The sequence below is a fragment of the Coturnix japonica genome, unplaced genomic scaffold (assembly GCF_054131305.1).
Source record: "Coturnix japonica strain WE unplaced genomic scaffold, WE-NBRP24 Scf169, whole genome shotgun sequence".
Lineage (NCBI taxonomy): Eukaryota > Metazoa > Chordata > Aves > Galliformes > Phasianidae > Coturnix > Coturnix japonica.
In genome coordinates, this window is record NW_028189072.1 from 1 (window position 1) to 68,484 (window position 68,484).

General features: G+C 58.9%; 8 protein-coding genes and 1 long non-coding RNA gene across 13 annotated transcripts in view; 4 read left to right on the forward strand and 5 right to left on the reverse strand.

Annotated features, from left to right (window-relative positions):
• Window positions 1-477: 477 nt before the first annotated feature.
• ITGA10 (integrin subunit alpha 10) lies at window positions 478-14,790 on the reverse strand (the record flags this gene model as incomplete). The annotated part of the gene is made up of 15 exons (XM_085535743.1): window positions 14,640-14,790; window positions 13,171-13,282; window positions 12,942-13,048; window positions 12,156-12,253; window positions 11,372-11,486; window positions 10,354-10,481; window positions 8,346-8,494; window positions 6,603-6,753; window positions 5,739-5,898; window positions 4,927-5,000; window positions 4,335-4,479; window positions 3,384-3,532; window positions 2,483-2,623; window positions 1,587-1,799; window positions 478-611 (listed from the first exon to the last, which is right to left on the reverse strand). Coding segments are annotated over exons 1-15 (1,925 nt in total), but the record flags the coding sequence as incomplete, so codon positions are not given.
• Window positions 14,791-15,554: 764 nt separating this feature from the next.
• On the reverse strand, window positions 15,555-19,850 carry PEX11B (peroxisomal biogenesis factor 11 beta). Of its 2 annotated transcripts, XM_085535747.1 has the most exons (4): window positions 19,636-19,838; window positions 19,403-19,518; window positions 17,877-18,075; window positions 15,555-16,863 (listed from the first exon to the last, which is right to left on the reverse strand). In XM_085535747.1, exons 1-4 carry the CDS (start codon window positions 19,689-19,691, stop codon window positions 16,449-16,451), a joined length of 786 nt encoding a protein of 261 aa, XP_085391873.1. In that variant the 5' UTR covers window positions 19,692-19,838; the 3' UTR covers window positions 15,555-16,448. The 2 variants fall into 2 exon arrangements, with proteins under 2 accessions (XP_085391873.1, XP_085391872.1); XM_085535746.1 differs by having other exon boundaries at window positions 19,403-19,850.
• A 287-nt stretch (window positions 19,851-20,137) lies between these two features.
• On the forward strand, window positions 20,138-29,514 carry LIX1L (limb and CNS expressed 1 like). The gene is made up of 6 exons (XM_085535745.1): window positions 20,138-20,520; window positions 22,311-22,474; window positions 23,983-24,123; window positions 24,734-24,829; window positions 25,776-25,853; window positions 27,104-29,514. Exons 1-6 carry the CDS (start codon window positions 20,196-20,198, stop codon window positions 27,344-27,346), a joined length of 1,047 nt encoding a protein of 348 aa, XP_085391871.1. The 5' UTR covers window positions 20,138-20,195; the 3' UTR covers window positions 27,347-29,514.
• Window positions 29,515-30,095: 581 nt separating this feature from the next.
• RBM8A (RNA binding motif protein 8A) lies at window positions 30,096-34,219 on the forward strand. Its single transcript, XM_085535749.1, has 6 exons — window positions 30,096-30,175; window positions 30,741-30,800; window positions 31,328-31,405; window positions 31,765-31,901; window positions 32,915-33,051; window positions 33,844-34,219. Exons 1-6 carry the CDS (start codon window positions 30,109-30,111, stop codon window positions 33,887-33,889), a joined length of 525 nt encoding a protein of 174 aa, XP_085391875.1. The 5' UTR covers window positions 30,096-30,108; the 3' UTR covers window positions 33,890-34,219.
• A 406-nt stretch (window positions 34,220-34,625) lies between these two features.
• Window positions 34,626-37,776, reverse strand: ANKRD34A (ankyrin repeat domain 34A). Its single transcript, XM_015850979.3, has one exon. The coding sequence runs from the start codon at window positions 37,012-37,014 to the stop codon at window positions 36,031-36,033; it is 984 nt and encodes a 327-aa protein (XP_015706465.2). The 5' UTR covers window positions 37,015-37,776; the 3' UTR covers window positions 34,626-36,030.
• Window positions 37,777-40,095: 2,319 nt separating this feature from the next.
• Window positions 40,096-45,543, forward strand: POLR3GL (RNA polymerase III subunit GL). The gene is given in 9 exon segments (XM_085535748.1): window positions 40,096-40,139; window positions 40,814-40,949; window positions 41,732-41,759; window positions 41,762-41,860; window positions 41,968-42,036; window positions 42,563-42,619; window positions 42,985-43,061; window positions 43,775-43,891; window positions 44,998-45,543. Coding segments are annotated over 8 exon segments (654 nt in total). The 5' UTR covers window positions 40,096-40,139; window positions 40,814-40,829; the 3' UTR covers window positions 45,085-45,543.
• A 2,170-nt stretch (window positions 45,544-47,713) lies between these two features.
• TXNIP (thioredoxin interacting protein) lies at window positions 47,714-57,285 on the reverse strand. Its single transcript, XM_085535750.1, has 8 exons — window positions 56,952-57,285; window positions 54,630-54,702; window positions 53,869-54,016; window positions 53,020-53,122; window positions 51,675-51,931; window positions 50,450-50,612; window positions 49,526-49,671; window positions 47,714-48,742 (listed from the first exon to the last, which is right to left on the reverse strand). The coding sequence occupies exons 1-8, from the start codon at window positions 57,196-57,198 to the stop codon at window positions 48,608-48,610; spliced, it is 1,272 nt and encodes a 423-aa protein (XP_085391876.1). The 5' UTR covers window positions 57,199-57,285; the 3' UTR covers window positions 47,714-48,607.
• Window positions 57,286-61,722: 4,437 nt separating this feature from the next.
• Window positions 61,723-68,484, reverse strand: part of HJV (hemojuvelin BMP co-receptor) — an 8,098-nt gene continuing 1,336 nt past the window's right edge. For 3 of the 4 annotated variants that reach the window (XR_014941960.1, XR_014941962.1, XR_014941961.1), the window contains exons 2-5: window positions 67,730-67,880; window positions 66,474-66,976; window positions 63,643-65,239; window positions 61,723-63,152 (exon numbers count right to left, since the gene is read on the reverse strand). Coding sequence is in view for 1 of the 4 variants with exons in the window: in XM_085535752.1 (XP_085391878.1) it covers window positions 64,640-65,239; window positions 66,474-66,976; window positions 67,730-67,823 (1,197 nt within the window). In the remaining 3 variants the exon portion in view is untranslated. Of the gene's footprint in view, window positions 65,240-66,473; window positions 66,977-67,729; window positions 67,881-68,484 lie in introns of all 4 variants that reach the window. The other variant, XM_085535752.1, reaches the window with a different exon arrangement.
• On the forward strand, window positions 66,846-68,143 carry LOC146751034 (uncharacterized). Its single transcript, XR_014941963.1, has 2 exons — window positions 66,846-66,983; window positions 67,691-68,143. It is a non-coding gene; the product is annotated as an uncharacterized LOC146751034 (long non-coding RNA).

Consider the following 68,484-nt stretch of genomic DNA (forward strand, 5'->3'; position numbering starts at 1 on the left):
ACCCCAATAAAGACCCCATTTGGGACCCCATTAGGAACCCTAATTAAGGACCCCATTAGGAACCCCATAAGGGACCCCAATAGAGACCCCATTAGGGACCTCATTAAGGATCCCATTAGGGACCCCAATAGGGAATAGGGACCCATTAGCGATCCCATTAGGGTCCCAACGTTGTGACCCCCCTTTATCACCACATACCCCCCCCACCCCATGGAAGCCCCCCCCCCCATATCACGACCCCCCCCACCCCCCCACATTACGACCCTCCCCCACCCCCCCATATTACGATCCCCCCATATAATGACCCTCCACCCCCCCCTATTACGACCACCCCCCCACCTCCCCAAATTACGACCCCCTCCTCACCCCCCCCACGTTACGACCCCCCCCACCCCCCCCATGTTACGACCCCCCACCCCACCCCATACAAACCCCCACCCCCCATATTACGCCCCCCCCCATTACGCCCCCCCTCACTTTAGTATCACGGCCGCCCCCTGAGCCCCCACGGCCACCGTAGCTCCGCCCCCCCCGGGCTGTTCCTGGTTCCCCCCGTCGATGCTGCGACCGAAGTAACGGAGCGACCAGCCCAGGTCGGAGGCGGAGATTCGCTGTGGGGTCATGGGGGGTTATGGGGGGTTATGGGGTGATAAAGGGTATGGGGTTATGGGGTTATATAGGGTATGGGGGCTATGGGGTGATAAAGGGTATGGGGTTATGGGGGGTTATGGGGCCATAAAGGGTATGGGGGCTATGGGGAATATGGGGGATATGAAGGTTATGGGGGTTATATGGGGGTTATGGGGATTATATGGGGGTTATGGGGGGTTATAGGGCCATAAAGGGTATGGGGGCTATGGGGTGATGGGGGCTATGGGGGATATGGGGTGATGGGGGTTATATGGGGGGTTATAGGGGGGGTTATAGGGCGATAAAGGATATGGGGGTATGGGGGCTATGGGGGCTATGGGGTGATGGGGGCTATGGGGGCTATGAAGGTTATGGGGGTCAGAGGGGAGGTTATAGGGGGGTTATAGGGCGATAAAGGGTATGGGGGGTATGGGGGCTGTGGGGTCTATGGGGGCTATGGAGGTTATGGGGTCTATGAGGCGATGGGGTTTATGGGATCTATGGGGTCTATGAAGTTGATGGGGGTATGGGGGTCATGGGGGCTATGGGGTGATGGGGGCTGTGGGGTCTATGGGGGTTGTGGGGTCTATGGAGTTAATGGGGGATATGGGGTCGATGGGGGCAATAAAGGTTATGGGGGCTGTGGGGTGATGGGGTCAATAGGGTTTATGGGGTCAATGGGGCTGTGGGGTCTATGGAGGCAATAAAGCTTATGGGGCAATGGGGTCGATTATGGTGATGGTGTTAATGGGGCTAATGGGCTCAATGGGGTCAGTGATGTCTATGGGGTCAGTGATGTCTATGGGGTCAATGATGTCTATGGGGTCACTGATGTCTATGGGGTCAGTGACGTCTATGGGGTCACTGATGTCTATGGGGTCAATGATGTCTATGGGCTCAATGATGTCTATGGGGTCACTGATGTCTATGGGGTCACTGATGTCTATGGGTCCCACCTGCGCGTGCCGTGGCCGCACCGTCCCGCTGTGGCCGTGGAAGATGTACAGCGCCCCCCGGTGTCGGTCCTCCAGCGGCGCCCCCACCGCCGCGTCCCCCCACCCGTCCCCATTGAGATCCGGCAGCGCCGCCAGCGCCGACCCGAACCGGGAGTCCTGGGGGACCGGGACCGGGACCAGAACCGACACCGGGACCAGAACCGGCACCGAGTGCTGTGGGACATGGGGATGGGACACAATGAGACACACTGCAACACACAGCGACCCATAGGGACCCATAGGGACCCATAGGGACCCATAGAGATACATAGAGACCCATAGGGACCCATAGAGATACATAGAGACCCATAGAGGCCCATAGGGACCCATAGGGACACACAGCCCCACTGGGACCCATAGCAACCCACAGCCCCATTGTGACCCACTGACCCACAGCCCCATTGCACCCCATAGCCCCACTGTGCCCCACAGCATCCCATTGCACCCACAGCCCCACAGTGCCACCCCACAACCCCATTGTGCCCTATGGCACCCACAGCCCCATAGCACCCACAGCCCCACTGTGCCCCAGCGCCCCACTGTGCCAGCCCACAACCCCACTGTGCCCCACTGACCCACAGCCCCATAGCACCCCACAGCCCCACTGTGCCCCACAGGACCCCATGGCACCCACAGTGCCACTGTGCCCCATAGCACCCCATGGAACCAACTGACCCACAGCCCCACTGTGCCCCATAGCACCCCATAGCACCCACAGCCCCACTGTGCAACCCCACAACCCCATTGTGCCCCACTGACCCACAGCCCCACAGCGCCCCACAGCCCCCTCTGTGCCCCACAGCGCCCCATAGTGACCCACAGCCCCACTGTGCCCCACACCCCCCCATCCCCCGTACCTCCATCACCCTGTAGACGTGGACGCGGCCGCTGTCCCATCCCTGATGGAGGAAGTTGGGAGCCGCCACCAGCAGAACGTCAGTGACACCGTCAGCATCGAGATCCAGCGGGCACAACACGGAACCGAAGTACGAGCCCAGCTGGAACATGGACATATAGAGACACATAGAGAGACATAGAGACCCATAGAGAGACATTGGGACCCATAGAGATACATAGAGATACATAGAGACACATAGAGACACATAGAGATACATTGGGACACATAGGGACACATAGGGACACATAGAGACACATAGAGACACATAGAGAGACATAGAGACACATAGGGACCCATAGAGACACATAGGGACCCATAGAGACACATAGTGACCCATAGAGACACATTGGGACCCATAGAGACACATAGAGACCCATAGAGATACATAGGGACACATAGAGACACATAGGGACACACAGAGACACATAGAGACACATTGGGACCCATAGAGAGACATTGGGACACATAGAGACACATAGAGACCCATAGAGACACATTGGGACCCATAGACATTGGGACACATAGGGACACATAGAGACACATAGGGACATATAGAGACCCATAGAGACCCATAGGGACCCATAGAGACTCATAGAGACCCATAGAGACCCCATAACCCCAACCCAGCCCCATAACCCCACCCCTATAACCCTATAACCCCATAACCCCACCCCTATAACCCCATAACCAACTCCAGCCCCATAACCCCAACCCAGTCCCATAACCCTATAACCCCATAACCCCAACCCTATAACCCCATAACAAACCCCACCCCCATAACCCTATAACCCCATGACCCCATAACCCCATAACCCCATAACCCCATGACCCCACAACCCCATGACCCCATGACCCCTCACCTGTTCCCCATTCAGGGTCTGTTCCACCCTCACGGTTCCGTTCGGGCCCATTTGGAACAGCAGAACCGCCCCCCGATGGCGGAACCGCGGCGCTCCGCCCACCAGGAGCTGCCGCCCGTGGGGGAACCGCAGCGCCGACACCGAGTAACCTGCGGGAACCAGCCCCATAGCGACCAATGCTGCCCCATAGCGACCAGCCCCATAGAGACCAGCCCCATAGAGCCCAATGCTGCCCCATAGCGACCAGCCCCATAGAGCCCAGCCCCATAGAGCCCAATGCTGCCCCATAGCGACCAGCCCCATAGCGACCAGCCCCATAGAGACCAGCCCCATAGAGCCCAATGCTGCCCCATAGCGACCAGCCCCATAGAGCCCAGCCCCATAGAGCCCAATGCTGCCCCATAGAGCCCAATGCTGCCCCATAGCGACCAGCCCCATAGAGCCCAGTGCAGCCCCATAGAGCCCAATGCTGCCCCATAGCGACCAGCCCCATAGAGACCAGTGCTGCCCCATAGAGCCCAATGCTGCCCCATAGCGACCAGTGCTGCCCCATAGCGACCAGTGCTGCCCCATAGTGTCCAGTGCTGCCCCATAGCGACCAATGCTGCCCCATAGCGTCCAGTGCAGCCCCATAGCGCCCAATGCTGCCCCATAGCGACCAGTGCTGCCCCATAGCGTCCAGTGCAGCCCCATAGCGCCCAATGCTGCCCCATAGCGACCAGTGCAGCCCCATAGAGCCCAGTGCAGCCCCATAGCACCCAGTGCTGCCCCATAGCGCCCAGTGCAGCCCCTTAGCACTGAGCATCCCCATCCAGTGCCACCCCATAGCATGAGCATCCCCACCCCACTGCTGCCCCGTAGCACCCATCCCAGTGCTGCCCCATAGAGCCCAGTGCTGCCCCATAGAGCCCAGTGCTGCCCCATAGCGCCGCGTGTGGGGCAGCCCCATACCCAGATAGGCCGCGTGGTTCTCCGGCCCCATTAGGAACTGGTTGTGGAGCTGATCCCGCGTGGGGACGCTGAGCCCGCGGCTGCTCCGCTCCAGCACGGCCCCGTCCCAATCGAAGGCGCCAACGGCCCCAAAGAGGAGCCCGTCCTGTGGGGCGGGGATGGGGGGCGATGTGGGGCGGGGATGGGAGACCCCATAACCTGACCCCATATCCTGGCCCCATAACCCGACCCCACATCCCAGCCCCATAACCTGACCCCATATCCTGGCCCCATAACCCAACCTCACATCCCAGCCCCTTAGCCATGACCCGACCCCATAACCTGAACCCACATCCTGGCCCCAAATCCCAGCCCCATAACCTGAGCCCATAACCTGAGCCCATAAACCAACCCCATAACCCGACCCTATATCCTGAGCCCATATCCTGGCCCCAAATCCCAGCCCCATAACCCAACCCCACATCCCAATCTCACACCCTGACCCCAATCCCAACCCCAGCCCCATATCCCATATTCCAACCTCATCCTCCACCCCCCATCCTGACCCACATCCAGCCCCACATCCAGCCCCACATCCGACCCCACATCTGACCTGCAGGGGGTGAACAGAGAACCCGCTCTGTGCCATCTCCAACCCGAAGGCGCTCTCGTTGTCCCCGTGGGTCCCTGTGGGTCACAGCCCTATATGGGGTCACCCCACACGAGGCACTTGTGGGTCACAGTGTGTCCCTATGTGTCCCTATGGGTCTCAGTGTGTCCCTATGGGTCTCTATGTGTCCCTATGTGTCCCTATGGGGTCCCTATGTGTCCCTATGTGTCCTTATTGTCCCTATGTGTCCCTATGGATCTCTATGGGTCCCTATGGGTCCCTATGTGTCTCTATGGGTCTCAATGTGTCCCTATGTGTCCCCTATGGGTCTCTATGGGTCTCTATGTGTCCCTATGTGTCCCTATGGATCTCTATGGGTCCCTATGGGTCCCTATGTGTCTCTATGGGTCTCAATGTGTCCCTATGTGTCCCTATGGGTCTCTATGGGTCTCTATGTGTCCCTATGTATCCCTATATGTCCCTATGTGTCCCTATGGGTCTCAGTGTGTCCCTATGGTCTCAGTGTATCCCTATGTGTCTCTATGTGTCCCTATGGATCCCTATGGGTCTCAGTGTATCCCTATGTGTCCCTATGGGTCCCTATGTGTCTCTATATGTCCCTATGGGTCCCTATGTGTCCCTATGGGTCCCTATGTGTCTCTATATGTCCCTATGGGTCCCTATGTGTCCCTATGTGTCCCTATGGGTCCCTATGGGTCCCTATGGGTCCTTATTGTCCCTGTGTGTCCCTATGGATCCCTATGTGTCCCTATGGATCCCTATGGGTCCCTATGTCCCCCTATGTTCCCACTGACCCTCGATGCTGAAGATCCTGTCCCCCAGCACCCCTGCGATGCGTTGCAGCGCGCTCTCGTCGCTGACGTTGAAGCAGAACTGGGGGCGGCTGCAGATGGACAAAACCTCGCGCAGGAAACGCTGCGGGCTGCGCTGCCGGCGCAGGTAGTGACCCAGCACCTGCAATAATGCATTGCATTGTACTGTACTGCATTGTACTGCATTGCATTGTACTGCATTGCATTGCATTGCATTGCATTGTTCTGTATTGCATTGTATTGTACTGCATTGCACTGCATTGCATTGCATTGTACTGTACTGCATTGCATTGTGGTGCATTGCATTGTATTGTACTGTATTGCATTGCACTGCATTGTATTGTACTGCATTGCATTGTATTGCATTGTACTGCATTGCATTGCATTGCATTGTACTGCATTGCATTGCATTGTATTGTACTGTACTGCATTGCATTGCTTGTATTGTATTGCATTGCATTGTTCTGCATTGTACTGTACTGCATTGCATTGTGGTGCATTGCATTGCATTGCATTGTATTGCATTGCATTGCATTGTACTGTACTGCATTGCATTGCTTGTATTGTATTGCATTGCACTGCATTGTATTGTACTACATTGCATTGTATTGCATTGTACTGCAGTGCATTGCATTGCTTGTATTGTATTGCATTGCATTGTATTGAATTGCATTGTACTGTACTGCATTGCATTGTATTGTACTATATTGTATTGCATTGCATTGTATTGTACTGTACTGCATTGCATTGCATTGCATTGCATTGTACTGTGTTGCATCGCATTACATTGCATTGCATTGCTTTGCTTTGCTTTGCTTTGCATTGATTGGCCCCCCTCCAACTCACGGCGATTCCCGCCCTGGTCACGTGGTTCCGGTCACATGCCCTCAGCGCTTCCGGCAGTTGCTCCCCGTCGTGCGACTCCCCGTCCGTCACCACCAACAACAACCGCGACGCGTCACGGCGCCCCCCGGCGGATGGGAGGAAGAACTGCGAGCTGGGGATGGGGGGGGGCATAAAACAGGGCACAAAATGACCCTAAATCGACACCAAAACGGCCACAAAATGACCCCAAAATGACCCCAAAGAAACCCCAAAACTGACCCTAAATCCGACCCCAAATCTGACCCCAAAACCGACCCCAAAACGGCCTCAAAATGGCCCCAAAACTGACCCCAAAATCGACCCCAAAATGACCCCAACCCCAATCCAACCCCAACTCCATCCCAACCCCAACCCTAACCCCAACTCAATCCAACCCAACCCAACCCCAACCCTAATCCCAATCCCACACAGTTCTAACCCCAATCCCAACCCCAAACCCAACCCCAACCCAATCCAATTAAACCCTAATCCCAATCCCAGCCCCAACCCCATTCCCAGCCCCAACCCTAACCCTAATCCCAAACCCCATACAGTTCTAACCCCAACTTCAACCCCAATCCCAACCCTAATCCCAATCCAACCCCAATCCATCCCCAAACCCAATGCAACCCCAACCCAACCCCAATCCTAACCCCAACCCAACCCAATCCCAACCCAATCCAATCCAACCCCAATCCCACACAGTTCTTACCCCAATCCCAACCCCAACCTCAACCCCAACCCCAATCCCAATCCAACCCCAATCCAATCCAACCCCAACCAAACCCCACACAGTTCTAGCCCCAACCCCAAACCCAACTCCATCCCAACCCCAACCCTAATCCCAACCCCATACAGTTCTAACCCCAACCCCAACCCAATCCAATCCAACCCAATCCAACCCCAACCCAACCCCAACCCAATCCCAACCCTAACCCCAATCCCAACCCAACTCCAATCCATCCCCAATCCCAACCCCAACCCAACCCCAATCCCAATCCCAACCCCAACCCCATACAGTTCTAACCCCAACCCCAACCCAACCCAATTCAACCCCAACACCAACTCCATCCCAACCCAATCCCAATGCAATCCAATTCAACCCCAACCCCAATCCCAACCCCAACCCCATACAGTTCTAACCCAAATCCCAATCCATCCCCAAACCCAATGCAACCCCAACCCAACCCCAACCCAATCCCAACTCTAACCCAATGCAACCCCAATCCCAACCCCAACCCTAATCCCAATCCCACACAGTTCTAACCCCAATCCCAACCCCAAACCCAACCCCAACCCAATCCATTAAACCCTAATCCCAATCCCAGCCCCAACCCTAACCCTAATCCCAAACCCCATACAGTTCTAACCCCAACTTCAACCCCAATCCCAACCCTAATCCCAATCCAACCCCAATCCATCCCCAAACCCAATGCAACCCCAACCCAACCCCAATCCTAACCCCAACCCAATCCCAACCCCAACCCAATCCCAACACCAACCCCAATCCCAATCCAACCCCAATCCAACCCCAACCCCAACCAACCCCAATCCCAACCCAACCCCAATCCAATCCCAATCCCAATCCCAACCCTAATCCCAATCCCATACAGTTCTAACTCCAATCCCAACCCAACTCCAATCTATCCCCAATCCCATTCCCAATCCCAATCCAACCCCAACCCCAACCCCAACCCCACCCCAATCCCACCCCCCACCCCCCACCACGCTTTGCTGATGGCCGCTGCTGTTCTGGTTTCTCTGCTCTCCCTGCGCTGGATTTTCTGAGCCGCCTCCACAAGTTCCGCAGCCGATCGGTACCGACCCAGCGGCCACTCCTGCACCACGCGCTGCCCGTACTGCAGCACTGCCACCTATAGGGATAATAGAACCCAATGGAACCAATGGAACCAATGGCCACTCCTGCACCACGCGCTGCCCGTACTGCAGCACTGCAACCTGCAGGGACCAATGGGACCAATGGAACCAATAGAACCAGCGGCCACTCCTGCACCACGCGCTGCCCGTACTGCAGCACCGCAACCTATAGGGACCAATGGAACCCAATGGAACCCAATGGAACCAATGGCCACTCCTGCACCACGCGCTGCCCGTACTGCAGCACTGCCACCTATGGGTACAGAACCCAATGGAACCCAATGGAACCAATGGAACCAATGGAACCCAATGGAACCAATGGAACCCAATGGAACCAATGGCCACTCCTGCACCACGCGCTGCCCGTACTGCAGCACTGCCACCTATGGGGACCAATGGAACCCAATGGAACCAATGGAACCCAATGGAACTAATGGAACCAATGGCCACTCCTGCACCACGCGCTGCCCGTACTGCAGCACTGCAACCTATAGGGACCAATGGGACCCAATGGAACCAATGGAACCCAATGGAACCTAATGGAACCAATGGAACCTAATGGAACCAATGGAACCAATGGAACCCAATGGAACCAATGGAACCAAATGGAACCAATGGAACCAAATGGAACCAATGGAACCAATGGAACCTAATGGAACCAATGGAACCAAATGGAACCAATGGAACCAATGGAACCTAATGGAACCAATGGAACCAAATGGAACCAATGGAACCAATGGAACCTAATGGAACCAATGGCCACTCCTGCACCACGCGCTGCCCGTACTGCAGCACTGCAACCTGTAGGGACCAATGGGACCAATGGAACCCAATGGACCCCCATACTGCAGCACTGCGACCTGCGGGTACAGAACCCAATGGAACCAATGGAACCAATGGCCACTCCTGCACCACGCGCTGCCCGTACTGCAGCACTGCCACCTATAGGGACCAATGGAACCCAATGGAACCCAATGGAACCAAATGGACTCAAATGGACCCCCGTACTGCAGCACTGCAACCTATAGGGATAACAGAACCCAATGGAACCCAATGGAACCCAATGGAACCAATGGAACCAATGGAACCAAACAGAACCAATGGCCACTCCTGCACCACACGCTGCCCGTACTGCAGCACTGCGACCTATAGGGACCAATGGAACCCAATGGAACCAATGGAACCCAATGGAACCAATGGAACCAATGGAACCCAATGGAACCCAATGGAACCAATGGAACCCAATGGAACCCTGTACTGCAGCACCGCAACCTATAGGGACCAATGGAACCAATGGACCCAAATGGAACCAAATGGAACCAATGGACCCCCGTACTGCAGCACCGCAACCTATGGAGACCAATGGAACCCAATGGAACCAAATGGAACCCAAATGGACGCAAATGGACCCACATGGAACCAAATGGACCCACATGGAACCCAATGGACCCCCGTACTGCAGCACTGCAACCTATGGGGGTACAGAACCAAATGGACCCAAATTGACCCAAATGGACCCAAATGGACCCCTGTACTGCAGCAATGCCACCTATAGGGACCAATGGAACCCACTGGAACCCAATGGACCCAAATGGAACCCAATGGAACCCAATGGACCCAAATGGAACCCAATGGAACCCAATGGACCCCCATACTGCAGCACCGCCACCTATGGGGACCAATGGACCCAAATGGAACCCAAATGGACCCAAATGGACCAAATGGACCCAAATGGACCCACATGGACCCCTGTACTGCAGCACTGCAGCACTGCAACCTATGGGGACCAATGGAACCCAATGGAACCCAATGGACCCCAATGATCCCAATGATCCCAATCCCCCCCGCCCCACACCTGACTCTGTTGTGGCCCCACATGGAAGCGGCCCAGCAGCGCCTGCAGGAATCGCTGCACCTCGTGCCATGGGTAAATGCTGTTGGAGCCGTCCAGGAGGATCACGATGTCCAGGAACGTGGGGCAGCCTGCACAGATATGGGGTGTGTGGGGGATATGGGGTGTGGGGGGGATATGGGGTGGGGAGATATGGGGTAGGGGGGTATGGGGCAGGAGGAGCTATGGGGCAGGGGGTTATAGGGCGAGGGGGGTATGGGGTGAGGAGGGTATGGGGCAGGGGAGGTGCTATGGGGCAGGGGGGGGTATGGGGTAGGGGGACTATGGGGCAGGGGGGGACTATGGGGTGGGAGGGGGCAATGGGGTGGGAGGAGGTATGGGGCAGGGGGTTCTGGGGTGAGGGGGACTATGGGGTGGGGGGCTTATGGGGTTGGGGGGTTATGGGGCATGGGGGTATATGGGGTGGGGGTACAGGGGGGAATGGGGATGTGGGGCCATGGGGGGACATCATGGGGATGGGGGATATGGGGTGTGGGGGGTATGGGGTGGGGGGGGGTTATGGGGTGGGGGGTCTATGGGGAAGGGGGACTATGGGGCAGGGGGGGAGTATGGGGAAGGGGGGCTATGGGGTGTTGGGGGGCTATGGGGGGGTGCTATGGGGGGGTGCTATGGGGTGTTGCTATGGGGTGTTGCTATGGGGGGGTGCTATGGGGGGGTGCTATGGGGTGCTGCTATGGGGTGCTGCTATGGGATGGTGCTATGGGATGGTGCTATGGGGGGGTGCTATGGGGGGGTGCTATGGGGTGCTGCTATGGGGGGGTGCTATGGGGTGTTGCTATGGGGTGCTGCTATGGGGTGTTGCTATGGGGTGTTGCTATGGGGGGGTGCTATGGGGTGCTGCTATGGGGTGTTCCTATGGGGTTGTGCTATGGGGTGCTGCTATGGGGCGGCAGAGCAGGATGGGTCAGTTGTGGGGCTCTTTGGGGCCGTGGTTTGATGGCCGTTGTTCTGCCCCACTGACGTTGTGCCGTGGGTGCGATGTTGTCCCGGTGCCGCAGGTTCGGGTCCAGTTGTTGGCACAACCCGGGGCTGAACAAGGCGCTGCCGCACGGAACCGACCACAGGGGGGCGCACACCTGGAACCACAGCCCGACCCACAGCCCCCATTGACCCCCATTGACAAACATCCACCATTAACCCCCCCCCATTAACCCCCACTGACCCCCCGTTAATCCCCCATTGACCCCCATTAACCCCCCCCCATTAACCCCCATTGACAAACATCCCCCATTAACCCCCATTAACCCCCATTGACATCCCCCATTAACCCCCATTGACACCCCCATTAACCCCCCCCCATTATTCCCCCCATTAACCCCCATAGATGCCCCCCATTAACTCTCCCCATTGACCCCCCCTTAAACACCCCCCATTACCCCCCCTCCATTAACCCCCCCATTAACCCCCTAATTGACCCCCCCTTTAACCACCCCATTAACCCCCCCTTTAAGCTCCCCCCAATTGACCATCCCCCCACCGCAGCCCCCCCCATTAACCCCCATTAGCCCCCCCTTTAACGCCCCTCCCATTGACCCCCCCATTCATCCCCCCCCATTAACGCCCCCATTAACCCCCATTAAATTAACCCCCCCTTTACCAGCACCCCCCCATCCCCCAGCCCCTCATTACCCCCCATTGACCCCCATTAATCCCCTTTATCCCCATTACCCCCATTCATTTACCAGCACCCCCCCGTCCCCATTAACCCCCATTATCCCCCATTAACCCCCCCCCCATTCATTTACCAGCACCCCCCCGTCCCCGCTGTGGCTCAGCTCCATCCCCAGGTGCATGTTATTGTTATTGTTGTTATTGCTGTTGTTGCTGCTCAATGCTGCGTCCCCTGGGAACACAGACCCACAATGACCCCCACAATAAACCCCCCCAATGACCCCCTTCAAGGACCCCCCCCCCCCAATAACTCTGCCCATTGACCCCCCTCCAGGATCCCCAATAACCCCCATAATGACCCCCCCAAGGACAACCCCAATGACCCCCCCTTGTGCCCCCCCCTTAATGACCCCCCCCCCAATGACCCCATTTAAGGAACCCCCCAATGACCCCCCCAAGGACCCCCTCAATAACCCACCCCCCCAACGACCCCCCTCCAGGACCCCCCAATGACCCCCCCAATGTCCCACTCAATGACCCCCAAAGACCCCCCACCAATGACCCCCTTTAAGGACCCCCCCCCAATGAGCCCCCATTGACCTCCCCAATAACCCCCCCATGTCGCCCCCCAATGCCCCCCCAGTGACCCCCAAGGATCCCCCAAGACCCCACACAACCCCCCCCCAATGACCCCCAATGATCCCTCCATTGACCCCCCCCAAAGACCCCTCCCCAATGACCCCTCTCAACGACCCCCCCCCAATGACCCCCTTTAAGGACCCCCCCAATGCCCCCACCCCCCAATGCCCCCCCCATGACCCTCCCCAATGTCCCCCCACACAGACCCCCCCCCCAATGACCCCAAATAACCCCCCGTGTCCCCCCACCCCCCCCACAATGTCCCCCCCCCCATTTGTTACCGCTGTGGCTCTTAACGCAGGTTCCATTGGGCTCCTCCATAGGACACTTATACAGCGCCCCCTGGTGGCCGCCCTGCGCTCCGTCCCATGGGGCCGATACCAGCAGCCTGGGGGGGGGGGGGGGCAGAGTTGGGGGTCCCTGCCCCACAATTAAGGGTCCCCACCCCACATTTAAGGGTCCCAGCCCCACATATGGGGTCCCTGCCCCACACTTGGGGGTCTCACTCACCACCTCTCTTTGCCCACCGAGTGCTGCAGCACTTTGTACCCGAACTGCGACTCCGTGGGGCCGAGGAACAACCGAGGGTGGAGAATGTCCATAGTGAATGGGGCACATAGACCTGGGGGGGTTATGGGGGGAATATGGGGGGGTTATGGGGTTATAGGGGGGTTATGGGGTTATGGGGGGGTTATGGGGTGGTTATGGGGTTATAGGGGGGTTATAGGGTTATGGGGTTATGGGGGGGTTATGGGGTTATGGGGTTATGGGGGGGTTATGGGGTTATGGGGGGGTTATGGGGTGGTTATGGGGTTATAGGGGGGTTATGGGGTTATGGGGGGGTTATGGGGTTATAGGGGGGTTATGGGGGGGTTATGGGGTTATAGGGGGGTTATGGGGTTATAGGGGGGTTATGGGGTTATGGGGGGGCTGTTATGGGGGGGTTATGGGGTTATGGGGCTGGGGGGATATGGGGGGGTGGGGTTATAGGGGGGGGTGTGGAGTTATGAGGGGGGCTATGGGGTGATTTGGGAACATAGGGAGGCTGTGGTTATAGGGTTATGGGGGGGGAGGTTATGGGGTGGTAGGAGGTTATGGGGTCATGGGGGATTGTGGGGCAGTGGGAAGTTATGGGGTTCTGGGGGCTCTGGGTGGTTATGGGGTGGAGAACCCCCCACATGGGGTCAGTGGGGTCGGGGTCCCGTGGGGCTGCGCTGGGCACCCACTTCCCTTTTCCCTTATGGGGTTTTCCCCCTTTATCCCTATGGGGTTTTTCCACGGCTCCTTCCCCATGGAATCCCCCCCTCGGCTGCCCCAAACTCTGTGGGATCGGGTCCATTGATGACCCCAAATCCCCCCCAACCCCTATAGGACTTTCCCATAGGGACCTCACCCCACAACCCCAAACCCCCCTCAGCCCCACAGCTCCCCCCGACCCCTATGGGGCATTTCCATGGGGTCCCCCCTCACCCCACACCATCTCCCCATGGGATCACCCGACCCCAAACCCCCCCCGCCCCACACCGACCCCCAACCTCAAACCTGCCCCACACCGACCCCAAATCCCCCCCTTTGCCCCACATCGACCCCAAGCCCCCCCCACCCCCCACTAATCCCCCCCCGCCCCATACCGACCCCAAACCCCCTCCCTGCCCCACACCAACCCCCCCCCGCCCCATACCGACTCCAACCCCAAACCTGCCCCACACCGACCCCAAACCCCATCCCTGCCCCATACCAACCCCCCCTTGTCCCACACCGACCCCAAATCCCCCCACCCCACACCGACCCCAACCCCAAACCCCTGCCCCATACCAACCCCCCCCCGCCCCATACCGACCCCAACCCCAAACCTGCCCCACACCAACCCCAAACACCCCCCCCCCCCATATCGACCCCAAGCCCCCCCCGCCCCACACCTGACCCCAAATACCCCCCACCCCACACCGACCCCGACCCCAAACCTGCCCCACACCGACCCCACAGCGCCGTGAGCAGCAGCGCTGCCTCCTTATGGGGCCGCCCCATAGCTCTGTCCGCGGCTCCTCTCCCCCCCCCCTTCTCTTTCCCTACAAAAACCCTTTTTATATGGGATTTATGGGATTTCTGCCCTCCCCCCCCCGCCGCCCCATAGGCCGCTATAAATACCCGGGCGGGGCGCTGCGGTTTGGGGCGGGATCGGCCGATTTTGGTTAAAAAAATACAAACACGTGGAAAAAAAAAGTGGAGATTTTTAGTTTGGGGTCGGAGGGGAGTAATGGGATCCTATGGGAGTAATGGGATCCTATGGGACTAATGGGATCCTATGGGTTTCTATGGGGTTCTATAGGATTGGATGGGGTTAATGGGATTCTATGGGGTTCTATAGGATTGGATGGGGTTAATGGGATCCTATGGGATTCTATGGGGTTCTATAGGATTGGATGGTGTTAATGGGATCCTATGGGGTTTATGGGATCCTATGGGGCTGATGGAATTCTATGGGGTTGATGGGATCCTATGGGGTTCTATAGGATTCTATGGGGCTGATGGGATTCTATGGGATTCTATAGGATTGGATGGGGTTGGGTGGGATCCTATGGGGCTGATGGGATCCTATGGGATTCTATAGGATTGGATGGGGTTGATGGGATTCTATGGGGCTGATGGGATTCTATGGGGTTAATGGGATTCTATGGGGCTGATGGGATTCTATGGGGTTTATGGGATCCTATGGGGTTCAATAGGATTCTATGGGGCTGATGGGATCCTATGGGGTTCTATAGGGTTGGATGGGGTTTATGGGATCCTATGGGGTTCTATAGGATTCTATGGGGTTTATGGGATCCTATGGGGTTCTATAGGATTCTATGGGGTTGATGGGATCCTATGGGGTTCTATAGGACTGCATGGCGTTGAATTCAGCTCGGCATTTATTCACAGCAGCAAAACGTCGGAACCGAACCGGAACCGACCGGAACCAACGAGGGACGGAACCGCGACGCGTCGCTGCGCTGGAAGCGGCTCCGGAGCGGCCGGTCCGGAACCAACAGCGCCCCCTGCCGGTTCGGTTCGGCCCGATCCGGACCCATCCTGCCCCCCCCCCCCAGACCCATTTCAACCCCCATCCCCCCCCCGTCAGTCCCGGTTCGGTGCCGAACCTCCCCCCCCCCCGAACCGGGTCTCCATCCCACAGCACTACGGCTTCAATCAGAGCCAGGGATGGGCCGAACCGAACCTCCCCCCCATCCCGAACCGGGTCTGTATCTCGCAGTTACAGCTTCAGTCACAGCCAGGGATGGGCCGAACCTCCCCCCCCGAACCGGGTCACCATCCCACAGCGCTACGGCTTCAATTGGAGCCGGGGATGGACCGAACCGAACCTCCCCCCCATCCAGAACCGGGTCTGTATCCCACAGTTACAGCTTCAATCGGAACCAGGGATGGGCCAAACCCAGCTCCTGGATGGGCTGAACCGAACCTCCCCCCCCATCCAGAACCGGGTCTCCATCCCGTAGTGCTACGGCTTCAATCGGAACCAGGGATGGGCCGAACCTCCCTCCCCAGAACCGGGTCTCCATCCCGCAGCTCTATGGCTTCAATAGGAGCCGGGGATGGACCGAACCAAACCTCCCCCCCATCCAGAACTGGGTTTGTATCCCACAGCTCTACGGCTTCAATCGGAACCAGGGATGGGCCAAACCTCCCCCCCCACCAGGTCTCCATCCCATAGTTCTACAGCTTCAACTGAAGCCAGGGATGGGCCGAACCGAACCTCCCCCCCCCAGAACCGTGTCCGTATCCCTCAGTTACGGCTTCAGCCGCAGCCACGGCTGCAGGATGGTGACGATGGACAGCAGCGACGCCGTGACGCCGCACAGCCCCAGCACGGCCGCCCCGCAGCGCCGCAGCCGCAGCCGCTCCAAAGGGATGCACAGGTCACAAAGGTTCTTCAGCAGGTCCAATAACAGGGGGGGGTTCCCCCGCAGGACGCGCAGCAGGAGACGCAGCTCAACCTGCAGCCGCAGCCGCAGCTCCTGCAGCCGCTGCAGCCCCGCATGGCTGCGCTGCTCTGACACGCAGCCCGGCCCGGTTCTGGTTCCGGTCCCGGTTCCGGTCCCGGTTCCTTTGCTGCTCCTCCTCCCGGTCGCCTCCCGCTCCATCAGCTGCCGGATCTCGTAGGCGTCGCGGCTCAGGTTGAGGAGGATGGAGAAGAGGAAATACCTGCGGGGGGACGGGGAGCGGTAACGGACCGGAACCGGGCCAGGAACCGGGACGGAACCGGGAAGAACCGGGACAGGACGGGGCAGAACCGGGATGGAACAGCAGGGGCAGCACTGCAACATGGGGAGGCAGCGAGTGACTCAGTGGTGACTTGGTTGGTCAATGGTTGACTATGGGTTGACTATGAGTTGACTCCAGGTTGACTATGAGTTGACTATGAGTTGACTATGGGTTGACTATGAGTTGACCATGGGTTGACTATGGGTTGACTATGGGTTGACTATGGGTTGACTATGGGTTGACTATGAGTTGACTATGAGTTGACTATGGGTTGACTATGGGTTGACTATAGATTGACTACGGGTTGACTATGAGTTGACTATGGGTTGACTATGGGTTGACTATGAGTTGACTATGGGTTGACTATGGGTTGACTATGGGTTGACTATGAGTTGACTATGGGTCGACTACGGGTTGACTATGGGTTGACTATGGGTTGACTACGGGTTGACTATGGGTTGACTATGGGATGACTATGGGTTGATTACAAGTTGACTATGGGTTGACTCCAGTTTGACCATGGGTTGACTATGGGTTGACTATGGGTTGACTACGGGTTGACTACGGGTTGACTATGGGTTGACTATGGGTTGACTATGCGTTGACTATGGGTTGACTACGGGTTGACTATGGGTTGACTACGGGTTGACTATGGGTTGACTATGGGTTGACTATGGGTTGACTATGGGTTGATTACAAGTTGACTATGGGTTGACTCCAGTTTGACCATGGGTTGACTATGGGTCCACTATGGGTTGACTACGGGTTGACTTCAGGTTGACTACGGGTTGACTATGGGTTGACTAAGGGTCAACTATGAGTCAACTACAGGTTGACTATGGGTTGACTATGGGTTGACTATGGGTTGACTCCAGTTTGACTATGGGTTAACCATGGGTTGACCATGGGTTGACCATGTGTTGACTCTGTGTTGCCCCCATTGCCCCCCTCACCTGTCCGCCCTGTGCCCCCATTTCTCCTGGTCCACGGGCACCACCCCGACCTTCCCGGCCCACAGCACGTTGTCGCAGGCCAGGTACATGGCGCGGTTCAGGTGGCTCAGGGTGATGCAGAAGCGCAGCACCGCGTCCGACAGGTGGATGGAGCGTTTGGCTGCATCTAATGCGTCGGCCGAGCTGCCCAGGCGCAGCACTAAGGAATGGGGGGCAGGAGGGAACCACATCAGCCCCATAGAATCACATCAGCCCCATAGGATCCCATTGCCCCATAGAATCACATCAGCCCCATAGAACCCCTCCAACACCATAGAATCCCACCCAACCCCAGAGTCCCACCCAACCCCATAGAATCCCATCAACCCCATCGAATCCCATAGAATCCCATAGAACCCCATAGGATCCCATTAACCCCATAGACTCCCATCAACCCCATAGGATCCCACCCAACCCCATAGAATCCCATCAATCACATCCAATCCTGTAGAACCCCATAGGATCCCATTGCCCCATAGGATCCCCTCAGCCCCATAGGATCCTACCCAACCCCATAGAGGCCCACCCAACCCCATAGAATCCCACCAGCTCCATAGAATCCCATCAACCCCATAGGATCCCACCTAACCCCATAGAATCCCATTGCCCCATAGAATCCCATCAACCCCATAGGATCCCACCCAACCCCATAGAATCCCATAAATCCCATCCAATCCTGTAGAACCCCATAGAATCCCATTGCCCCATAGGACCCCATTAACCCCATAGACTCCCATTAACCCCATTAACCCCATAGGATCCCATTAACCCCATAGGACCCCATTGCCCCCATTAACCCCATAGACTCCCATTAACCCCATAGACTCCCATTGACCCCATTAAGCCCATAGACTCCCATTAACCCCATAGACTCCCATTGACCCCATTAAGCCCATTAACCCCATTGCCCCCATTAACCCCATAGACTCCCATTAACCCCATTAACCCCATAGGATCCCATTAACCCCATATGATCCCATTAACCCCATAGACTCCCATTAACCCCATTAACCCCATAGGATCCCATTAACCCCATATGATCCCATTAACCCCATAGACTCCCATTAACCCCATTAACCCCATAGGATCCCATTAACACCATTAACCCCATAGGATTCCCTTAACCCCATAGGATCCCATAGGATCCCATTGCCCCCATAGACTCCCATTAACCCCATAGCCTCCCATTGTCCCATAGGATCCCATTAACCCCATAGGATCCCATTGCCCCCATTGCCCCCATTGCCCCCGTAGCCTCCCATTGTCCCATAGGCTCCCATTGCCCCCATTGCCCCCATAGCCTCCCATTGTCCCATAGCCTCCCATTGCCCCCATTGCCCCCATAGGATCCCATAGGCTCCCATTGCCCCCATAGCTCCCGTAGCCTCCCATTGTCCCATAGGATCCCATTGACCCCATTGCCCCCATAGCCTCCCATTGTCCCATAGGATCCCATTGCCCCCGTATCCTCCCATTGTCCCACTGACGTTTCCTTCCCAGCCCCAGATGCGCCTCCAGCCGTGTCACGTGATCCAAGATGGCGGCGCTCCCCCCGTTCCTCCTCAGCGCGTCCCCGACCAAAACACACGCGAACTGCGCCACCCTGCGGCCAACAGCGGAACTGCAACGGGGAACCGGGACCAAAACGGGGCGACACCGGGACCCGGACCGGGCCCAGGACGGGGTGAGCCCGGTGTCGGTCCGGTCCCGCTGTTCCCACCTGAGCAGCCGCTCCCGGCCGTGGCTCTGGGCGCTGAACCGGACCCACGTCTCCATGGTGCTCCGCAGTCACGGCGATGCAGTGAGGGCACTTCCGGCGGCGTACCGGAAGTCGATGTGGGTCAGAAACAGACGAGCGCCCCCTGGTGGGTGGAGGATCCTCCTCCTATTGGCTGGACACGCCCCTAAGGATCAAAACAGAGGCTGCGATTGGGCCGTTGGAACAGTCCCCGCCCCTAGTCCCGGTGAGGAGCGCTCTGATTGGTCAGACTCACCGTCAATACCACCTCCCGCCCCGCCTGATTTGCATTCTGATCCCTCAGGCCCCGCCCCCTTCCTGTGTCCGTCACCCGCCCTCACACCCCTCCGATTGGTCCGCTCCCCTCTTGTCCCCGCCCACCCGCGCTGCGATTGGTCTCCTTCCTTTAGCCCCGCCTCCGAGTTCCGTACAATCACCCTATTGGCCAACTCCCACCTCTCTCCCCGCCCCCTGACAGCTCGCTCTCCACTCCCATTGGCTGTGTGCTCACTGATTGACAGCTCCATCCCCTCAGAGCTCTAATGGAGTCGGTCCGGACGCAGCGGCTGCAGCCCGGGGTGTGCGGGACGTTACGCGCCCTACGGCCCGGGGTCACCGGGGTCACCGGGGTCACCGGGGTCACGGTGTCTCCGTGCCCCGCCCCCCCGGCCCCGTTAGTTCCGGTGCTGGGCTCAGGGCTGGGCCCGGGCCTGGCGCTGCCGCCGCCGCCGCCCCCGCTGGGCCTACAAGGCCCCGCCGCCTCCGCCCCGCCCCCACCGGCCGGGTCCGGGCCGCCCGCCGTGCTCAGGGAGGCGGTGGAGGCCGTTGTGAGGAGCTTCGCGCGGCACACGCACGGATACGGGAGAGGTGGGGGGGGGGAGGGGAGGGGTCGGGTTGGGGTCGGGGTTGGATGGGGTTGGGGTTGGGGTCAGGATCGGGTTGGGGTCGGGGTTGGGATCAGGGGGGGTGGGGGTCGGGGTCGGGTTGGGGTCGGGTTGGGGTCGGGATCGGGATTGGGTTGGGATCAGAGTTGGGGTTGGGTCGGGGGTTGGGGTTGGATGGAGTTGGGGTTGGGTTGAGTTGGGGTCGTTGTGGGGGTTGGATGGGGTTGATGTTGGGGTTGTGGTTGGGGTTGAATTGGGGTTGGGGTCGTGGTTGGGGTTGGGTTGGGGGGGGTCGGGATTGGGGTTGGATGTGGTTGGGGTTGGAGTCAGGATGGGGTTGGGGTCGGGGTTGGGATCAGGGGGGTGGGGTCGGGGTCGGGTTGGGGTTGGGGCTGGGGTTGGTTTGGGGTTGGGTTGGGTTGGGGTCAGGGTTGGGGTTGGGTCGGGGGTTGGGGTTGGATGTGGTTGGGGTTGGGGTCAGGGTTGGGTTGGGGTCGGGTTGGGGTTGGGGTCAGGGGGGTGTCAGGGTTGGGATAGAGTTGGGTTGGGGGCCTTGGGTTGGGGTTGGGGTCGGGATCAGGTTGGGGTCGGAGTTGGGGTCGGGATCGGGATTGGGGTTGGATGGGGTTGGGGTTGGGGTCAGGGTTGGGTTGGGGTCAGAGTTGGGTTGGGGTTGGATTGGGTGGGAGTTGGGTTGGGGTCAGAGTTGGGGTTGGGTCAGGGGTTGGGGTTGGATTGGGATTGGGGTTGGATGTGGTTGAGGTTGGGGTCTGGATTGGGTTGGGGTCAGAATTGGGGTTGGGTCGGGGGTTGAGGTTGAATTGGGATTGGGGTTGGGTCGGGGAAGGTTGGGGGGGGGTCGGGGTTGGATTTGGTTGGGGTTGGGGTCAGGGTCGGGTCGGGGTTGGATGGGGTTGATGTTGGGGTTGGGTTGAGGGACGTTGGGGGGGGTCGAGGTCAGGTTGAGGTCAGGATTGGGGTTGGATGTGGTTGGGGTTGGGGTCGGGATCAGGTTGGGGTTGGGGTTGGGGCTGGGATTGGTTTGGGGAGGGTTGGGATTGGGGTCAGGGTTGGGGTTGGGTTGGAGTTGGGTCTGGTTGGGTTGGGGTTGGGATTGGGGGGTTTGGGGGCGTCAGGGTTGGGGTTGAGGTCGGTTCGGGATTGGGTTGGGGCCACGGTTGGGTTGGGGTTGGATTGGGGTCGGGATTGGGGCGGGGATCAGGTTGGGGTCAGGGTTGGGGTTGGGGTTCGGTTGGTGTTGGATTGGGTTGGGGTCAGCAGGGGGTTGGGTTGGGGATGGGATTGAGGTTGGGTTGGGGTCGGGGGGGTGGGGTTGGATTGGGTTGGTGTTGGGTTGGGGGAAGTTTGGGGGGGTCGAGGTCTGGTTGGGGTTGGGGTCAGGGTCAGGGTCAGGGTTGGGTTGGGGTTGAGTTGGGGTCAGGGTTGGGGTTGGATGTGGTTGGGGTTGGAATCGGGTTGGGGTCAGGGTTGGGGTTGGGGTCATTGGGGGGGTTGGGGTTGGGTTGGGTTGGGGGAGTCGGGATTGGGGTTGGATGTGGTTGGGGTTGGGATCAGGTTGGGGTTGGGGTCCCCCCTCATCCTCCCCATCTCCCTCAGCCCCCTCCCCATCCCATCCCCCTTCTCCCCTTCCTGCCCCTTGGACCCCCATATCAGCCCCATATCAGCCCCATATCAGCCCTGTATCCTCCCATTGCCCCCATTCCCAGCCCTGTGCTCCCTATTTGGGGTCTGACCCCCCTCTGTGCCCCATAGTGAACGTGGTGGAGGCGCTGCAGGAGTTTTGGCAGATGAAACAGTCGCGTGGGGCCGAGCTGAAGAACGGGGCCCTGGTGGTGTATGAGATGGTCCCGGCCAACAGCCCCCCCTACGTCTGCTACGTCACACTGCCCGGGGGGAGCTGCTTCGGCAGCTTCCAGGTACGGCTGGAACTGTGGGGTGGGGTTATGGGGTCAGGGTCAGGGATAGGGTGGGTTAGGGTGGGTTAGGGTTATGTTAGGGTTAGGGTTACATGAGGGTTAGGGTTATGTTAGGGTTACATGAGGGTTAGGGTCTTTGTTAGGGTTAGGATTAGGGTTAGGGTGGGTTAGGGTTATGTTAGGGTTAGGGTTAGGATTAGGGTTAGGGTGGGTTAGGATTATGTTAGGGTTAGGGTTACATGAGGGTTAGGGTCTTTGTTAGGGTTAGGGTGGGTTAGGGTTATGTTAGGGTTAGGGTTACATGAGGGTTAGGGTTAGGGTTACATGAGGGTTAGGGTTAGGGTTAGGGTTACATGAGGGTTAGGGTTAGGGTTAGGTTTAGGGTTAAGGTGGGTTAGGATTATGTTAGGGTTAGGGTTACACGAGAGTTAGGGTTAGGGTTAGGGTTAGGATGGGTTAGGGTTATGTTAGGGTTACATGAGGGTTAGGGTTAGGGTTAGGGTTAGGATGGGTTAGGGTTATGTTAGGGTTACATGAGGGTTAGGGTTAGGGTTAGGATGGGTTAGGGTTATGTTAGGGTTACATGAGGGTTAGGGTCTTTGTTAGGGTTAGGATTAGGGTTAGGTTTATGTTATTGTTAGGGTTACATGAGGGTCAGGGTTAGGGTTAGGATTAGCGTTAGGGTGGGTTAGGTTTAGGGTTAGAGTGGGTTATGGTTATGTTAGGGTTGTATTAGGGTTAGGGTCTTTGTTAGGGTTAGGGTTAGGGTGGGTTAGGGTTATGTTAGGGTTATATTAGGGTTAGGGTCTTTGTTAGGGTCTTTGTTAGGGTTAGGATTAGGGTTAGGGTGGGTTAGGGTTATGTTAGTGTTAGGGTTACATGAGGGTTAGGGTCTTTGTTAGGGTTAAGGTGGGTTAGGGTTATGTTAGTGTTAGGGTTACATGAGGGTTAGGGTTATGTTAGGGTTAGGTCAGGGTCAGGATTAGGGTTAGGGTTGGGTTAGGGGTATGGTTAGGGTCAAGGTCATGTTGGGGCCATGGTTATGGTTAGGGTCGTTGTTAGGGTTAGAGATTAGGGGTTAGGGTTAGGGTCAGGGTCAGGATTGGGGTTAGGGTAGGGTTAGGGTTAGGATTAGTGTGGGTTAGGGTTATGGGTTATGGGGTTAGGGTTGATGTTAGGGTTATGGGGTTTGGGTTATGGGATTACTGTTAGGGTATAGTTAGGGTTAGGGTGGGTTAGGGTTAGAGTTATGGGGTTAGGGTTGGGTTAGGGTCATTCTTAGGGTCAGGGTTAGGGTTATTGTTAGTTTAGGGTTAGGGATAGGTCTGAATCTCAGCTGTATTGTAGTTAGTCTTAGGGTTAGAGTTAGTGTTACGATTAGGGTTATGGTTAGTGTTATGGTTAGTGCTGGCTCTCAGCTCTATTGCTGTTCCTGTTCCTGTTCCTGTTGCTGTTGCTGTTGCAGTTCCTGTTGCTGTCTCTGTTCTGACCCCGTTTCCATCCCTCAGTTCTGCCCCACAAAAGCTGAAGCTCGTCGCAGCGCCGCCAAGATCGCGCTGATGAACTCGGTGTTTAACGAGCATCCGACGCGGCGCATCACCGACGACTTCATCGAGAAGAGCGTGGCCGAGGCGCTGGCCTCATTCAATGTACGGTGCATTCATTGCAGTCTGTGCATTAATTGCAGCCTGAGCTCCCCGTGTTTTGCATTAGTTGCAGCCTGAGATCCTTGTGCTGTGCATTAATTGCAGCCTGAGCTCCCCTGCTTTGTATTAATTGCAGTCTGTGCATTAATTGCAGCCTGAGCTCCCCTTGCTCTGCATTAATTGCAGCCTGTGCATTAATTGCAGCCTGAGCTCTCCATGCTGTGCTTTAATTGCAGCCTGAGCTCCCTCTGCTCTGCATTAATTGCACTCTGAGCTCCCCGTGCTGTGCATTAATTGCAGTCTGTGCATTAATTGCACTCTGATCCCCCCCCCCCCCCCCCCCGCTGTGCATTAATTGCAGCCTGAGCTCCCCCTGCCGTGCATTAATTGCAGTCTATGCATTAATTGCACTCTGATCCCCCCCTGCTCTGCATTAATTGCACTCTGAGCTCCCCTTGCTCTGCATTAATTGCAGTCTGTGCATTAATTGCAGCCTGAGCTCCCCGTGCTCTGCAGCTCCTCGTGCTGTCAACCCCTTGCAGCTCCTCTGGTTGTTGCAGCACTGACGGTGCTGCAGCCGGTTGCTGCTGTTGTTGCATCTCTGCTCTTTCAGGGCAACCAGGACGAGGCCGACAACCCCAACACCGGCATCGGCGCCTTCCGCTTCATGCTGGAGTCCAACAAGGGCAAATCCATGCTGGAGTTCCAGGTAGGGCCGGTGCATTGGGCTCCATCGCTGTGTGTGTGCTGGGCTGTGCCCTATAGGAGCCTCAGAGCCCTCACCCCATAGATCAGACCCCACAGCCATAGAGGGCAATACACCCCATAGATCAGAGCCTGCAGCCATAGGGGGCCCTGAACCCATAGATCAGACCCCACAGCCATAGAGGGCCCTGCACCCCATAGATCAGACCCCACAGCCATAGAGGGCAATACACCCCATAGATCAGAGCCTGCAGCCATAGAGAGCAATACACCCCATAGATCAGAGCAGCCATAGAGGGCAATGCACCCCATAGATCAGAGCAGCCATAGGGGGCCCTGCACCCATAGATCAGACCCCCACAGCCATAGAGGGCAATGCAGCCATAGATCAGAGCCTGCAGCCATAGGGGGCCCTGAACCCATAGATCAGACCCCACAGCCATAGAGAGCAATATACCCCATAGATCAGAGCCTGCAACCATAGGAGGCCCTGAATCCATAGATCAGAGCCTGCAGCCATAGAGGGTCCCTCACCCCATAGATCAGAGCCTGCAGCCATAGATCAGAGCCTGCAACCATAGAGGGTCCTCACCCCATAGATCAGACCCCACAGCCATAGAGAGCAATGCACCCCATAGATCAGAGCCTGCAGCCATAGAGGGCCCTGCACCCCATAGATCAGACCCCACAGCCATAGAGGGTCCTGCACCGCATAGATCAGAGCCTGCAGCCATAGGGAGCCCTGAACACATAGATCAGACCCCATAGCCATAGGGGGCCCTGCACCCCATAGATCAGAGCTTGCAGCCATAGGGGGCCCTGCACCCCATAGATCAGAGCCTGCAGCCATAGAGGGTCCCTCACCCCATAACTCACAGCCTGCAGCCATAGAGGCCCAGCATGGCACACAGCGCTGCACTGCACTGCTGCAGCACTGCCCACCGTTGCAGGAGCTGATGACGGTGTTCCAGCTGCTGCATTGGAACGGCAGCCTGAAGGCCATGCGGGAGCGGCAGTGCTCGCGGCAGGTGAGTCGTGCAGCCGTGCAGCCATGCAACGGCGCATCAAATCAGCTGCTCCTGTTCATTCACTGCCTTCAGTATTGACCACCCCATTGACCCCCTGACCATCCCATTAACCCCCTGGTCATCCCATTAACCCTCTGACCATCCCATTAACCCCCTGACCACCCCATTGACCCCCTGACCACCCCATTGACCCCCTGACCACCCCATTAACCCTGTGACCACCCCATTAACCCTCTGACCATCCCATTAACCCTCTGACCATCCCATTGCCCCCCTGACCATCCCATTGACCCTCTGACCATCCCATTATCCCTCTGACCACCCCATTGACCCCCTGACCATCCCATTACCCCCCTGACCACCCCATTAACCCCCCGTCCACCCCATTACCCCCCTGACCACCCCATTAACCCCCTGACCATCCCATTAACCCTCTGACCATCCCATTAACCCTCTGACCATCCCATTAACCCTGTGACCACCCCATTAACCCCCTGACCACCCCATTACCCCCCTGACCACCCTATTACCCCCCTGACCATCCCATTAACCCCCTGACCACCCCATTAACCCTGTGACCACCCCATTAACCCCCTGACCACCCTATTACCCCCCTGACCACCCCATTAACCCTCTGACCACCCCATTAACCCTCTGACCATCCCATAACCCCCTGACCACCCTATTACCCCCCTGACCACCCCATTAACCCTCTGACCACCCCATTAACCCTCTGACCATCCCAGTACCCCTGACCACCCCATTAACCCCCTGACCACCCCATTAACCCACTGACCATCCCATTAACCCCCTGACCATCCCATTGACCCTCTGACCATCCCATTAACCCTCTGACTATCCCATTAGCGCTCTGACCACACCAGTATCCCCCTGACCACCCCATTAACCCTGTGACCACCCCATTAACCCCCTGACCATCCCATTAACCCCCTGACCACCCCATTAACCCCCTGACCACCCCATTAACCCTCTGACCACCCTATTACCCCCCTGACCACCCCATTAACCCTGTGACCACCCCATTAACCCTGTGACCACCCCATTATCCCCCCTGACCACCCCAGTGCCCTCCAGCCCCCCTCCAATAGCCCCACATCCTTCTATGCTGGGTTCCCCAGTCCTGAACTGTCCATGCACCTGTGGGCTCCCATTGCAGACCCACACAGCACTGAGCCCTCCATGCCCCCCCTGAGCCTCCCCCTCCCCTTTTTACATGTCCCCCCCCCCAGGAGGTCCTGGCTCATTACTCCCACCGCGCATTGGACGACGACATCCGGCAGCAGATGGCGATGGACTGGGTGAGCAGGGAGCAGAGCAGCCCCGGGGCTTTATCCAGGGAGTTGGCATCCACCGAGAGGGAGCTGGACGAGGCCAGGCTGGCAGGGAAGGAGCTGCGCTTCCATAAGGAGAGGAAGGACATCCTGCTGCTGGCGGCCGGGCAGCTGGGAAACATGCACCATGCAGGATGCTGAGCTGCAGCGGAGCACCCCCAGCACCATGCAGGGCTGTGCTGCAATGGAGCATCCCCAGCACCATGCAGGGCTGTGTTGCAGCTGAGCCCCCCCAGCACCATGCAGGGCTGTGCTGCAGCTGAGCCACCATGCAGGGCTGTGCTGCATTGGAGCCCCCCCAGCACCATGCAGGGCTGAGCTGCATTGTAGCCCCCCCAGCACCATGCAGGGCTGTGTTGCATTGTAGCCCCCCCAGCACCATGCAGGGCTGTGCTGCAGCTGATCCCAGCACCATGCAGGGCTGAGCTGCATTGGAGCATCCCCAGCACCATGCAGGGCTGTGCTGCATTGGAGCATCCCCAGCACCATGCAGGGCTGAGCTGCAGCTGATCCCAGCACCATGCAGGGCTGAGCTGCATTGTAGCCCCCCCAGCACCATGCAGGGCTGTGCTGCAGTGGAGCCACCATGCAGGGCTGTGCTGCAGCTGAGCCCCCCCAGCACCATGCAGGGCTGTGCTGCAGCGGAGCTGGGCAACATGCAGGGCTGAGCTGCAGTGGAGCATCCCCAGCACCGTGCAGGGCTGTGCTGCATTGGAGCATCCCCAGCACCATGCAGGGCTGTGCTGCAGCTGAGCCACCATGCAGGGCTGTGCTGCATTGGAGCATCCCCAGCACCATGCAGGGCTGAGCTGCATTGGAGCATCCCCAGCACCATGCAGGGCTGTGCTGCATTGGAGCCCCCCCAGCACCATGCAGGGCTGTGTTGCAGCTGAGTCCCCCCAGCACCATGCAGGGCTGTGCTGCAGCAGAGCTGGGCAACATGCAGGGCTGTGCTGCAGCTGATCCCCCCCAGCACCATGCAGGGCTGTGCTGCAGCAGAGCATCCCCAGCACCATGCAGGGCTGAGCTGCAGCTGAGCCCCCCCAGCACCATGCAGGGCTGTGCTGCAATGGAGCCTCCCCAGCACCATGCAGGGCTGTGCTGCAGCAGAGCTGGGCAACATGCAGGGCTGTGTTGCATTGGAGCCTCCCCAGCACCATGCAGGGCTGTGCTGCAGCAGAGCTGGGCACCATGCAGGGCTGAGCTGCAGTGGAGCTGGGCACCATGCAGGACTGTGCTGCAGTGGAGCTGGGCACCATGCAGGGCTGTGCTGCATTGGAGCCTCCCCAGCACCATGCAGGGCTGTGCTGCATTGGAGCCTCCCCAGCACCATGCAGGGCTGTGCTGCAGCAGAGCCCCCCCCATCACCCTGCATTGCTGCCTTCACTCACGTCCCCCTTTGGCCTTTTGGGCCCTTTTTGCACATTTGAACCATTTCTCTCCACTTTTGTTGCATTTTGCCTTTAAGGGATGCAGTTGAAGCTGCAGCCCTGCACCATTATCAGCCCTGTGTGCTGCAGGGCTGCAGTGCTGCACCAATGCAGCTCCATGGTGCTGCTCGGTGCCCTCAGCCCTGAGCTCTGTTGCATGCAGCGCTGCAGGAGCTGCATCCCCCCCAGCAGGGTTTGGGGTTGTGGGTCTGGGGTCTCCCCATAGGGATGAATGGAGCTGCCTTACCTGCTTTTGTAGCCCCCCCCCACTTTGATATAGAAGCTATTTTTCTATACACGACACTTTGGCTTTTTTCACCTTTTTTTCACCTTTTTTTCACCTTTTTTCACCTTTTTTTAATGCACGGCGCCCCCAAGCACTGCAGCCCCATAGAACTGCCCCCATCCTCCACCCTTGTGGCTTTTGAGACCCCCATATGTCCCCATATATCCCCATATCCCCCCATATCCCCCCATATCTCCCCATATCCCTCCCTGCAGGAGCTCCAGTGTTCTATATGGTGGCTGTGCTCACCCCATAGCAGTGCTGTGCCCCATAGCAGTGCTATGCTCACCCCATAGCACTGCCTGACCCCATAGCAGTGCCTGCCCCATAGCAGAGCTGTTCCTGCCCCGTAGCAGTGCCTGCCCCATAGCAGTGCTGTGCTCACCCCATAGCAGTGCTGTGCCCCATAGCAGTGCCTGCCCCATAGCAATGCCCGCCCCATAGCACTGCCTGACCCCATAGCAGTGCTGTGCTCACCCCATAGCAGAGCTGTTCCTGCCCCATAGCAGTTCCTGCCCCCATTGCCACTCACGCATCGACCGCTGCCTTTTGTATCCATGGTTTTATATAATAAACTGCTCCCATGTGGGGTATCTGTGGGGTGTCTATGGGGCGCCTATGGGGTTTCTATGGGTCTATGGGGTTTCTATGGGGCTATAGAGTTTCTATGGGGTTTCTATGGTGTTTCTATGGGGTTTCTATGGGGCACCTATGGGTTGTCTGTGGGGTGTCTATGGGGTATCCATGGGTTGTCTATGGGGTTCCTATGGGGTTTCTATGGGGCTATACAGTTTCTATGGGGCATCTATAGGGTGTCTATGGGGTTTCTATGGGATTTCTATGGGTCTATGGGGTTTCTGTGGGGCTATAGAGTTTCTATGGGGTTCCTATGGGGTTTCTATGGGGTTCCTATGGGGTTTCTATGGGGCTATAGAGTTTCTATGGGGTTTCTATGGGGTTTCTATGGGTCTATGGGGTTTCTATGGGGTTTCTATGGGGTTATGTGTGTCCCGTCCCACATCCTTCCTATCGATCTTTGACCTCCCCAAGATGGCGCCGCGCTCTCTCCCTCCCTCCCCTCCCCAAGATGGCGGTCGATGACGCATTTCCGTCTTTAACCCTCCCTTCCTTCTTCCGGCGCGTTTCCCGTCGTGCACCGCGGGGCGGTTGGGGCAGAGCGGGACAAGATGGCGGACGTGCTGGATCTCCATGAACCGAGCGGGGAGGACTTTGCTATGGATGAGGATGGCGACGGTGAGACCGGTTATAGGGCCGTTATGGGGCCGGTTATAGGGCCGGTTGTGGGGCCGGTTATGGGGCCGGTTATAGGCCCGGTTATGGGGCCGGTTGTGGGGTCGGTTGTGGGGCTGTTATGGGGCCGGTTATAGGGCCGTTATGGGGCCGGTTATAGGGCCGGTTATGGGGCCGGTTGTGGGGCCTGTTATAGGGCCGTTATGGGGCCGGTTATGGGGCCGGTTATGGGGTCGGTTATAGGGCCGGTTATAGGGCCGGTTATGGGGCCGGTTGTGGGGCCGGTTGTGGGGCCCGTTATGGGGTCAGTTATGGGGTTGGTTATGGGGTCGGTTATGGGGCCGGTTATGGGGCCGGTTGTGGGGCCGGTTGTGGGGCCGGTTATGGGGCCGGTTATAGGGCCATTATGGGGCCCGTTGTGGGGCCGGTTATGGGGCCGGTTGTGGGGCCGGTTATAGGGCCATTATGGGGCCGGTTATGGGGCCGGTTGTGGGGCCCGTTATGGGGCCGGTTGTGGGGCCGGTTGTGGGGTCGGTTGTGGGGCCGGTGCCATAACCTGTGTCCGCAGAAAGCATCCACAAACTGAAGGAGAAGGCCAAGAAGAGGAAAGGCCGCGGGTTCGGATCCGGTGAGTGAGGATATGGGGCGGGGTGGGGATCTGTGGGGCTGTATTGGGATCTATGGGGATGTATGGGACTCTGAGGGGATGTATGGGGTGGTATGGGGATGTATGGGGTTGTATGGAGCTCTATGGGGATGTATTGGGAGTTATGGGGATGTATGGGGCGGTGTGGAGCTCTATGGGGCTCTATGGGGTTGTATGGGGATGTATGGGGTTGTATTTGGATCTATGGGGTTGTATGGAGCTCTATGGGGATGTATTGGGATCTATGGGGATGTGTGGGACTCTGTGGGGCTCTATGGGGTTGTATTGGGCTCTATAGGGATGTATGGGGTTGTATTGGGATCTATGGGGATGTATGGAGCTCTGTGGGGATGTATTGGGATCTATGGGGATGTATGGGGTTGTATTGGGATTTATGGGGCTGTGTGGAGGTCTATGGGGTTGTATTGGGTTCTATGGGGCCCTATGGGGCTCTATGGGGCCGTGTCATGATGTCCCGCCCGCTCTGAGCCCCGTTTCTGGCCCCATAGAGGAAGGATCGAGGGCTCGAGTGCGGGAGGACTATGACAGTGTGGAACAGGACGGGGATGAGCCGGGACCACAGCGCTGTGAGTGGGGGGGGGGCTGTGTGTGGGGGGGGCTGTTTGGGACCCCCCCCATCTCCATCCTCTCCCCCCCCCCAACCAGGGCTGTTTGGGACCCCCATATTTGCCCACAACCCCCCCCCCCCCCCAACCCTGGGCTGTTTGGGACCCCTCCCCACTTCCATCCCCCCCCCAACCTGGGCTGTTTGCCCCCCCTACCCCCCTCCCACCCCCCCATCCCCCATCAACCTGGGCTGTTTGGGACCCCCCCACCTCCACCCCCCCTTAAACCTGGGCTGTTTGGGACCCCCATATTTGCCCACAACCCCCCTTCACCTTCATGCCCCCCCCCCCCAACCTGTTCTATTTGCCCCCCCCATTAGCGGTGGAGGGCTGGATCCTGTTTGTGACGGGGGTCCACGAGGAGGCGACGGAGGAAGATATTCACGATAAGTTCGCGGAGTACGGAGAGATCAAGAACATCCACCTGAACCTGGACAGGAGGACGGGCTACCTCAAGGTACGGGGGGGGGGGGATAGACCCCCCCTCAAATAGCAGCGGGGGGCTCATGGTCTGCCCCCCCCCTTTAATAGCATTGGGGGTCTCATGTTGTGCTTCCCCCATAGGAATATCCTCCCCTTTAATAGCATTGGGGGTCTCATGTTGTCCCCCCCCCCCCATGCTGATGCCCCCCCCCTTTAATAGCATTGGGGGTCTCATGTTGTGCCCCCCCCCATAGTGATACCCCCCCCCCACTCTAAAAGCATTGGGGTCTCATGTTGTTTCCTCCCCCCTCAAATAGCATTGGGGGTCTCATGTTGTGCCCCCCCCCATAGTGATACCCCCCCCCCCACTCTAAAAGCATTGGGGTCTCATGTTGTGCCCCCCCCTCAAATAGCAGTGGGGGTCTCATGTTGTACCCCCCCCATAATGATACCCCCCCCTCTCCCTCCAATAGCATTGGGGGTCTCATGTTGTCCCCCCCCCCCCCCCCCATAAAGCATCAGGGGTCTCATGTTGTGCCCCCCCCCTCAAATAGCAGTGGGGGTCTCATGTTGTACCCCCCCCCCTCAAATAGCAGCCAGGGGTCTCATGTTGTTGTGCCCCCCTCCCCCCCACAATGATACCCCCCCCCCTTCCAGTAGCACTGGGGGTCTCATGTTGTGCCCCCCCCCTCCAATACCATTGGGGGTCTTATGTTGTTTCCCCCCCCCCCATAATGATACTCCCCCCCCCCCCCCACTAAAGCACTGGGGGTCTCACATTGTGCCCCCCCCCCAATAAAGCACTGGGGGGTCTCACATTGTGCCCCCCCCCCCAATAAAGCACTGGGGGTCTCACATTGTGCCCCCTCCCATAAAGCACTGTTGGTCTCATGTTGTTCCCCCCCCCCCCCCCCCCCATAATGATACCCCCCCCAATAAAGCACTGTTGGTCTCACCTTGTGCCCCCCCCCATTAAAGCACTGTTGGTCTCACACTGTGCCCCCCCCTCCAATACCATTGGGGGTCTCACACTGTGCCCCCCCCCAGGGCTACACGCTGGTTGAGTACGAGACGTACAAGGAGGCGCAGGCGGCCATGGAGGGGCTGAACGGGCAGGAGCTGATGGGGCAGCCGGTCAGCGTGGATTGGTGCTTCGTCAGGGGCCCCCCCAAGGGGAAGAGGAGGTAAATGGGGGGGGGGAAGGGCTCTAATGTGGGCTGGGATGGGAGACACTGAAACCACCCCCCCCATTAAGAAAAGAAGCCCCTTTAATGGGTGAGAAACCCCCCCTTTAATGGGTGGGAAAGAGGAGGTAATGATGGGGGGGGACCCACTGTGTGCTGGGATAGAAGGGCCTGGACCCCCCCCCATATTAAAAACCCCCTTTAATGGGTGACCCTGTCTCCCCCCCCCCCCATTAAGAAAAGAACCCCCCCTTTAATGGGTGGGAAAGAGGATTTAATTGGGGGGGGGGCTGGGGGGGGGGGGTCTGTACCTCACTGTGTGCTGGGATTGAAGGCCCTGAACACCCCCCCCCCCCATAAAGAACCCCCTTTAATGGGTGACCCTGTTCCCCCCCCCCCCCCCCAGTAATAACCCCCTTTAATGGGTGGGAAAGAGGATTTAATTTGGGGGGGGGGTCTGTGCCCCACTGTGTGCTGGGATAGAAGGCCACAGACCCCCCCCCCATTAAGAACCCCCTTTAATCGGTGGGACCCCCCCCTTTATGGGTGACCCTGTTCCCCCCCCCATTAAGAACCTTATTTAATGGGTTACCCTGTCCCTGCCCCCCCATTAAGAAGAGAAGCCCCCCCTTAAGGCCTTTAAGAAGGCCCTGAACCCCCCCCCCCCCATAAAGAACCCCCTTTAATGGGCGAGAAACCCCCTTTAATGGGTGAGAAACCCCCTTTAATGGGTGGGACCCCCCCCCCTTTAATGGGGTGTCCCCCCCTGACCCCAAATCTCGTCCCATCCAGGGGGGGTCGGAGGAGGAGCAGGAGCCCGGACAGGAGGCGCCGGTGATGGAACCAAAGGGAAACCAGTTAAAGTGGGGGGGGGAAATGGGGGGGGTGCATTGGGGTCTGTGCTTCCCATTGGGATTAATGGGATTAATGGGGTTAATGGGGTGGGGGTAATGGGGTGGGGGGGTTATTGTCCTGCTCCTGTTGGAGTGGTTCGGTTCTGACCCGGTTCTGTTTGTTTGGCCCAATTGGGTTCAGCTCTGTGTGCCTATGGGGGGGGGTCTGGGTTCTATGGGGGGGGTCTGGGTTCTATGGGGGGGGTCTGGGTTCTATGGGGGGGGTCTGGGTTCTGGTTCTGGTTTGTCCCCCATTAAAGCTGAGCTGAACTCCCCCCCCCTCTCCTCCCTCCTTGTGCTGCTCCTCATCACCCCATTGGGGCCTTTGGGGTCACCCCCTTAACACCCCATTGGGATCTTTGGGGTCACCCCCTCATCACCCCATTGGGATCTTTGGGGTCACCCCCTTAACACCCCATTGGGACATTTAGGGTCACCCCCTCAATACCCCATTGGGTCCTGTAGGGTCACCTCAGTACCCCATGGGGACCTTTGGGGTCGTCCCCTTAGTACCCCATTGGGATCTTTAGGGTCACCCCCTCATCACCCCATTGGGACCTTTGGGGTCACCCCCTTAGCACCCCATTGGGACATTTAGGGTCACCCCCTTAACACCCCATTGGAATCTTTGGGGTCACCCCCTTAACACCCCATTGGGACCCACAGAACCATCACACCCCATTGGCACCTTCATGATCCCGTTCACCCCACACTGGGATCTTTGGGGTCATTTATTGTTATGGGGTTATTCCCATGTCACCGTCGCCCCCCCCCCACTGTCCCGTGCCGCCATGGGGCGCTATGGGGTGAGGCTGGGACCCCCAAAAGGGGCCGCTATGGGGCACGGATCACCCGTGGGGTCAGTGTGGGACCTCTATAGGATCTAATGGTCACTATGGGGTCCTTGTGGGGTCATTTTAGGGTCCCCATGGGGTCACTTTGGGGTCCCTGTGCTGTCACTATGGGGTCATTTTGGGCCCTTTTGGGCTCCCTTTGGGGTCCCCATGGTGTCACTTTAGGGCCCTCTTGGGGTTCCTTTGGGGTCTCTGTGGGGTCCCCATGGGGTCCCTTTGGGGTCCCCATGGGGTCCCTTTGGGGTCATTTTGGGCCCTTTTGGGGTCATTTTGGGGCCCTCGTGGTGTCACTATGGGGTCTTCATGGGATCACTATGGGGTCCCTTTGGGGTCTCCATGAGGTCCCTTTGGGGTCACTTTGGGGCTCTCTTGGGGTCCCTTTGGGGTCCCCGTTGGGGTCCCTCATGGTGTCACTTTGGGGTCATTTTGGGGTCCCTGTGGACCTCTTTAGGATCACTATGGGGTCACTTTGGGGTCCTCATGGTGTCCCTTTGGGGTCTCTTTGGGGTCATTTTGGGTCCCCCATGGTGTCACTATGGGGTCAATGTGGGGTCCCTGTGGGGTCACTTTAGGGCCCTCTTACTCTTAGGGTCCCTTTGGGGTCTCCATGGGGTCTCCGTGGTGTCACTTTGGGGTCCCCATGGGGTCCCTTTAGGGTCATTTTAGGGTCCCCATGGGATCCCTTTGGGGTCATTTTGGGCCCTTTTGGGGTCATTTTGGGGCCCTCATGGTGTCACTATGGGGTCCCCATGGGATCATTCTGGGGTCCCTTTGAGGTCTCCATGGGGTCACTATAGGGTCCCTTTGGGGTCATTTTGGGGTCCCCATAGGGTCACTTTGGGGTCATTTTGGGGCTCCAATGGGGTCATTTTGGGGTCCCCATGGTGTCACTATGGGGTCAGTGTGGGGTCCCTGTGGGGCCACTTTAGGGCCCTCTTGGTGTCACTTTGGGGTCCCCATGGGGTCCCTTTAGGGTCATTTTAGGGTCCCCATGGGATCCCTTTGGGGTCATTTTGGGGCCCTCATGGTGTCACTATGGGGTCTTCATGGGATCACTATGGGGTCCCTGTGGGGTCACTTTGGGGTCCCTTTGGGGTCATTTTGGGCCCTTTTGGGGTCATTTTGGGGCCCTCATGGTGTCACTATGGGGTCCCCCTGTGATCATTCTGGGGTCCCTTTGGGGTCTCCATGGGGTCCCTATGGGATCCCTCTCGTTGTCCCTTTGGGGTCCCTTATTGCCGCCCCCCATTTCGGCCCCACTCCTCGCTCTGCACCGAGTGTCTCCGTCCTTTGTGTTGTGGGGGGGCCGCGTTGATGGGGGGCAGCACCGTGTGTGGGGGGGGGGGGGCGGCTCTGCCCATCCCGGGGGTCTCCGTGAGCAGCAGCGGCCCCGACCCGCGGCGCAGCAACAAACCGGGACCGCGACGGGTCGGAACCGGGGGGGGGGAACCGGGTCGGGCCGGGGTTCGGAGGGGCCGGGGGGGGCGTTGGGTTGGGGGGGGGTCTCCGTTATGGGTCGCGGTTCCGTCGGTGTCGCGTCCATCCGACCCGTTCGGTTCCGAATGGAGGCGCTGGAGCGGCCGGTACCGGTTCGGTTCGTGGGGGGGGAAGCGAAACACCCGCTGCTCGTCACCGTCCGTTCCTCCCTCGGGGGGCGACGCGGCGGAACGAAGCTCCACGTCGGACGGGGACGCGGCCGGTTCCGGTTCTGGTTCCGGTTCCGGTGGCGCCGTGTGCCGGTACTGCCGCGTGGTTTTGGTACCGGACGGGGACGTGGCCGTGGTGATAATAATGACCTGCCGCCCCCGGGCCTCGCTGGCGTCCAGCAGCTCCTGCAGCGTGTCCCGGTCCCCGCCCCGAGCGGCGTAAAACAACGCGGACGAACCGAACCGGTCCGTGGTTCCGGGATCCGCCCCGTGCTCCAGCAGCAGCGCGGCCACCCCCGGCCCGGCCCGTTCGTTACACGCCACCATCAGCGCCGTCATCCCGGCCCGGTCCGCCGCGTTCGGGTCGGCCCCGCGGCTCAGCAGGTACCGAACCATCCGGGTCCGGTCCGACGGGTCGCCGTAGGTCGCCCCACACGCCGCCATCAGCGCGGTCCGGCCCCGCGGGTCCGGGTCGTTGACGGACGCTCCGCCCTCCAGCAGCAGCCGAACCAACCGGAACCGGCCCGACGACACCGCGCGGTGCAGAGCGGGGACTTCAGGCGGGAACATCGGGACAACGGAACCGGACCGGACCGACACACGGAACCAGTGACACACGGAACCAAGGACACACGGAACCAGTGACACACGGAACCAAGGACACACGGAACCAGTGACACACGGAACCAGTGACACACGGTACCGAACCGACCCGAAGACTCAGGGACCCACGGTACCGACCCGACCCACGGTACCGACCCGACCCACAGCACTAACCCGACCCACAGTCTCACCGACCCACGGTACCGACCCGACCCGACCCGACCCACAGCACAAACCTGACCCACAACCTCACCAACCCACGGTACCGACCCGACCCACGGTACCGACCCGACCCGACCCACAGCCTCAGTGACCCACGGTACCGACCCGACCCACAGCACAAACCTGACCCACAACCTCACCGACCCGACCCACAGTCTCAGTGACCCACGGTACCGACTCAACCCACGGTACCGACCCGACCCACAGCACTAACCCGACCCACAACCCCACCGACCCAACCCACGGTACCGACCCGACCCGACCCACAGCCTCAATGACCAACGGTACCGACCCAGCCCACGGTACCGACCCGACCCAAAGCCTCAGTGACCCACGGTACCGACCCAGCCCACGGTACCGACTCAACCCACGGTACCGACCCGACCCACAGTCTCACCGACCCACGGTACCTACCCGACCCAAAGCCTCAATGACCCACGGTACCGACCCAACCCACAGCACCACCAACCCACGGTACCGCCTCACCGACCCCCGGGACCAGCCCACCCACCCCACGGTACCGCCCCCCCCCCCCCCCCCACGGAACCGCCGACCCAGCACCCGGTACCACCCGGTACCACCCGGTACCGCCCGGTCCCGCCCGGTCCCGCCCACCCTCGTTGTGGGTCGGTTCGGTCCCAGCGCTGCTCACAGGCACCGAACTCCGGGTCGGGTGTGAACGTGGGGGGTCCCGAAGGTCACAGAGTCACTGCGGGGGGGGGGCATCAATGGGACCTGGGGGGGGTTGAATGGATTCAGCATCAATGGGACCTGGGGGGTTAGAATGAATGTGGGCATCAATGGGAGCTGGGGGGGGGGGGAGTTAGAATGAATGTGGCATCAATGGGGGTGGGGGGGCACCCTGACTGTTCCCCCCCCCCCCCATACAACCACATCTGTCCCCTATTCTCTGCCCCCCCCCCTCTTCCCCCCTTCCATTCACCCCCTCCGGACCCCCCCCCCAACCATCCTGAACCCCCCATAGTCCCAAATACCCCCATATCCCCCCCCTGGATCCCCCCATTTCCCCCCTGGACCCCCCATATCCCCCTTCACCCCCCCCCGTCCCCCCATTTCTCTGTATGGTTTTCATGGCAACTGCAAATCCTGGAGCTCCGTTGGGAAGTGGGGAAATGGATGGGAAATGAATGGGGAGATGAATGGGGAAATGAATGGGGAAATGAATGGGGAGATGGGGGGGGATCGAGGAAATGAATGGGGAAATGGATGGGGAAATAAATGAATGGGGGAGGGGGGAAATGGGGATGAAGCCTCCCACCCCCCAGCCCCATTTCACAGCCCCACATCCCGGCTGCCCCCCAACCAGAGCCCAGGGGTGGGGCTGTATATGGGGCTGTATGTGGGGCTGTATATGGGGCTGTATGTGGGGCTGTATATGGGGCTGTATGTGGGGCTGTATATGGGGCTGTATGTGGGGCTGTGTGTGGCTGTATGTGGGGCTGTATATGGGGCTCTATGTGGGGCTGTATGTGGGGCTGTACATCAGCCCTGCTGGGGGGGGGTGTTTGGGATCCGCTCCCGGAGCCCCCCCACCCCATCCCCGTCCGCCCCCATCCCCGTCCCCCCCTCTTACCCTGGCAGCTCGATCCCGGTGCCCCCATCTCATTGTGTGGTTCCGCTGTTCTCAGCTTTGGGGGCCGCTTTCCCCGTTGCCGCCATCCCGGTTCATCGCCGCCGGTTCCGTGTCGGGGTTGGGGGGGGGGGCGGGGGCGGCAGGGGGCGTTATCCGGTTATTCGGGGTTTCCCCCCCCCGCCCCGTGTCGCTATTTTTGGCAGCTCCTGCGGGGGGGGGGGGGGGGATGAATCACCGCATCACCGCGCGGGGGGGGGCGGCTGCGGAGCTGCAGCGTGTGTGTGTGTGTGGGGGGGGGGGGCGATGCTGCAGGGCCGTGGGGTGGGGGGGCAGCAGGGGGGGGCTGGGGGCGATGGGGCTGCAGGGGGAGGGGGCACGGCTCAATGGGGCTGGGGGCCGTGGGGTGATAGGAGTGGGGGGCACGGAGCGGTGGGGCTGGGGGCAGCGGGGATATGGGGTGGCATAGGTGGGTTGGGGGGCACAGGGCGGTGGGGCTCAATGGGGCTGGGGGGAATGGGGTGATGGGAGGGGGGGGGCACGGTGCAGTGGGGCTGGGGGCAGTGGGGTTGGGGGGGTGGGAGGCAGAGCTCAGTGGGGCTGGGGGCAGCGGGGATGGGGGTGGCATAGCTGGGTTGGGGGGCACAGGGCCGTGGGGCTCAATGGGGCTGGGGGGAATGGGGTGATGGGGGGGGGGGACACAGCGCAGTGGGGCTGGGGGCAATGGGGCAGTGGGGCAGCAGTTGTGGGGCAGCGCTGTGGGCTTCACACGAGACATGGGCCGATGTTGCTCTGCCTGCCCCCCCCGCGCCCCATTTATCATGGGGGGGGGGGGGTCCCCATTCATTGGGGGGGCCCCATTCAGCCCTCAGCCCCACACAGCGCCCCAAAGCTTCCAGCGCCCCATTCATTCAGCCCCGCCCCATTCATTAATACTCCGCCCCGTTTATTAATGCCCCGCCCCATTCATTAATACTCCGCCCATTCATTAATGCTCCGCCCCATTCAGCCCCGCCCCGTTCATTCATGCTCCGCCCCATTCATTAATTCTCCGCCCCATTCATCTCCGCCCTTCTCCTGCCCCTGCACTCTGATTGGCTCCTCCTCCCACCAATCAGCGCGGAGCAGGAGCTCTGGCCCCGCCCCTTCTGCACTCGTCACTCTCTCACGGAACCGCGTGATCAGACGGCTCGCGTACCGAAAGCACGTGACTGAGATGCGCACGCGCTTTACGCGTGTCAGAAGCACGTGATCGGGGGGCGGCGCATGCGCGGTGCAGGTACCGGAGCGGGATGGGGGCCGCCATGGATCCCCCCTCACCCCATAGGGACCCCATAGATCCCATATATCCCCCCATAGGGACCCCATAGATCCCACGTAACTCCATAGGGACCCCATAGACCCCATATATCACCCCATAGAGCGCCATAGGGCCCATATATTGCCCCATAGGGACCCCATATCCCATGTATCACCCCATAGGAACCCCATAGATCCCATATATCCCCCAACAGGGACCCCATAGATCCCGTATATCCCATATATCCCCCCATAGGGGCGCCATAGATCCCATATGTTCCCCCTCACCCCATAGGGGCTCCCCATAAGTCCCCCCTCCCCACCCCATGCTGTCCCTGCCCCATAGAGCCCCCCCCAGCCCAATATCCCCCCCCATATACCCCATAGACCCCCCACATCCCCCCATTGACCCCCCAGGGACCCCCCCACCCCCCATATCCCCCCATATACCCCATATCCCCCCTCATATCCCCCCATACACCCCCCAGGGACACCCCTTTCCCCCCCCCACCCCACATACCCCCCCCATATACCCCATAGACCCCCCCTTTTCCCCCCATAGACCCCCCCATATACCCCATAGACCCCCCATATCCCCCCATATCCCCCCCCATATCCCCCCATTAACCCCCCATCCCCCTTTACCCCCCATAGCCCCCCCCCCCCCCCCATGGCGTCCCGTGGCCGCTCTCGTTCCCGGGGGGGTCTGACGTTCAACACTGAAGCTGTTGGCATCAATAAGGGCGACGCGCTGCCCCCCCCCACCCTGCAGCCATCCCCATTGTTCCCTGTGAGTGGTACTATCAATGGGGGGGGGGGGGTCCCTACTATGAATGGAAGGGGACCCTGTGGTGGTGGTGGGGGTCCTTTCAGCCTTATGAATGGGGGGGGTTCCCTACTATGAATGGAGGGGGGTCCCGTGGTGGGGGGGTCCCTACTATGAATGGGGGGGGTCCCTACTATAAATGGGGGGGTCTTATAGTGTGGGGGGGGTCCTTTCAGCCCTATGAATGGGGGGATCCCATGGGGGGGGGGTCCCTACTATGAATGGAGGGGGGGTCCCGTGGTGTGGGGGGACCTTTCAGCCCTATGAATGGGGGGGGTCCCCACTATGAATGGAGGAGGGGGTCCCTACTATGAATAGGGGGGGGTGCTTTCAGCCCTATGAATGGGGAGGGTCCCATGGTGGGGGGGGTCCCTACTGTGAATGAGGGGGATCCTTACTATGAATGGGGGGGTTCCCTACTATAAAGGGGGGTGGTCCTTTCAGCCCTATGAGTGGGGGGGGGGGGGGGGGTACTGTGGTGGGGAGGGTCCATACTATGAATGGGGGGGGGGGGGTCCCTGGTGTGGGGGAGTCCCTACTATGTGAATGGGGGGGGGTCCTTACTATGAATGGGGGGTGTCCCTACTATGAATGGAAGGGGCCCCCCGTGGTCTTGGTGGGGGTCCTTTCAGCCTTATGAATGGGGGGGTCCCTACTATGAATGTGTGGGGGGGGTCCCTACTATGAATGTGGGGGGGGTCCTATGGTGGGGGGGGGTCCCTAAATGTCCCCATTGCCCCCCCCAGGCCGTGGAATGCCGGGCTGTGCCGCTGCCGGGGGGGAGGAGGTGGAATACATGCTGGCCTTAAAGCAGGAGCTGCGGGGGGCCATGAAGGGGCTGCCCTACTTCATCCGACCCGGAGCCCCACATCGAGGTATGGGGCAGACCCACAGCTCCTCTGTGTCCATACGGACCCCCCCGACCCCATTGTACCCCCCCCATCTCATACCCCCCCCCCCCTCAATGATGTTCTCCCTGCAGATATTGAGCGTTACTCGGATAAATACCAGCTGTGCAGCCCCATAGATGGAGCCATCGAGTGGAACCCAGGTGTGGGGCTGGGGGCTGCTATGGGGCAGGGTTTGCTATAGGGTGCCCCATAGATGGAGACATCCCCAGGTGTGGGGCTGGGGGCTGCTGTGGGGCAGGGTTTGTTATAGGGTGTCCCATAGATGGGGCCTATTGAGTGGAATTCAGGTGTGGGGCTGGGGGCTGCTGTGGGGCAGGGTTTGCTATAGGGTGCCCCATAGATGGGGCCATCCAGTGGGACCCAGGTGTGGGGCTGGGGGGTGCTATAGGGTGCCCCATAGATGGGGCCTATTGAGTGGAATTCAGGTGTGGGGCTGGGGGCTGCTGTGGGGCAGGGTTTGCAATAGGGTGCCCCATAGATGGGGCCATCCAGTGGGACCCAGGTGTGGGGCTGGGGAGTGCTATAGGGTGCCCCATAGATGGGGCCTTTGAATAGAACCCAGGTGTGGGGCTGGGGGCTGCTGTGGGTCATTAAGGGGGGGGTGTTGGTTATGGGGCAGGGTGGGGGGCGGCCATGTTGTTTCCCCAGCCCCACATCTCCCCATAGATTGGAGGCGTTTCCCTCGGGAGCTGAAGATCCGCGTGCGGCGGCTGCGGAAAGGCCGTGAGTGGGGAGACCCCCAACGACCCCCCCACCCCATAACACACCCCATAACCCCCCCATGTACCCCCCAACCCCCCCCATAACCCACCCCATAACCCCCCCACAACGACCCCCCCACCCCATAACCCCCCATAACCCCCCCATGTACCCCCCACCCCCCCCACAACCCACCCAACGACCCTCCCACCCCATAACCCCCCCATAACCCACCCCATAACTCCCCCCAACGACGACCCCCAGACCCCATAACCCCCCCATAACCCCCCTATGTAGCCCCCACCCCCTCCATAACCCTCCCCATAACCCCCCCAACGACCCCCTCATGTGCCCCCCCACCCCATAAGCTGACCCCCCCCCCCCCACAGGTTCCTCTGTGCCCCCCCCCCGCCCTGCGCCGCCCCCCCCCACACTGGATAAGGAGGAGACCATAAAGAAACTGGAGGTGATTTGGGGGGGGGTCCTGGGGGGGTCTTTACATTTGGGGGGGGGGGTCCCACATTTTGGGGGGGGGGTCTTTACTTTGGAGGGGATCCCAAACTTTGGGGGGGGGTCTTTATATTTGGGTGGGGGGGTCTCACCCTTTGGGGGGGGGTTCCATCCTTTGGGGGGAGTCTCATACCTTAACGGGGGGGGTCCTCACTTTAATGGGGGTCCCTGACTTTGGGGTGGGGTCTTTATTTGAGGGGGGGTCCCACACTTAAAGGGGGGGCAGTACTTTGTGGGGGGGGGTCCCACACTTTAAGGGGGGGGTCCTCACTTTAATGGGGGTCCCTGGCTTGGGGGGGGGTCTTTACTTGAGGGGGGGTCCCATCCTTTGGGGGGGGTCCCATACTTTAATGGGGGGGGGTCCTCACCTTGATGGGGTCCTTTGGCTTTGGGGGGGGGGGGGTCCCATCCTTTGCGGGGGGGGGTCCTCACTTTAATGGGGGTCCCTGGCTCTGGGGGGGGGGGTCTTTATTTGGGGGGGGGGTCCCACACTTTGGGGGGGGTCTCATACTTTGGGTGGGGGTCTTTATTTGGGGGGGTCCCATCCTTTGGGGGGGTCCCACACTTTAATGGGGGGGGTCCTCACTTTAATGGAGGTCCCTGGCTTTGGGGGGGGGTGTCTTTATTTGGGGGGGGTCTCTGACTTGGGGGGGGTCCTCCCCCCACCAGCACCTGGAAAAGAAGGAGGAGGAAGTGACGTCAGAGGAAGAGGAGAAGGAGGAGGAAGAGGAGGGGGAGGGGCGGGACGAGGAGGGGGAGGAGTACGACGAGGAGGAGCACGAGGAGGTGGGCGGGGCTTAATAAAAGGGGCGGGGCTTATTTAAAAGGAGGAGGGGCTTAGAGGGGGCGGGGCTTAGAGGGGGCGGGGCTTGGAGGGGGCGGGGCTTGGAGGTTGTGGGGTGGGTCAATGTTGGGGTATCAATGGGGTTATGGGGTGGGATGGGGGTGGGGATGGGGTTATGGGGTGGGTTAGGGGGGTCATTGTTAGGGGATAGGGGGTATCAGTGGGGTTATGGGGCAGTATTGGGGTTATGGGGTGGGGTTGGGGTTATGGGGTGGGTTGGGGTGGGTCATTGTGGGGGTATTAGTAGGGTTATGGGGCAGTATTGGGGTTATGGGGTGGGGTTGGGGTTATGGGGTGGGTCAATGTTGGGGTATCTGTGGGGTTATGGGACGGGATGGGGTTGGGGTTGGGGTATGGGGTGGGGATGGGGTTATGGGGTGGTTTGGGGGGGTCAATGCTGGGGTATCAATGGGGTTATGGGGTGGGATGGGGTCAGGGTTGGGGTTATGGGGTGGGTTGTGTGGGTCAATGTGGGGGTATCAGTGGGGTTATGGGGTGGGGATGGGGTTATGGGGCAGTATTGGGGTTATGGGGTGGGGATGGGGTTATGGGGTGGGTTAGGGGGGTCATTGTGGGGGTATCAGTGGGGTTATGGGGTAAGTTGGTGAGGGTCAGTGTTGGGGTATCAATGGGGTTATGGGGTGGGATGGGGGTGGGTATGGGGTTATGGGGTTATGGGGTCGGGTTTGGGGTTATGGGGTGGGTTGTGTGGGTCAGTGTTGGGGTATCAATGGGGTTATGGGGTGGGATGGGGGTGGGGATGGGGTTATGGGGTCGGGGTTGAAGTTATGGGGTGGGGTTATGGGGCAGGATTGGGGTTGTAGGATCAGGGTTGGGATTATGGGGTTGGGATTGAAGTTATGGGGCAGCGTTGGGGTTATGGGGCTGTTTTGGGCACTGGGGGGTGTTATGGGGTCAGGATTGGGGTTAACATTGGGATCCCGGGGTTCTATTATGGGGTCGGGGGTCCCAAAGGGGGGTGGGGTGGGATTTGGGGTTGGGGGGTGTATTATGGGGTGACCCCAATTCTGCCCCCCCCACCCCATAGGAAACCGATTACATCATGTCCTACTTCGACAACGGGGAGGACTTTGGGGCCGACAGCGACGACAACGGGGACGAGGCGGTTTATTAAGGGGGGGGGGCACCATTAACAGCCCCCCGCCCCATTAACACCCCCCCCCCCCGCCCCATAGCTGCCCCACAACCATCCCTATACGGAGCCCCCCATAGCCCCATATGCTGCCATTACGCTGCGCTGCCAGCAGGGGGCGCTGCCGCTGCGCTGATGGGGGCGGATCTATGGGGGGGGGGACCCCGCTCTGCCCCACACTTGGGGGTCTCAGTGTGATCCCCCCCCGCCCCACACTTGGGGGTCTCAGGGTGATCCATCCCCCCCCCCCCCTCAATAGGACCAAAGGGGTTTTATGTCACTTTTTAGCCATGGGGGGGGGGGGGTCACAACACACACTTATGGGGCTGGGGGGGGTCAGTTGTGGGGCTGGGGTGGGCACTTATGGGGCTGGGGGGGGGGGCTGCATTGTTGTGGGGCACAACGCCCCCCCCATAGTCCATTAAAGCTGCTGGTTTTGTAGGTTCGGTGTCCTTTTTTTGGGGGGGGGCTGCCCCACATCTATGGGGCGGAGGGAGAACCCCCCTGCCCCCACAACCCTACCCCACAGCCCCCCTGCCCCACATCTCCACCCCAAAGCCCCATAACCCCATAACGCCCCCCTGCCCCACAACTCTCACCCTACAACTCCAGCCCCCCCACCCCATCCGGCCCCACAACTCCCCCCTGCCCCATAACCCAACCCCATAAACCCCTCTGCCCCATAACCCAGCCCCATAACCCCCCTGCCTCACAACCCCATAACCCCACAACCCCATAACCCAGCCCCATAACCCCCCTGCCTCACAACCCCATAACCCAGCCCCATAACCCCCCCCGCCCCACAGCCCCATAACCCCACAACCCCATAACCCAGCCCCATAACCCCCCTGCCTCACAACCCCATAACCCAGCCCCATAACCCCCCCCGCCCCACAGCCCCATAACCCCACAACCCCATAACCCAGCCCCATAACCCCCCCAGCCCCACAACCCCCGCCCTACAACTCCACCCCCCCCCCATATCCGGCCCTATAACTCCTCCCCCCCTCCCATCCCGTTGGCTGCGGCCCCATATCCGCCTCGTTCCAACTGGGCCAAAGGGTTTTTCCGTTGTGGGGCGGAGGGGGGGGGGGGGTTGTGGGGTCTCGATCCTAAAACGGAACTTTATGGGGCCGCCCCGAATCGCTGCGCTCCATTTTAGGGCTCAATTGGGGCTGAGGTGGAACCGCCCCATAGAGCCGCTGTTTGTCCTTGGGGGGTTATGGGGGGGTCCCATGTTCCATGTGGGGTTATGGGGTCCCACGACCTATGCAGGGCTATGGGGTCTGTGCAGGGCTATGGGGTCCGTGTGGGGCTATGGGGTCAGTTATGGGGCTATGGGGTCATTTATGGGGTGCTATGGGGGCAATTATGTGGTTACGGGGTGCTATAGGGTCAGTTATGGGGTGCTATGGGGTCAGTTGTGGGGTTATGGGGTGCTATGGGGTCAGTTATGGGGTGCTATGGGGTCAGTTATGGGGCTATGGGGTGCTATGGGGTCAGTTGTGGGGTCAATGTGGTGCTATGGGGTCAGTTATGAGGCTATGGGGTGCTATGGGGTCAGTTATGGGGTTATGGGGTGCTATGGGGTCAGTTATGGGGTGCTATGGGGTCAGTTGTGGGGCTGTGGGGTGCTATGGGGTCAGTTATGGGGCTATGGGGTGCTATGGGGTCAGTTATGGGGTGCTATGGGGTCAGTTATGGGGCTATGGGGCGCTATGGGGTCAGTTATGGGGCTATGGGGTGCTATGGGGTCAGTTATGGGGCGCTGGTCGCTGCCCTCAGATCCCATGTGGGATAAAGGGGAACGAGGCGCTGCCCCCCCCCAACCCCATAAAGGATCGTGTCCGTCCCATCGCCCTATGGCACAGTTGGCAGCTGCGGGTGGGGGGGGTTATGGGGCCGTTTATGGGGTGGGGGGGGTTATGGGGCCGTTTATGGGGCGGTTTATGGGGTGGGGGGGGTTTGGGGCACTGAGCCCAGCAGGGGAAAAGTGAGCGGGGAATGGGGCCGCCCCATAGACCGTATATGGGAGAGAAGGGAACATACAGACCATATATGGGATCCCAGAGATCCTATAAGGGATTCTATGGGGATCCTACAGACCCTATAAGGGACCTCTAACGGATCCTACAGACCCTATAATGGATTCTATAGGGATCCTACAGACCCTATATGGGACCTATAACGGATCCTACAGACACTATAAGGGATCCTACAGACCCTATATGGGATTCTATACGGATCCTACAGACCCTATAAAGGACCTCTAAGGGATCCCACAGACCCTATAAGGGATCCCACAGACCCTATAAGGGATTCTATAGGGATCCTACTGACCCTATAAGAGATCCCGGAGATCCTATAACGGATTCTACAGACCCTATATGGGATTCTATACGGATCCTACAGACCCTGTAAGGGATAGAAGGGTCCGGAGACCCTATAAGGGACGGATAAGGGATTCTATAGGGATCCTACAAACCCTTTATGGGATTCTATAAGACCCTATATGGGTTTCTATAGGGATCCTACAGACCCTATAAGGGATAGAAGCCCCCCCTGCCCCATAACTGCCCCCCCCCCCCAAATAAAGGACCACCATCAGGGCTCCGTATCAAACTCTTTATTACAAACCCCATAGAAACCCCATAGAAATCTCAGTGGTACAAAACAGCTCCTGAGCCCCCCCCCAACCCCATAACCCCCCCACCCCATAACCCCCCCAAATCCCACCCCATAACCCCCCCACCCCATAAACCCCCCCATCAAACCCCCCATATAAAACCAGCCATACAAAACATCTCCGGGTTACATTGGGGGGGGCATCAACCCCACAACTTGTGGGGCAGCCCCACATATCCCCCCCCCCCCACCCCAAAGACCCCCCCCATTCCCCCAATGGCACAACACAATATATGGGGGGGGGGGCACAGAACTCAACCTGAGCAGCTGGGGGGGCACAAATGGGGGGGGGTCTCCCCTTTAAACCCCCCCCAACCTCCTTTTACCCCCCCCCCTCATGTTATACTGGGGGGGGTCTCCCTTTAGCCCCCCCCCCCATGGCTATGATGGGGGTCCCCTTTAACCCCCCCCCGCTATATTGGGGGGAGGTCCCCATTTCTACCCCCCCCTCCCCTTCTTCTATATTGGTGGGGGTCCCTTTAGTCCCCCTCCCCTCCTGTTATGGGTTGGGGGGGGTCCCCATTTGCCCCCCCTATATGTGCTGGGGGTCTCCCCTATACCCCCCCCCTCCTTCTATATTGGGGGGGGGTCCCCTTTAACCCCCCCCCTCCTGCTATGGGGTTGGGGGGGGGTCTCCCTTTAACCCCCCCCTTGGTGTGGTGGGGGTCTCCCTTTATATGGGGGGGGTCCCCCTTTATATGGGGGGGGTCTCCCCTTAATGCCCCCCCTTTGTGCTGGGGGTCTCCATGGCTGGGCTTTGTGCACAGTCCCGGCTCCAGCTCCTTTAAGGTCTGAAGGTTCTGGGTCGGTACCGGGTCCATCACTGCACCGGGACGGGGCTGGTACCGGTTCTGGTACCGGATGGGCCGGTACCGCTGGTATTGGTGCTGTATGGGCCGGTACCGGTGCCGGTGCTGGTGCTGTTGTTGTTGTTATTGGCCACACACGGATCCACCTGGGGGGGAGAAATAGGGGGGGGGGGCTCAGAAGCTGCAGCAGGATCCCCCCATAATGAGACCCCCACCCTTATAATGAGCCCCCCATAATGAGACCCTCACCCCCCCTGTTATGGTGGCCCCCTCCCCTATAATGAGACCCCCTCTATAATGAGACCCCTCCCATAATAAGACCCCCATCCTTATGAGACCACCAGCCTCTCATGACAGCCCCCCCTATAATGAGACCCCCATCCCTGTAATGAGACCCCCCCCATAATGAGACCCCAATCCTCATGGTGACCCCCCTATAATGTGACCCCCCCATAATGAGACCCCCATCCTATCCTAAGAGCCTCCCCCATCCCATCATGAGATCCCCATCCCTATGATGAGACCCCCCCCATAATAAGAACCTCGTCCTTATAATGCCCCCCCCCCCCCCCATAATAAGACCCCCATCCCTATAACGAGACACCCCCCATAATGAGACCCCCATCTTTATAATGAGACCCCCATCCACCTCATGGTGGCCCCCCCCTCATAATGAGACCCCCCCCCCATTATGAGACCCCCATCCTTATAACAAGATCCCCCAATAAAGAGACCCCCATCCTTATAATGAGACCCCCACCCTCATGGTGAACCCCCCCCCATAAGACCCCCATTCTTATATTGAGACACCCCTCCCATTATGAGACCCTCCCCCATCATAAGACCCCCATCTTCATAGTGAGACCCCCCCCATAACGAGACCCCCCCCTTATAGTGACCCCCCCCCATAATGAGACCCCCCCCCTCACCTCAGTGTACGTTGGCGGTGGCATGAACTTGAACTCGGGCGCGTACATGAAGATGGGGCTGTCGAAGGCGTCGTCGTCCAGCAGGGGGGTGGTGGGGGTCTCCAGCCGATGGTCCTCGGGGACGATGTCCAGGTAACAGGGGGGGGCTGCAGGGAAACGGGGGGGGACAATGGGTCACATCCATGGGGAAACTTACATCCTATGGGGCCAATTGTGCCCCATATCAACCCCCCCATTGGGTCTGACCCCCCATAACACCCCCCCATTGGGGTCTGCCCCATATCACCCCCCCCCCCATTGGTTCAGACCCCCCATAACCCCCCCATTAGGTCTGCCCCCCATTGCATCAACCCCATTGTGCCCCCCATCACCCCATTTATCAGCCCCTTTCTGACCCCCATCACCCCCCCCCCCCCCATTGGGCCACCTCAGCCCCATTGATTTAGCCCCATTCTGCCCCCCATTAACCCCCCCCCCATAGGCCCCCTCATCACCCCCCATTGGGTCTGCCCCCCATTGGTTCAGCCCCACTCTGCCCCCATCACCCCATTATTTCAGCTCCATTCTGCCCCCCATGTCCCCTCATTTCAGCCCCCATCACCCCATTGTTTCAGCCCCATTGTGCCCCCCATCACCCCCCATTGGGTCTGACCCCCGTCACCCCATTGATTCAGCCCCATTCTGCCCCCTATCACCCCATTGTGCCCCCCATATCCCCCATTGCAGCCCCCATCACCCCACTGTGCCCCCCATATCCCCCCATTGCAGCCCCCCACTCACCCTCAGGCACATCAGGCAGGTTCAGATCCACCCAGCTGCATTCAGAGCTGCCCTGGCTGCCCCCCATCACCCCACTGTGCCCCCCATGTCCCCCCATTGCAGCCCCATATCCCCCCATATCCCCCATATCCCTCCATGTCTCACCCTCAGGCATATCAGGCAGGTTCAGATCCACCCAGCTGCATTCAGAGCTGCCCTGGCTGCCGACGCTGGCGCTGGAGCTGGAGCTGCCGATGCTGGAGCGGCTCCCGATGACCAACGGCAGCTCCAGGAGCAGCTTCTTGGAGCCGGGGACACTGACGTAGATCTGGGGGGAGAGATGGGGGTCAGACCCACAACTGAGACCCCATAGCTGAGACCCCATAGCTGAGATCCCATAGCTGGGACCCCGAAACTGAGACCCATAGCTGGGACCCACAGCTGGGACCCCATAGATGAGACCCAAAGCTGGGACCCATAGTGAGACCAACAACTGAGACCCCACAGCTGGGACCCACAACTGGGACCCCATAGATGAGACCACATAGATGAGGCCTACAACTGGGACCCATAGATGAGATCCCATAACTGAGACCCACAACTGAGACCCATAGCTAGGACCCCGTAACTGAGACCCATAGCTGAGACCCCACAGCTGGGACCCGTGGATGAGACCCATAAATGGGACCCCTTAACTGTGACCCACAGCTCAGACCCCATAGCTGGGACCCCACAGCTGAGACCCTGTAACTGAGACCCATAGCTGGGATCCCACAGATGAAACCCACAACTGAGACCCCATAACTGAGACCCACAACTGAGACCCCACAGTTGGAACCTGTAACTGAGACCCCATAACCTCAACCCACCAACTCAACCCTACAACTGTGACCCACAACCTCAACCCACCCCACTCTGACCCACAGCTGGGACCCCACAACCTTGACCCTACAACTGTGACCCACAACTGAGACCCCACAGTGTCAGCCTACAGCCTCAACCCCAACCCCATTGCCTTGACCCACAACAGGGACCCACAGCTTCAACCCCACACCATGACCCACAACCTCAGCCTACAGCCTCTATCTCACTACTGTGCCCCACAGCTGAGACCCCCAGCCTCAATCCCACACTGTGCCCCACATCCCAGCCCCACATGGTGCCCCACAGCCTCTATCTCACTGCTGTACCCCACACTGTGCCCCAATCTCACTACTGTGCCCCACAGCCTGGACCTACAGCCTCAACCCCACTGCTGTGACCCACAGCTGAGACCCCCAGCCTCAATCCCACACTGTGCCCCACATCCCAGCCCCACACTGTACCCCCAGCCTCAATCTCCCTGCTGTGCCCCACACCCCAGCCCCACACGTTGCCCCCTCATTCCCACCTGCAGGAAATACTCCACTCTCAGGATGTTGCAGCCCAGGATGGAGGGTCTCAGTTTCCGGACCCTGATGCTCTTCCCCCTCCATCTGTCTGAGCTCCCCGATATAATGTGGTTCCCTCTGACCACCGACAGCTTCTGGCTCAGCTGCTTCGTCTGCCCCCCCGCCAGGTACGTGTGCTTGGCCACGATGGCGGCTTTGGGCACCACGATGCGCGAACAAGTGTTCTCAAAGTCGGCGTTGATGTAGATCTCGTCACCTGGAACCAGAGCCGAGATCAATGGGGGCACAGCACAGCACAGACACACAGCACGGAGCCTATTGCAGCCCATCCCATCCCCTCTATTCCATCCCCTCTATTCCACCCCATCCCATATCACACCCCAGCCCCCATCCCATCCCTATCCCCCTCCATCCCCATCCCATCCCCTATTCCCCTTCATCCCCATCCCATCCATCTCCAACCCCATCAACCCCATCCCCAATCTGTCCCTATTCCCCTCCATCCCCATCCCATATCACACCCCAGCCCCTATTCCACCCCATCCCACTCCATCCCCATCCCATCCCATCCCAATCCCTCCCTTCCATTCCCATCCCATATCACATCCCAGCCCCTATTCCACCCCACCCCATCCCATCCCATCCCAATCCCTCCATTCCATCCCCATCCCATCCCCTATCCCCCTCCATCCCCATCCCACATCACATCCCAGCCCCTGTTCCACCCCATCCCACTCCATCCCAATCCCTCCATTCCATCCCATCCCATCCCAATCCCTCTATTCCATCCCCTATTCCCCTCCATCCCCATCCCATATCACATCCCAGCCCCTATTCCACCCCATCCCATCCCAATCCCTCTATTCCATCCCCTATTCCCCTCCATCCCCATATCCCATATCACATCCCAGCCCCTATTCCACCCCATCCCATCCCTATTCCTCTCCATCCCCATATCCCACCCCTATTTTACATCCCATCCCATCCCCATTCTATCCCTATTTCCCCACAGCCCACTCCATCCCATCCCCTATTCCACATCACAACCCATCCCTATTCCCCTCCACCCCCATCCTATCCCTGTTTCCCTACATCCCACCCCATCCCATCCTCTATTCCATCCCATCCCTATTCCCCTTCATCCCCATTCCATCTCTATTCCCCCACATCCCACCCCCTACTCCATCCCATCCCCTCCATCCCCAATCCCATTCCCACCCCATCCCCTATACCCCCCCATCCCATCTCCAAACCCATTCCATTTCCAACCCCATCCCCATCCCATCCCCTATACACCCCCCATCCCCTATATCCCCCCCCCATATCAGTGGGGCAGCCCCTCACCTTCACAGAAGCCCTTCCTGTCGATCTGGGCGCTGACGGACACTCTTCCATCGGGGATGAACATGCAGCTCACCTTCTTCTCCTTCTTGGCAGCAACGGGGGACTGGGGGGGGCACAGCAACATTTAATGGGGGGGGGGGACCCACATTGAGCTCTGCCCCCCCCCCCCCCAAGAGCTGTTTGACCCCCCCCTTATAATCCCCCCCAGCCCAGCTCTGCAGCACCAATTAGCCCTAAGCCCTTAATCCCAGCTAATCCCATTAACTCAGCCCTGACTCAGAGGTCACCCTGACCCCCCCCCACCCCATAACACCCCCCCTATTGGTTATTATGGGGGGGGGGCTATGGTGTTATTATGGGGGGGCTACGGGGTTATTATGGGGGGAGCTATGGGGTTATCATGGGGGGGTTATGGTGTTATTATGCGGTTATTATGGGGGGGTTATGGTGTTATTATGGGGTTATTATGGGGGGGTTATGGGGTTATCATGGGGGGGCTATGGGGTTATTATGGAGTTATCATGGGGGGGTTATGGGGTTATTATGGGGTTATTATGAGGGGGTTATGGGGTTATTATGGGGTTATTATGGGGGGGTTATGGTGTTATTATGGGGGGGCTATGGGGTTATCATGGGGGGGTTATGGTGTTATTATGGGGGGGTTATGGGGTTATTATGGGGGGGTTATGGGGTTATTATGGGGTTATTATGGGGGGGGTTATTATGGGGGGGGTTATGGGGTTATGGGGGGGTTATGGGGTTATTATAGGGGGGTTATGGGGTTATCATGGGGTTATCATGGGGGGGTTATGGGGTTATTATGGGGTTATTATGGGGGGGGGCACCCACCAGCAGCTCGGGGGTGTTGACGTCCACGGGGTCCATCACCTCGAACCTTTTCTTCACCTCCTGAGTGGGGAGGGAGGGTCGGTCCAGCAGCGCCTTCACCCAGTAATCAACACAGCCGTACTTGCCCTTGAAGGTGGTGCCCAGGGGGCTAAAAAAAGGGGGGGGGGGGGCAGCGTTAGATACAGCCCCATAGGCAGAGCATGAACCCCCCCCAGACCCCCATTGCATTGACATCAACACTGGTGGGGGGCAGCATTAGATACAGCCCCATAGGCAGAGCATGAACCCCCTCAGACCCCATTGCATTGACATCAACACTGGTGGGGGGCAGCATTAGATACAGCCCCATAGCTGGAGCATGAACCCACCCAGACCCCATTGCATTGCCCTCAACCCTTGGGGGGCCATAAGGTGGGATGGGGGGGGTCAGTATTATACACAGCCCCATAGGCAAAGCATAACCCCCCCCCAGACCCAACTGCATCGACCTCAGCCATGGGGGGCTGTGGGGTGGGGTCAGCATTAGACACAGCCCCATAGCTGGAGCATGAACCCCATAGACAAAGCCCAGCCCCCCCAGCTCCACCCCAGACCCCATAGCACCACCCCACCCCCCCACCCCACCCCACTCACCCCTAAAGGGGCTGTGAGGTGGGATGGGGGGGTCAGCATTAGACACAGCCCCATAGACAGAGCACAAACCCCATAGTCACAGACCAGCCCCCCATAGCCCCCCCACATTATAACCCCCCCCAACTCACCCCTGTGGCAGCTCGAAGTCGAACTTATACTCGTATTTATTGCCTGGTCTCAGGATGACGGATCCATCCTCATCTGTGGGGCAGGGACAAGGACGGGGTCAGACACAGCTCAGCACCAACAACCCCCACAACCCCCCCCAGTGCTGAGACAGCACCCAACCCCCCCCCCATCCCCCCCCATTGCTTTCACTTCCCCTTTCCCCCCCTCCCTGCCCCCCCTCCTGCCCCATTTCCTCCTCCCTGCTCTTATCTCCCCATCTCAGCCTTATCTCCCCAGACACTCGGCCCCATATCAGACTCTCTCGGCCCCATATCTGTCCCTCTCTGCCCCACAGCCAAAGCTGGGCCCCACACCTACGTACCCCACGGCGCCTTCACCCCAACAGCTCCTTCATCTCAGCCCCAATCAGACCCAAGAACCCCTTTATCCCAATGGGATCCCACAGCCCCTTTATCTCAATTTGACCCCACAGCCCCTTGATCCCAATGAGACCCCACAATGCAGCCCCAATGACCCATTCATCCCAATGGGACCCCACACCCCAATGACACCCAATGATCCCTCCACCCCACTGAGACCCCCCCCATTGACACTCAGTGACTCCACACCCCATTGACACCCAATGACCCCCCTACCCTACTTCCATTGGGACTCCCTATTGACACCCAATGGCCCCCTCACCCCATTGACACCCACTGTCTCTCCTCCCCACTCCCATTGGGATCCCATTGGGATCACCCCACTGACACCTAGTGACCCCCCCACCCCATTGGGACCCCCCATTGACCCCTCACCCCATTCGGACCCCTCATTGACCCCCCACCCTATTAACACCCAACAGCCCCTAATGAGGCCCATTGCCCCCCACACCCCACTCCCACTGGGACCCCCTATTGAAACCCCACCCCACTGACACCCATCCACCCCCCATTGACCCCCCACCCTACTGACACCTAGTGACCCCCCCACCCCCCTGGGACCCCCCATTGACCCCTCACCACATTAACACCCAACGACCCCCCACCCCACTTCCATCAGTACCCCCTATTGACACCCATTTCCCCCCCACCCCACTCCCACTGGGACCCCTATTGCCCCCCACCCCCATTGACACCCCACTGACCCCCAAGGACCTCTTCAACCCATTTCCATTGGGACCCCCCTATTAACACCCAACGACCCCCCACCCTACTGACACCTACTGACCCCCCTCACCCCACTGGGACCCCCCATTGACCCCTCACCCCATTTCCATCAGAACCCCCTATTAACATCCACTGACCCCTCACCCCATTAACACCCAACAGCCCCCATTACCCCCCATTGCCCCCCACCCTACTGACACCTAGTGACCCCCCCACCCCATAGACAACCAGTGACCCCCCCACCCCACTGGGACTCCCCATTGACCCCTCACCCCATTAACACCCAACAGCCCCTATTCTCCCCCATTGCCCCCTATTACCCCCCATTGCCCCCTATTACCCCCCATTGACCCCCCACCCTACTAACACCTAATGACCCCCCCACCCCCCTGGGACCCCCCATTGCCCCCCCACCCCATTAACACCCCACAGCCCCTATTGACCCCCATTGCCCCCCACCCTACTAACACCTAGTGACCCCCCCACCCCCCTGGGACCCCCCACCCCATTAACACCCAACAGCCCCTATTGCCCCCTATTACCCCCCATTGGCCCCCCACCCTACTAACACCTAGTGACCCCCCCACCCCCCTGGGACCCCTCATTGACCCCTCACCCCATTAACACCCCACAGCCCCTATTGACCCCCATTGGCCCCCCACCCTACTAACACCTAATGACCCCCCCACCCCCCTGGGACCCCCCATTGACCCCTCACCCCATTAACACCCAACAGCCCCTATTCCCCCCCATTGCCCCCTATTACCCCCCATTGACCCCCCACCCTACTAACACCTAGTGACCCCCCCACCCCCCTGGGACTCCCCATTGACCCCTCACCCCATTAACACCCAACAGCCCCTATTGCCCCCCATTGCCCCCTATTACCCCCCATTGACCCCTATTACCCCCCATTGACCCCCCACCCTACTAACACCTAGTGACCCCCCCACCCCCCTGGGACTCCCCATTGACCCCTCACCCCATTAACACCCAACAGCCCCTATTGCCCCCCATTGCCCCCTATTACGCCCCATTGCCCCCTATTCCCCCCCATTGACCCCTATTACCCCCCATTGACCCCCCACCCTACTAACACCTAGTGACCCCCCCACCCCCCTGGGACCCCCCATTGCCCCCCCACCCCATTACCCCCCATTCCCCCCCATAACTCACCGTGCTGTTGCTGGGCGCTCAGCCGCTGCTCGTACCTCAGATACTCCATCTCCTGCCTGCACAGCTGCGGCCCTTTGGCCCAATTCACCCTGGCCTTCCCACAGGCCTGAACCCTCACGGCCTGGACCCGGGTCAGCTCCGATACCTCCAACAACACCCAGCCCGACACTTTCTCCCCGCTACAATAAACTTTATCGGGCTCCGATAAACACACTTGGAAAGTCTTCACCTTCCTGAACATCACCATGGTGCCGGTTCGGTTCTACGGGTTATTTAATAGCTCAATATCTGGCTCCGGTCCCGACCCGGTTCCGCCCGCGGCGCTCAGCTGTGTGAGGAGCGCTGCTGCCGCCGCTCCCTTATATAGCCTCCGCTCTCCCGCCTTCCCCCCTCCCGCGCTTGTTGATGCCGGTTGAGCCACGCTGAGGGCGCGTGGCCGGGCCGTGGGAAGCGCGTGATCAGCGCTGCCATTGGACGGCGCCGGGTTGTTTACGGAGTCGCTGACCAATCAGAGAGCAGACAGGGGAGCGTGGACAGCGTGTGAAGGAGAGGAGAGCGTGTGCTGAACAGCGGGGCGGTGACGAAAGCAGATTGACAGCGCGGGCGGCCAATGAAAAGTGAGGAGTGGGTGCGGCTCTGACCAATGGGGAGCCGGGAACAACATGTCTCATTCTATGGGGTGGGGGGGGGGGGGGGTCGATCTTCCTCCCGGCCCCACCCGGGGAATCCCCGCAGCCCCCCCCCCCCATAGGGCTCCTTTATGGGACCCCCCCATAGGGCTCCGTTATGGGACCCCCCCCCCATAGGGCTCCTTTATGGGACCCCCCCCCCATAGGGCTCCGTTATGGGACCCCCCCCATAGGGCTCCTTTATGGGACCCCCCCCCCCATAGGGCTCCTCTATGGGACCCCCCCCCATAGGGCTCCTTTATGGGACCCCCCCCATAGGGCTCCTTTATGAGACACCCCCCCATAGGGATCCTTTATGGGACCCCCCCCCATAGGGCTCCTTTATGGGTCCCCTTGGAACCCCCCCCCCCCCCCCCATTGGGCTCCTCTATGGGACCCCCCCCATCCCATATTGAGACCCCCAGTCCCATATTGGGGTCCCTTTGTGCCATATTGGGACCCCCCCATCCCATATTGAGACCCCCCCCATCCCATATTGGGGTCCTACCATCCCATATTGGGACCCCCCCATCCCATATAGTCCCCGTAGGAGGAGGACCCCCCCATATAGCTCCTATATAGTTCCCATATAGTCCCCATATGGTCCCTATATAGTCCCCATAGGAGGAGGACCCCCCCATATACTCCCTATATAGTCCCCATATACTCCCCATAAGGAGGATCCCCCTATTGTCCCCATATAGACCCCATATAGTCCCCATATGAGGAGAACCCCCCCATATAGTCCCTATATAGTCCCCCTATAGTCCTCATATATTCCCTATATAGTCCCCATAAGGAGGACCCCCCCCCATATAGTCCCCATGTAGTCCCCATATAGTCCCTATATAGTCCCCATAGGAGGAGGAGGAGGAGGACCCCCCCCATATAGCCCCCATATAGTCCCTATATATCCCCCATATAGTCCCCATATAGTCCCTATATATCCCCCATATAATCCCCATATAGTCCCTATATATCCCCCATATAGTCCCCATATAGTCCCTATATATCCCCCATATAATCCCCATATAGTCCCTATATAGTCCCCATAAGGAAGAGGAGGAGGAGGACCCCCCCCATATAGCCCCCATATAGTCCCTATATATCCCCTATATAGTTCCCATATAGTCCCTATATATCCCCCATATAGTCCCCATATAGTCCCTATATATCCCCCATATAATCCCCATATAGTCCCTATATAGTCCCCATAAGGAAGAGGAGGAGGAGGACCCCCCCCATATAGCCCCCATATAGTCCCTATATATCCCCCATATAATCCCCATATAGTCCCTATATATCCCCCATATAGTCCCCATATAGTCCCTATATATCCCCCATATAATCCCCATATAGTCCCTATATAGTCCCCATAAGGAAGAGGAGGAGGAGGACCCCCCCCATATAGCCCCCATATAGTCCCTATATATCCCCTATATAGTTCCCATATAGTCCCTATATATCCCCTATATAGTCCCCATATAGTCCCTATATATCCCCCATATAATCCCCATATGGTCCCTGTACATCCCCTATATAGTCCCCATATAGTCCCTATATAGTCCCCATAGGAAGAGGAGGACCCCCCCCCCCATATAGTTCCCATATAGTCCCTATACATCCCCTATACAGTCCCCATATAGTCCCTATATATCCCCTATATAGTCCCCATATAGTCCCTATACATCCCCTATACAGTCCCCATATAGTCCCTATGTATCCCCTATACAGTCCCCATATAGTCCCTATACATCCCCTATACAGTCCCCATATAGTCCCTATACATCCCCTATATAACCCCCATATATTCCCATATATTCCGGGTTATTTTGCCCTTGTCCTTTGCCCCTCACGTGTCCCTATTTGTTTGTCCCATTGCTGGCACACGCTGTGCTGCCCTGCCCTATATCACGTGTGTCAATGGGACGTCAATGACTTATGGGGTGGGACAATACCAAGTTATGGGGTGGGACCCCATTGAGTTGTTATGGGGTGGGACCCCATTGAGTTGTTATGGGGTGGGACCCCCCGGTTACCTGCAGGTTGGACCCCAATGATGTGCAGGTTGGACCCCAGTGAGGTATAGGATGGACCCCATTAAGCTGCAGGTTGGACCCTAATAAGGTGTAGGGTGGACCCCAATAAGGTGTAGGGTGGACCCCATTGAGCTGTAGGGTCCCAATGAGGTGCAGGTTGGACCCCAATAAGGTGTAGGGTGGACCCCAATGAGGTATAGGGTGGACCCCAATAAACTGCAGGTTGGACCCCAAAGAGCTGTGGGTTGGACCCCAATGAGCTGTAGGATCCCAGTGAGGTGCAGGTTGGACCCCAATAAGGTGTAGGGTGGACCCCAATTAACTGTAGGTTGGACCCCATTAAAGTGTGGGTTGGACCCCAGTGAGGTATAGGATGGACCCCAATAAACTGCAGGTTGGACCCCAAAGAGCTGTAAGGTCCCAATGAGGTACAGGTTGGACCCCAATAAGCTGCAGGGGGGACCCCAATGAAGTATAGGGTGGACCCCATTGAGATACAGGTTGGACCCCAATAAGGTGTAGGGTTGACCCCAAAGAGCTGCATGTTGGACCCCATTGAGGTACAGGGTGGACCCCAATGTGGTGTAGGCTGGACCCCAATAAGGTGTAGGGTGGACCCCATTGAAGTGTAGGGCGGACCCCAATGAGCTGCAATTGGACCCCAATAAGGTTCAGGTTGGACCCCAAAGAACCGCAGGCTTGACCCCATTGAGGTGTACCCCAAGAAGGTGTAGGTTGGATCCCAATAAGCTGCAGTTGGTCCCCAATAAGGTGTAGGGTGGACCCCAAAAGAGCCACAGATTGGACCCTAAAGAGCTGTAAGGTGGACCCCAATAAGCTGCAGTTGGACCCCAAAGAACCGCAGGCTGGACCCCAAAGAGCTGTGGGTTGGACCCCAATAAGGTGTAGGGTTGACCCCAAAGAGCTGCATGTTGGACCCCATTGAGCTGTAAGGTCCCAATGAGCTGCAATTGGACCCCATTGAAGTGTAGGTTGGACCCCAAAAGAGCCACAGGTTGGACCCCAATGAGGTATAGGATGGACCCCAATGAGGTATAGGATGGACCCCAATAAAGTATAGGATGGACCCCAACGAGCCGCACGTCGGACCCCAAAGAGTCAGAGCCGAGCTCAGCTCGTTCCCGATCCCCGCCCCATAGCCCCCCCCTCCATATCCCCCCCCCATCCCCGCCCCATCCCCGCCCCATCCCCCCCCCCGCCCCATTCCCCCTCCCCCCCCGTCGCCCTTTACTCCAGTGCCCTCCATCCGGCCCCATGTTCCCACGCCGGCAGCGCTGGGCGGGGGGGGGGGTTGGTTTAAGGGGGGGGGGTTGGTTTTGTAGGGGGGGGGAGGTTGGTTTGGGGGGGGCTGGAGGTGGGGGGGGGAAAGGGGGGGTTGTGGTTGGGGGGCTGGAGGGGGGCAGAGGGGGGGTTGGGGGTCGGGAGGGAGGGGTTGTGGTTGGGGGTCGGGGGGGGGTCGTGATTGGGGTCGGGAGGTGGGGGGGTGGTTGGGGGGCTGGAGGTGGGGGGGTTGTAGTTGGGGGGCTGGATGTGGGGTGGAGACAGGGGCTGTTGTGGTTGGGGGTCGGGGGGGGGTTGTAATTGGGGGTCTGGAGGGGGGGGGAGATATTAGGGGTAGGGAGGGGGGGTGATTGTGGTTGGGGGTCGGGAGGGGGGGCGGTGGTCGGAGTTGTCCCCCCCCACTGTGGGCTATGAGCTACAGCCCTTAATGTGGGGGGGGTCGTTTGAACCCCCCGTCCCGTCCGCTCTGTTGGCCTTATATGGTTCTATATGGCTCTATATGGTTCTATACGGTTCTATATGGTTCTATATGGTTCCTCCCAGTGGCTTTTTGGGGGGGGGGTGTTGGGGGGAGGGGGGAGCTGAGTGGAGGAACGGGGCCGGAAAAGGCATTTCAAGGCATTTCCTATGGGGCGGGTGCGTCCTGTGGCCGGGGGGGGATGGAAAAATAAGTGGGGGGGGGACGGGGGGGGGACACGGAACAGAACGGAACACAATGAGCTCCACCCCCACCCCGGCTGTGATGGGTCAGGAAATGAGGACTTACAAAATAGAAGCCTTTAATGTCATCCCCGTAATGGGGCTGGAGGCCCCAAAGGACCCTATAGGGTGTCATGGACCCCATAATGTGGCTGGAGGCCCCAAAGGTCCCTATAGGGTGTTGTGGACCCCGTAATGTGGCTGGAGGCCCCAAAAGGTGCCAAAAACCCCATCACGTGGTTGGGGCCCTATTGGGGTGCCAGGGATCCCCATAATGTGGCAGAGACCCCCATCGTAGTCAAGGACTTTTATGGGATGCCAGGAATCCCGGAGACCCCCATAATGAGCCAAGGGTCACCAGGAGGTGCCAGAGACCCCATAAGGTGCCAGGGACCCCATAAATGTATCAGGGACCCCAGGAAATGCTAGAAACCCCATAGGGTGATGAAGACCCCCATGAGATAGTGGGGGCCCTATTGGTGTGCATGGGACCCCCATAACATAGCAGAGATGTTAATGGGGTCATGGGAACCCTGTAGGGTACCGAGACCCCATAAGTAGTGTGGCCCTGGGAGACACCATGAATCCTATAGGGGGTGTCAGGGATCCCATAAACGATTCAGGGGACCCCAGGAGGTGTTGGAAACCCCATAGGGTGACAGAGAGCTCCCAGTGTGTTGAGGTCACCAATGCCAACAACAGTTACCAGTGCCAATGAGGGGCACAATGAGATCCCAAATGCCAACTGAAGGGTCCCAAGTGCCAACCAAAGGGTCCCCAATGCCGACTGAAGGGTCCCCAATGCCAACAGTGCCCACCAGTGTTAATGAGAGTCATAGAGAGGTCCCAAATGCCAACTGAAGGGTCATCAATGCCAACCAAAGGGTCCCCAGTGCCACCAGTGCCCACCATTGCCAATGAGGGTCCCAAATGCCAACTGAAGGGTCTCAAGTGCCAACCAAAGGGTCCCCAATGGCAACTGAAGGGTCCCCAATGCCACCAGTGCCCACCAGTGCCAATGAGGGTCACAATGAGGTCCCAGGTGCCAACCAAAGGGTCTCCAATGCCACAAGTGCCCACCATTTCTAATGAGGGTCCCAAATGCCAACTGAAGGGTCTCAAGTGCCAACCCAAGGGTCCCCAATGCCACCAGTGCCCACCAGTTCCAATGAGGGTCGTATAGAGGTCCCAAATGCCAACCAAAGGGTCCCAAGTGCCAACCCAGGGGTCCCCAATGCCAACTGAAGGGTCCCCAATGCCACCAGTGCCAATGAGAGTCAGAGAGAGGTCCCAAATGCCAACCAAAGGGTCTCCAATGCCACCAGTGCCCACCAGTGCCAATGAGGGTCCCAAGTGCCAACCAAAGGGTCCTCAATGCCGACTGAAGGGTCTCCAATGCCAACAGTGCCAACGAGTTCCAATGAGGGTCATATAGAAGTCCCAAATGCCAACTGAAGGGTCTCAAGTGCCAACCAAAGGGTCCCCAATGCCAACTGAAGGGTCCCAATGCCACCAGTGCCCACCAGTGCCAATGAGGGTCCCAGGTGCCAACCAAAGGGTCCCCAATGCCAACTGAAGGGTCCCCAATGCCAACAGTGCCCACCAGTGTCAATGAGGGTCCTCAATGCCAACCAAAGTCTCATCAGATCCAACATGGGATCTCACAACTGCGACCCAACAGCACCGAGGATGATGATGATGATGATGATGAAGCAGGACGGCTCCATCCTCGTCCCCCCCCCATCCTGAAAGACGTGCACCATCTCCTCGTCCACCATCAAATCCTTGGCATCTTCCAACGCCCCACGAGCCGCCAGCGTGAAATTGGCATCTCCGGAATTGACCACGTCGAAAACACACGAGTGGAAATAACCATCCTCCACGGGCAGCATCGCTCGAGCTTGAAGGGTCCCCAGTGCCAACAGTGCCAATGAGAGTCATAGAGAGGTCCCAAATGCCAACCAAAGGGTCCTCCAATGCCACCAGTGCCCACCAGTGCCAATGAGGGTCCCAAGTGCCAACCAAAGGGTCCTCAATGCCAACTGAAGGGTCTCCAATGCCAACAGTGCCCACCAGTTCCAATGAGGGTCATATAGAGGTCCCAAATGCCAACTGAAGGGTCTCAAGTGCCAACCAAAGGGTCCTCAATGCCAACTGAAGGGTCCCAATGCCACCAGTTCCAATGTGGGTCCAGGTGCCAACCAAAGGGTCCCCAATGCCAACTGAAGGGTCCCCAATGCCAACAATGGTCATAAATGTCAATGAGGATCCTCAATGCCACCCAAAGGCTCATCAGATCCAACATGGGATCTCACAACTGCGACCCGACAGCACCGAGGATGATGATGAAGCTGATGACGAAGCAGGACAGCTCCATCCTCATCCCCCATCCTGAAAGACGTGCACCATCTCCTCGTCCACCATCAAATCCTTGGCATCTTCCAACGCCCCACGAGCCGCCAGCGTGAAATTGGCATCTCCGGAATTGACCACGTCGAAAACACACGAGTGGAAATAACCATCCTCCACGGGCAGCATCGCTCGAGCTTGAAGGGTCCCCAATGCCAACAGTGCCAATGAGAGTCATAGAGAGGTCCCAAATGCCAACCAAAGGGTCTCCAATGCCACCAGTGCCCACCAGTGCCAATGAGGGTCCCAAGTGCCAACCAAAGGGTCATCAATGCCGACTGAAGTGTCTCCAATGCCACCAGTGCCCACCAGTGCCAATGAGGGTCATAGAGAGGCCCCAAATGCCAACTGAAGGGTCTCAAGTGCCAACCAAAGGGTCCCCAATGCCACCAGTGTCCACCAGTGCCAATGAGGGGTCATATAGAGGTCTCAAATGCCAACTGAAGGGTCTCAAGTGCCAACCAAAGGGTCCCTAATGCCGACTGAAGGGTCCCCAATGCCACCAGTGCCCACCAGTGTCAATGAGGGTCCTCAATGCCAACCAAAGTCTCATCAGATCCAACATGGGATCTCACAACTGCGACCCGACAGCACCGAGGATGATGACGATGATGATGATGAAGCAGGACGGCTCCATCCTCGTCCCCCCCCCATCCTGAAAGACGTGCACCATCTCCTCGTCCACCATCAAATCCTTGGCATCTTCCAACGCCCCACGAGCCGCCAGCGTGAAATTGGCATCTCCGGAATTGACCACATCGAAAACACACGAGTGGAAATAACCATCCTCCACGGGCAGCATCGCTCTGCACAGCTCAACCGCCTCCGGGCTCCGGATATTACGCGAGATACGTTGGTTCCGTGGACACCCCGTAACACAAAGCTGAAGGTCTTGCTCCGTATTAAAGCTCCGCGTCACTTCTTCGGCCGCTCGGATGGAGAACGAGAGCTGTCGAGCCGCCTGGCGGATCATGATGGTGGTTCCGATATACGGAGCTCGGATCAGAACCTGGCGACCCGGGATTCGTTCGTGGATTTCGAGGCCGCCCCCATTGGGTCGTTCTGATCCCGATACCGACCCGTCTTCGAAGGCCGATGGGACGTTGTCCAGTTCGGCTCGATAAACCTTCTGCTCCGTACACTCCGGCATGTGCTTGAAGATGATGGTGAGCTGGGTTGGGTGGGAAGATATTAGAACACACGAGCCCCCCCTTGAAGCCCCCCTGGATCTCCCCATCCCCCCGTATCTCCCTGCCCCTATAGGGTCCCTGTATCTCCCTGCCCCTATAGGGTCCTTGTCCCCTATGGGGGACCCCTGGCACTAATGGGTTCCCTGGCCCCTTCTGGTGCCTCCCAATACATGATGGGGTCCCTGACCCCTATGGGGTCCCTGGCACCTATAGGGTCCCTGGCACCTATAGGGTCCCTGGCCCTTCCAGTTGCCCCCCAATACATTATGGGTTCCCTGCCCCCTCTGGGGGCCCCCTGGCACACTATGGGTCCCTGTCCCCAATGGGGGGTCCCTGTCCCCCCCTGGTGTCCCCAGTACATTATGGGTTCGCTGGCCCCTCTGAGGGACCCCTGGAACACCATGTACCCCTGGCACTAATGGGGTCCCTGGCCCCTCCTGGTGCCATTATGGGATCCCTGGACCCCCGGGGACCCCTGGCACACCGTGGGTCCCTGTCCCCAATGGGGTCCCTGTCCCCTATGGGGTTCTGTCCCCTATGGGGTCCCTGTCTTCACTGTGTTCCCTGTCACCAATGGGGTCCCTGGCCCCTATGGGGGACCCCTGGCACACTATGGGTCCCTGTCACCAATGGGGTCCCTGGCCCCTCCTGGTGCCTCCCAATACATTATGGGGTCCCTGGCACACTATGGGCCCCTGTCCCTAGTGGGGTCCCTATCACCAATGGGGTCCCTGTCCCCTATGGGTTCCATGTCATCACTGTGGTCTGTGTCCCCAATGGGGTCCCTGTCCCCTCCAGTACATTATGGGTTCCTTGACCCTTCCGGGGACCCCTGACACACTATGGGCCCCTGTCCCCATTGGGGTCCTTGTCCCCACTGTGTTCCCTGTCACCTATGGGTTCCCTGGCACCTATGGGATCCCTGTCCCCATTGGGCTCCCTGGCACTTATGAGGGTCCTTGTCATCAATGGGGTCCCTGTCCCCACTGTATCCCCTGTCCCCTATGGGGTCCCTGTCATCAATGGGGTCCCCATCCCCCCTGTGTCCCCTGTCCCCATTGGGGTCCCTGTCCCCACTGTGTCCCCTGTCCCCATTGGGGTCCCTGTCCCCCCTGTGTCCCCTGTCCCCAATGGGGTCCCCATCCCCCCTGTGTCCCCTGTCCCCAATGGGGCTCCTGTCCCCTATGGGGTCCCCATCCCCCCCCCATTTCCCACCTTGCTGGTGACGGTGGCGTTGGACCCCCTTGTTATGGGGGCACTTGTCGCCTGCACAAACAGAAACTCATTGTCCAGCAGCGGCCACGCTCCCTCCACCCGACACGTCTGAAAGTCGTGATGGAACGTCCGCACATGGGGGTCCCCAAAAGCAGAACAATGTCGGTACCGGGGGGGTCGGCCATGTTTGGATCGAAACATCTTCTCATAATCACAAAGTTCTGATAGTCCAAAACTTTGAGGATCCGGAACCGGAGCTCGGAACCGAGGTGGGGACGTGGGTCCGTCTTTAGAACAATTGTGTTGGATCATCAGGTCTTCGATACCGTGAACGGCGGAATGAAACGCCAGGTCACCCCGACAGGTTCGAGCCGTTCGACGGGTGCAATGGGAATAGGAACGAAGGGCGCTGCAATACGCGGCGGATCCGAGAGAACCGCGGAGAGAAAGAGTGGACGCCACGAAATCCGAGTTACAGCGGAGGATCTTGCACTGCGGAGAGACTGGGGGGTACGGGGGGATATGGGGGTTATGGGGGTTATGGGGGTTATGGGGTGGGAAGAAGGGGTTTGGGATGAGACGGAATGGGATGGGATATGGGGTAGGATGGGATATAGGAAATGGGATGAGGATGGGGTGGGATGGAGGGGGTTATGGGATGAGACAGAATGGGATGGGATGGGAAGGAGGGGTTATGGGATGGGATAGAATGGGATGGGATAGAATGGGATGGGATGGGATGGGATGGGATGGGATGGGATGGGATGGGATGGGATGGGATGGGGGGTTATGGGGTGAGGTGGGATGGAGGGGGTTATGGGGTGGGATGGGAAGGAGGGGTTTGGGATGGGATGGGAGGAGTTATGGGGTAGGATGGGATATAGGAGGTGGGATGAGGATGGGATGGATGGGAATCGAGGGTTATGGGATGGGATAGGGGGGTTATGGGGTAGGATGGGATATAGGAGATGGGATGGGGGTGGGATGGGATGGGGGGTTATGGGATGGGATGGGATGGGATGGGATGGGATGGGATGGGATGGGATGGGAAGGAGAGGTTATGGGATTGGGATGGGATAGTATAGGATGGGAAGGGATGGGAAGGAGGGGTTATAGGATGAGATGAGGTAGGAGGTGGGATGGGATGGGATGGGCAGCGGGGTGGGATGAGAGGGAGAGGGGGGGATTCATCTCCCACCCCCTCCCTGTGGCTGCAGGGTCCCCTGTCACGCTGCATCCCCTGCACGGCTCCTTACCATGGCTGCAGCACAGCAGCACGAGGAGGAGGAGGAGGAAGATGCGTCGCTGCAGCTGCGGGATCCTATTGCAGCTGCCTCCCCCCATCCCCATCCATACAGAGCAAAGGGTTCAAGCACCGGCCCGGCCTGACTTCATCCAGCTGCTGACCTGGAGGGAGGAAGAGGAGGGTGGGATCCTATGGGGTCCTGCATGTGGGGGCTGCTAAGAGTCCCTATATGGGTTGTATGGGGTTGGAGTGTCCTCATAGGGGTTATATGGGATCTGAGTGTCCTTCCTGGGGTTATATGGGATCTGAGTATTCTTCCTGGGGTTATATGGGATCTGAGTGGGGTTATATGGGATCTGAGTGTCCTACCTGGGGTTATATGGGATCTGAGTGTCCTACCTGGGGTTATATGGGATCTGAGTGGGGTTATATGGGATCTGAGTGTCCTACCTGGGGTTATATGGGATCCGAGTGTCCTTCCTTTGTTATATAGGATCTGAGTATTCTTCCTGGGGTTATATGGGATCTGAGTCTCCTTCCTGGGGTTATATGGGATCTGAGTGGGTCTATATGGAATCTGAATGTCCTACCTGGGGTTATATGGGATCTGAGTGTCCTCCCAGCCCTGCAGGACCCTATTACTGCCCCCATTGCCCATCCCTCCATCAGGGGACCCCTGCAGGTGCCACCCCCCCCCCATTACCCCCCATATCACCCTCCCCCCCATACCAACCCCCATCCCTGCCCCCCATATCTCCCCCCCCC

Excerpts from the sequence above, each read along its gene's own strand:
- ANKRD34A (XM_015850979.3), bottom strand. The coding sequence starts at position 37,014 with ATGTTCCCGCCTGAAGTCCCCGCTCTGCACCGCGCGGTGTCGTCGGGC.
- RBM8A (XM_085535749.1), top strand. The coding sequence starts at position 30,109 with ATGGCGGACGTGCTGGATCTCCATGAACCGAGCGGGGAGGACTTTGCT. Across the intron at positions 30,176-30,740 it reads TATGGATGAGGATGGCGACG|AAAGCATCCACAAACTGAAG; the intron begins GTGAGACCGGTT and ends CTGTGTCCGCAG. Across the intron at positions 31,902-32,914 it reads GGAGGACGGGCTACCTCAAG|GGCTACACGCTGGTTGAGTA; the intron begins GTACGGGGGGGG and ends GCCCCCCCCCAG.
- TXNIP (XM_085535750.1), bottom strand. The coding sequence starts at position 57,198 with ATGGTGATGTTCAGGAAGGTGAAGACTTTCCAAGTGTGTTTATCGGAG. Across the intron at positions 53,123-53,868 it reads TCAACACCCCCGAGCTGCTG|TCCCCCGTTGCTGCCAAGAA; the intron begins GTGGGTGCCCCC and ends TGCCCCCCCCAG. Across the intron at positions 51,932-53,019 it reads CAGGAAGGGCTTCTGTGAAG|GTGACGAGATCTACATCAAC; the intron begins GTGAGGGGCTGC and ends CTCTGGTTCCAG.
- PEX11B (XM_085535746.1), bottom strand. The coding sequence starts at position 19,691 with ATGGAGACGTGGGTCCGGTTCAGCGCCCAGAGCCACGGCCGGGAGCGG. Across the intron at positions 18,076-19,402 it reads TCTGGGGCTGGGAAGGAAAC|TGCTGCGCCTGGGCAGCTCG; the intron begins GTCAGTGGGACA and ends CCCATTCCTTAG. Across the intron at positions 16,864-17,876 it reads TGGGGGCACAGGGCGGACAG|GTATTTCCTCTTCTCCATCC; the intron begins GTGAGGGGGGCA and ends GTCCCCCCGCAG.
- LIX1L (XM_085535745.1), top strand. The coding sequence starts at position 20,196 with ATGGAGTCGGTCCGGACGCAGCGGCTGCAGCCCGGGGTGTGCGGGACG. Across the intron at positions 22,475-23,982 it reads GCTGCTTCGGCAGCTTCCAG|TTCTGCCCCACAAAAGCTGA; the intron begins GTACGGCTGGAA and ends TCCATCCCTCAG. Across the intron at positions 24,830-25,775 it reads AATCCATGCTGGAGTTCCAG|GAGCTGATGACGGTGTTCCA; the intron begins GTAGGGCCGGTG and ends CCACCGTTGCAG.